This window comes from Phoxinus phoxinus (assembly GCF_949152265.1).
Source record: "Phoxinus phoxinus genome assembly, chromosome: 18".
Classification (NCBI taxonomy): Eukaryota; Metazoa; Chordata; class Actinopteri; order Cypriniformes; family Leuciscidae; genus Phoxinus; species Phoxinus phoxinus.
In genome coordinates, this window is record NC_136893.1 from 21,085,994 (window position 1) to 21,158,082 (window position 72,089).

The window sequence follows — 72,089 nt, forward strand, 5'->3', positions numbered from 1 at the left end:
CTTTGTATCATTCAAAGATTTTGAAGACAGTAACAGTCTTAATAGCTTTTCTATGAGTACTAGATTTAATAGTAGAAAAGTAATTTTCAAATTCTTTAAGGAAAACTGAGAAAAGGGGCTTTTTGTTAGAAAACTTACACTTATGAATGTGAAATTTGACTAATAAAATTAACAAATTTATTACAAAAGCCTAATTTTCCACACTATCATACTTTAAATATAAAAAAAATACCCTTTTCCTTAATAAACAAACACCTCATACCATAACCTTTTCACATGACTAATACCAGAAAATATGGGGTTCTGTTTCCAAGTGCAAAGAACAAAAAGGTCAGCTTACATCAATGTCTTTCTTAAACTTACAAGGGGAAATGTTTTACAGGGTAGAATTTGTGCATTATCTTGAAAAATAAATTTATTTCACTTTGTTTGTAATGAGAAAAAAAAAAAAAAACTTTTCATTACACAAATTTAGTCATTAACAAATTTAGACCAATTGCAGTAGAGCAATATTTGGTGACAACCTCTTTTAAAAGTAGATAAAAAAAAAAAAAGTAAATTGGGTTGATTATGGGCATATCAACCGATGACAACATGAAATTATGAAATTATTCCAAAATTGATTGCAGAAAATACGAGAAATTTCCTTGGGAGTCACAGGACAATTAAAGTGCAAAAGAAACTCATCATACGTCATAAGGTATCCTTTAATATTAAACAAATGACAAACTAAATCAATACCCTTATCAAACATGCTTCTAAAAAAAAAAAACTGTTGTGTTTATACAAAATACAACGGTTATTTCAAATAAAATAACGTTGCGGAGAAAAGTTGTGCTTGTAGATCATTTTCCAAGCCAATAAAGCTTGAGCATGAAAGGCAGAAATTTCACTGGCAATTTGTAAATTTTATAATCACACATTAGTAAAAAAGAAAGGCCCCCAAGTCGGTCAAAAATAAAATGAGTTTGGTACAATGTCTTCATTCAATGCAGAAGAAGTCCATCGCAACTCCCACCATCAACTCTTCCGACTTCCTTCTGTTTTCTCTGCGTGTCCGGCCCAGGGCTGGCAGGCCACAATCCGCACTGGGAACAGAGTCGAACTAACCATGCAAGTTCATCATATCTTCTTCACCCAACGGAGAAGAAAACAATTGCAACTTCAAGAAATGTTTCACTGCAAAGGCCATGCAAGTATACATTTAATGAGGTGCTCTTAAAATAAGCTGATGGTTCTTTTCATAGTTAAATGGATCTTTTCCATAGTTCCATTTCCTGCTTCCGATTTCATTCTGTCACTTTCACCATCCATGTGTAATTGTTTGTATGTTAGTTATGTGTTTGTGACTTAGTTAATAAAACTTGTGCACAATACATATCTGGTTCTGATTCTCTGCTTGCAACAGTTTATTTCACGATTTAGATTTTGACTACAGGCTCTTAGTACTGTACAGCAAGAAATACATTTCTCTCCCCCGGAAATGAACATTTCTTAGAATTAATAAACAATTAAAACTGAGTGTTCACGGGACGAACAGGTGGATTAATTGTAATATTAATTTTAATACATTAAGTTAATTATATTAACCGGTCCAAATATTCATGAATCAATTATAACAAGTTATGATTGATTATTAATATTTCTTTAGAGCTAACTTGCTACAATCTCTAGTGTCTAGAGACACAGCAGTGATCATACAGACTCCAAATGATGCCTTTGAATATGCTTTATTCACGGGAGGACCTCATATCAATCAGAGAATCCCACAGGCAAAAAGAATACAACAATTTATTTGGGATAGGTACATGGCAAAGGCAACATGACTCATTACATCATCTTTCTCTAATATGATTAGTTCTACATATGTGCAATTCAGAAACACCCCCGGGAAAGCAAATTCGTTTTTTTTTAAATTACTTTAGCTTGTTACTTAGGTCATGGGGTTATTACCGGTATGTTATTAGCCGTCTAGCCATATCCATATGCTTCCGTTATTTCAACACTAATTTTGGCTAAAATGTTGGTAAAAAAAATTCTCAAAAGCATACAAATATTAAGCAGGCAAGAGAAGAGAGAAAAAAAATGAAGCACTGTATTGATTCAAGTAAAATAAAGTATGTACTATGCTAAATCATTCTCACAACTCTTTCCGGTGGTTAAATCGGCAGTTTCACTGCATGCATGATCACAGGTGGTTGAGCATCATGGGAACAGTATTCGGCACACTCTGGATTCCCCGTCAGTAGGGCACCAAGCCTGTAAGGATAGAGATTCAGATTTAGTCTGGCCATTTAGTGACATTAAGCGTCAGATGTTCAGCACAAAACACTCAAGGCATGAATAGTTTACAGAGTGAATTACATTCTAAGTATTATTCATCATCTTTATTAATTTTGTAAAGCCAACCTGTGCCTGAAACAGTGCTATAGCCCAAATTCAGGTACTTTTGACAGAGAATATAGCATACAATAATAATTAGTATCACTATTGACTCAATTAGTTAACATGAACTGACAATGAAAAATACTTCTAAAGCATTTATTAAGTAAAGAATAATTGACGACGGGCCATCAAGTTATTAGAAAAATAATGCACACCCGAGGTGGTGATGCGGTCACGGTGCGAATGTGCATTATTTTCTTCTAATTCAACGGACCAGAGCCAATTAGCTATTCCGTTTATCATTATGTTTAGAAAACGTACAAATATATATATTTTTTTATTCTATTGTTTACTATATTTATTTATTTACTTGGTCAGTGTCGTTTGCTGTTGTAGGCTGTAAGGACCTTAGTATATAATAACTGAAATCATTTGAAAATAATTGCACACCTTAGATCGTTTGTCGACCAATCAGATTCAAGCATTCAACAGCCCAGTAAAATGCACCTTTTTATTATTATTATGTCAGGTCTGGCATTCCATACAAAGCATCATGGGGCATAGAAAAAAGGTGGATATAATATAATATAATATAGCAATACCTGTACCTGCAACCATACACTGACATACACCACATCCAGTGTTGCAGCATTTTTCATTGTTGGCACAGTCACTGTCATTGGCACACGGCATGAGACGTATCCAGGCACACACTGCTGCTGCATATTTTATGCTTGGACACACTCCTGGCAGGGGCAGACTGGGCATCTGGTTCACCTGGAGGTTTCCCGGTGGGTCGCTGTACAACTTGGACTGGTCCATTGCTAAGTAAATATATATAAAGAATGAATTACAGTAAATTTACGTGGCCTATCTTTCCGTCAGCCCAGACAAATGGCCAGCGCGGCCCACTCGTGTCAAAAATTATAATCAATTTAACGTGCTCAGTCTGAGTGCAGCGGTCTACAAGCGCTCGTCAATGTCGAAATGTTTGATAGCCAATCAAATCGAAGAAGGCGGGATTTACTGTCCACAGAAACCGAGCAGCGCAGCACTTTTTAATGCTTGAAGAATCCGAGCTGAGGTATTAAGATAAGCAGCTGAACACGCCGAGACAATACAACAATATTTGCAGACTGGTTACAATATTATTATTTTTTTTAAAGTTAAACGACCGACATTAATTTCCAGGGATGTAAACCGGCCTGAATTTCTCTGATCTCATGCTATTTACGTTATTTGTCACACAATGCACAAAAACATTTGTTTTCAGCACATCAGACGGAAGATAAGAGTGAATGTTTGTATCTGTTTCCAGGATTTCTTCATTCATTTTACTATGAGAATAATATTTTGAGTTTAATTATTTTCTAACTTACACTGGAGCATGCTAAATCTGACGACTTTCACTTTTAAGTCTGTGAGTAGTAAAGTGTCAGCCTATTTAAAATATTATTTGGTAATTGGTTCACAATGTTTTATAGCTATCTACACTGGGGGTCAAAAGTTTGAAATAATTACGGTAAGACTTTTTAATGTTTTTGAAAGAAGGTTGATAAAAAAACAGCAACAGTCTGAAGCCTATTTTTGATCAAATAAATTCATCCTTACAGCAAAAATATTGTGCAATATTATTACAATGTAAAATATCTGTTTTCTATGAGAATATTGTCAACTGTAATTTATTCCTGTGATCAAAGCTGAATTTTCAGCATCATTACTCCAGTCTTTAGTGTCATACGATCCTTCAGAAATAATTTTGATATGATGATTTGCTGCTCAATTATTTATAATGGTTATTTTTATTTGGAATGCTGAAAAATGTATTTGCGTACTCATACTTTTGTGGAAACTATGTTTTCAACATTGATAATAATCAGACATGTTTCTTGAGCATTGAATCAGCATATTAAAATTATTTCTGAAAAGTCATGTGACACTGAAGACTGGAGTAATGATGCTGAAAATTCAGCTTTGATCACAGGAATACATTTTGCTAAATGTTTGCAAGCTCCTGAAAGTTCAAATATCATAAATACGCAAGATCGTTGTGAAAATACAGACCAGATCTTATTTCAATTGTGTTGTGGCTTGATTTCATTGTGTTGTGAATCATTTGGCGAAGTGATATGGACCAATCAGATTCAAGCATTCAACAGCCCTGTAGTATAATATATAATATAACATTACCTGTAACTGCAACCATACACTGAAGTCCACATCCATTGCTGCAGCATTTCTCATTGTTGGCACAGTCACTGTCATCGGCACACGGCACAAAACGTATCCGGGCACACACTGCTGCTTCATATTTTACGTTTGGACACACTCCTGGCAGGGGCAGACTGGGCATCTGGTTCACCTGGAGGTTTCCCGGTGGATCGATGTACAACTTGGACTGGTCCATTGCTAAGTAAATATATATAAAGAACGAATTATAGAAAATGTACGTAGCCTATCTTTCCGTCAGCCCAGACGAAAGGCCAGCGCGGCCCACTCGTGTCAAAAATTCAAATCAATTCAGCGTGCTCAGTCTGAGTGCAGCGGTCTAAAAGCGCTCATCAAGATCGAAACGTTTGATAGCCAATCAAATCGAAGAAGGCGGGATTTACTGTGCACAGAAACCGAGCAGTGCAACACTTTTTAATGCTTGAAGAATCAGAGCTGAGGTTAGCACACGTTTCTTGAGCATTGAATCAGAATATTAAAATGATTTCTGAAAAGTCATGTGACACTGAAGACTGGAGTAATGATGCTGAAAATTTAGCTTTGATCACAGGAATACATTTAGCTAAATGTATCAAAATCTCCTGAAAGTTCAAATACTATAGCCACTAGAAAGGCACCGTAAAAGCAGTACACATTCTGCACTACATTCTAAGTCTTGGTGAAAACTCTTCTGCTTGGACACATTCCTGGCTTTACTGTTATACAGACACATGACAGAGAAGCCATATCACTGAATGCTGCATGTCTTTTTGACTGTAAAAAATGATTTGATTTTATAATACCTGTAACTGGAGCCATACACTGAAGTCCACATCCATTGCTACAGCATTTCTCATTGTTGGCACAGTCACTGTCATCGGCACACGGCACGAAACTTATCCGGGCACACACTGCTGCTTCATATTTTGTGCTTGGACACACTCCTGGGTTTGCTGTTATACAGACACATGACAGAGAAGCCAGATCACTGAATGTCTTTTTCACTGGGGGTTTTGGTTCTGTTGCTGTTGTTGCTGAAAAGGACCTTTGAAATAACTGAAATCATTTGGCGAAGTGATATGGACATGTAATGCGGTCAAGACCTGCCTGGAACTACTTTAGCCGTGTGTTTCCCTGAAAATACTTGCACACCTTAGAACTGTGCGATATGGCTGTATATCAGAACGCTGTGATTACCTACGGCACTCCGCCACAGCCATGCTGATATACAGCCATATCGTACTGCAAGAGTGAGATATTGCTTTAATATAATATAATATAATATAATTCATATAATATAATTATACCTGTAACTGGAGCCATACACTGAAGTCCACATCCATTGCTGCAACATTTCTCATTGTTGGCACAGTCACTGTCATCGGCACACGACACGAAACGTATCCGGGCACACACTGCTGCTGCATATTTTCTGATTGGACACACTCCTGGGTTTGCTGTTATACAGACACATGACAGAATATAAAGGTCCGTGGCTTAGCCAAAGGCGAATTTGAACACCTTAGAACCTTCGTCAACCAATCAGATTCAAGCATTCAACAGCCCTGTAGTATAATGTAATATAATACCTGTAACTGGAGCCGTACACTGACGTCCACCGCATGCAGTGCTGCAGCATTTCTCATTGTCGGGACACTCACTGTCACCGGCACACAACTCTTCACCCTTCATAAAACACATCACTTCTACAAAGCTTGTGCTTGGACACACTCCTGGCTTTGCTGTTATAAAGACGACAGAGAAGCCATATCACTGAATGCTGCATATATAAATATAATATAATAATTTTTTAGGTGAGAATGTAGTTATTTAGACCTCAAATATGCAAATATATATAAACATAGCACATATTTGACAATTTGTTTAGATGTTTTCAGAGATTGGGCTCCAGACCGTCAGCGGCCGTTCAGTGCACATGGACCCGCTGTCCCTCAGAGAACAACTTTATCTTGGCCAGTCCAATTTGTCGCTGGCTCTTATGTAGATAGTGTTTAAACATGAGGTATAATTCATTTGGGTATATACGATTTATTAATCAATTACTTGTTCCAGAGCAAATCAATTTGCTTAAAAGTAGTTTCATAACTATATTTTTAATTAACTAAAATCCTGTAGGCTACTATAGCTATATATATATATATATATACACTATAGCTCTGCTTTTGTACTTCTGACTGAACTGTTTGCTTGTGTTTATTTCCTATTGTACAAATTCTTTTATATTGAAAGGTCGAAACAAGGTTGTAAACAATAAGACCCACAAATGCATTGACTAGCGCCGTCATGGGAAATCCTCTTAACTGTTAAAAGGACAAAGACAAAGATTTCACTTCCGGCGGACATTCAAACTGATTTTGTGATTATTATAAGATTGACCAGAAGAATATCAGCTAGATGCAGGTAATGACCTCGTTTTGTCAATCTATCTCTCATAATATTCAACATAAAACAATAAGCTTCAATGAAGAGACTCAGCGTTTCTGCGTTGCTATTTCTAAAGTGACGCTTTACAATTAGTAACGGAGGCTTGGGCTCAACTGTCAAACTGTCAACTTGAGATTTGAATCCGTGGCGGAAGGAAGTAGTTCTGCACAAAAGAGGGGTTTTAAAGACACTCCCTTGTTGTTTCTTATTTATTTACACACTTGTGCCGTCAAACTATTGTACAAACCCAAAATCACACTGGTAGCCGTGCGAGATGGCTGTATATCAGAACGCTGTGATTACCTACGGCACTCCGCCACAGCCATGCTGATATACAGCCATATCGTACTGCAAGAGTTTAATATAATAATATAATATATTACCTGTAACTGGAGCCATACACTGAAGTCCACATCCATTGCTGCAGCATTTCTCATTGTTGGCACAGTCACTGTCATCGGCACACGACGCGAAAGGTATCCAGGCACACACTGCTGCTTCATATTTTCTGATTGGACACACTCCTGGGTTTGCTGTTATACAGACACATGACAGAGAAGCCAGATCACTGAATGTCTTTTTCACTGGGGGTTTTGGCTCTTTTGCTGTTGTTGCTGTAAGGAACTTTGAAATAATTGAAATCATTTGGCGTAGTGATATGGACATGTAATGCAGTCAAGACCTGGAACTACTTTAGCCATGTGTTTCCCTGAAAAATACTGTAATTGTACACCTTAGAATCTTCGTCAACTGATCAGATTCAAGCATTCAACAGGCCTGTAGTATAGTATAATATAATATAATATAATATAATATAATATAATATAATATAATATAATATAATATAATATAATATAATATAATACCTGTAACTGGAGCCGTACACTGACGTCCACCGCATGCAGTACCGCAGCATTTCTCATTGTCGGGACACTCACTGTCATCGGCACACAACTCTTCACCCTTCATGAAACACATCACTTCTACAAAGTTTGTGCTTGGACACACTCCTGGCTTTGCTGTTATAAAGACACATGACAGAGAAGACATATAACAATTTAATATAACAATATCTAGTGTAAATGATAAATCACGTTTGAGATTTGCGCTGGCTACTATATACAGGCCACCAGACAGACACCAGAACCATACAGACCTTATCAAAGATTTTGATGACTTTCTAGTACTGGCTGCAGATCTACTTTCTAGTACTGGCTGCAGATCTACTTTCTAGTACTGGCTGCAGATAAAGCCCTAATTGTTGGTGATTTTAATATACATGTAGATAATGAAAAAGATGCATTGGGATTGGCATTTAAAGACATTCTTAACTCTATTGGAGTTAGACAACACATGTCAGGACCTACTCATTGTCGTAATCATACTCTAGATCTAATATTATCACATGAAATCAATGTTGATGCCGTTGAAATTCTACAGCAGAGCGATAACATCTCAGATCATTATCTAGTCTCGTGTAAACTTCATTTAGCCAAGGCTACAAAGCCGACTCCAAGGTACAAATATGTTAGACCTATCACTTCTGCCACTAAAGATTGCTTTAATAATAATCTTCCTGATCAGTATCATCATCTCAGCATCCCAGATAGCTTAGAAGGACTAAGCTATCTTTTCTAGCACTTTGGACACAGTTGCTCCTTTGCGCTTAAAGAAGATTAAAGAAAATAGTCCAACGCCATGGTACAACGAGCACACTCAGGCCCTTAAGAGAGCAGCCAGGAAAATGGAGCGCAACTGGAAGAAAACAAAACTAGAGATTTTTCTAATTTTATGGAAATGCATGATTGCATACAGAGGCCTTAAAAACAGCTAGATCTGCTTATTTTTCAACCCTATTAGAACAAAATAAACAAAACGAATTCGATTCATTCATTGCTATAGGAGAGGAAGAATTTTCTAAACTCGTTAAATCATCTAAAGGCGGGCGTACACGGTGCGATTTTTTGCTGTTTTACGAGCTCGCAGATTATTTTTTCACTCGGGAGAAATCGAGTGCAAATCGGTGATGCTCGCATGGTCGCGGCTCGCAGCGTGTGAGAGGAATTACGAGCCGAGCACGTTATGAGCACCTCCCCGACCTCCCGATCATTTTTAAACATGTTTAAAAAATTCGGGGAGTCGGCCCGATTTTCACCAGCGTATAGGCTGTCCCCTATTGCCAATCATACACAACCGCCTCACAGGCTAGATCGATGGGGCTATACCTCAGTGTGGCAGCAACCACACAGCATGCGCATACACTGTCACACACACACATGGGCGCCGTATAGGGGGGAAAAGTTAGGACGATTCCAAGGGCCCCTGACTGACAGGGGCCCCAACAAATACGTAAAAAGTAAAAAAAATTTTTTTAATTATATTATACACTATATAAACCATCATCATTGAGTATATTTCAAATAATAATAAAATTAATGATGTCTTTGATTGTACTTATTTTGGCAATAAAAGTTAAATATCCCCATTGACCAAAAAGTAAACATCCACCCCCCTTTATCTGCATGAAATGGTTTGGTCCTGCCTTAGCGCGCACACTCATCAGTAGCCGCGTTTCTATTACAGATTTGCTCTCTTTATTAGAAAATTATTTTCTCTCTTTCGTTGTTTTGAAAACCAGATTTTCTTTTACCATGCAACTTTGTGGTTTCTGGTGTTTCTGGCAACTAAACACCGTCATCCGTGTTTCAATTACCCTTTAAATTGCGCAAATTGAAATGAGGGGGTTTTTCAGGCAATTTTGAAAAATAAATATTTCGCAAAACTGCAATGGAAACGTTTTTTGCGCATTTACACTCACATGATGTAGATGGTGCGGTGTGTTCGGACAGAATACGAGACGAGTTGTTTATTAAATTCATAAGACAAAAGAATTACAGGAATAGTGGTGTATTTCAATTTATTTTTAGAAGCACACACACACTGTTTTGTAGCACTATAATAACCATAATGTGGAAGTTCCGTTTTACACGTCAACTTTATTTTGTTGTTGGCATATATGTGCAGTTAAGTAAAAAATCTGATGTTTTTATTCTTTTGAGATGATGATGTTCATTTATTTTTATTAAAAAGTTAATATATATTTAGGTTTTTAATTATTATTATCTTTTTAATCTGTCATTAATTTTACAATAAAAATACATTGAGACTGTAAAAGATTGCTTTAAGGACATTTTTATGGTGGCTTTTAATCTTGCATCAAATAATTAATTGCATACTGTATGCAGACTTGCATTTACAAATCACCAGCTACTAAACTTTTTACAGTTTTACAAACTTGTATTTGTGGCCTCTGATTGAAAAATGTGTTTGTGCTATATTTATTTAAAATAAATATCAATTGCTTTAGATGTTATGTAAAGCATCTGATGGGACAGGTACGTCCTAGAGATCTGGTGACAACAGCTGTGCAGGGGGGGCCCAATGTTATTTTTTGTCACGGGGCCCAAAATTCCTGGCAGCACCCCTGCACACACACACACACACACACACACACACACACACACACACACACACACACACACACACACACACACACACACACACACACACACACACACACACACACACACACACACACACACACACACACACACACACACACACACACACACACACACACACACACACACACACACACACACACACACACACACACACACACACACACACACACACACACACACACACACACTCTCTCTCTCATGTTTTTATGTTGAACGGAATGGCTACTGTCACAGTATCTGCATTTGCACACACATTTCTGTCATTTTTCTATCTGAAGCTATTGCCTGAAACATTGAAAGCTCTCACAGAGTCTGTGTTTAACCGCCAGCTCGGGATAAAATTCGTGCAGGAGGACAGTCGTGCCGTGTACCAGCTGCTTTGACGCGATTATCAGTTTAACTGACTCGTAACGTGTGCAATATCTCACGACCTCCCGAGTGTCCGAACTCGCACCGTGTACGCCCGCCTTAAATCGACAACATGTATGTTAGACCCTATACCGACTAAGCTACTGAAAGAGATACTTCCAGAGGTCATAGATCCTCTTCTTAATATCATTAATTTATCTTTGTCATTAGGATACATACCAAAAACTTTTAAGCTGGCTTGTTAAAAAACGCAACTTGATCCTTCAGAATTAGTCAATTACAGGCTGATCTCGAATCTACGTTTTCTGTCAAAGACACTAGAAAAGGCAGTATCTTCACAACTATGTTCCTTTTTCGAAAGAAATTATATCTGCAAGGATTTTCAATCAGGATTTAGACTATCATATACTGAGACAGCTCTCATTAGAGTCACAAATGATTTGCTCTTACCATCCGATTGTGGTTGTATCTCTCCATTAATAATACCTTTTTTTTTAAAAAAGGTATTATTATTATTAGTGTTACTAACATTCTTTTAAATAGACTCAAAAATTATGTTGGCATTAGTGGAATTGCACTAGCATGGTTTAAATCATACTTCTGACCGTTATCAGTTTGTAGCAGTAAATGAAGAAATGTCTTATCGATAAAAAGTTCAGTATGGTGTACCACAAGGCTCAGTACTAGGACCGTTGCGGTTCACTCTGTACATGCTACCCTTGGGAGATATCATTAGGAAGCATGGCATTAGTTTTCACTGTTATGCTGATGATAATCAGCTCTATATTTCTTCACGTCCTGACGAAACTTACCAATTCACAAAATTAATGGAATGCATTCTGATATATATATATATAAAAAAACTGGATGACTAGCAATTTCCTACTACTTAATTCTGAAAAAAAACTGAGATTCTAATTATTGGACAAAAACTTCCTCACGTAATAACCTAAAAAACGGTCTAACACTTGATGGCTCCTCCATCAAGTCCTCGTCGTCGGTTAGGAACCTGGGTGTGCTCTTTTGGCGCTTTTCCACTGCATGGTACGGTTCGATTCAGCGCGGAACGGTTCGGCTCGCTTTGCTTTTCCACTGCGTGGTACGACTTGACTCGGTACGGCACGGTTCGGTTCGCTTTAGCTCGGTTGCTTTTCCACTGCAGTTAGTACCGCTTCAAAGTGGGTGGGACTGATCGTTATTGTAGGTCCGGTGGTAGCCGTGTGCGGCTAAGAGCTGTGCTACTTCCGCTCCTCGGCAACCAACGAGAGGAACGTCTGCACCTCGTCCACTGACCACGATTCAGCCATTTCTTGTTTGTTTGTTTTTTACTTTTTTTTTGTCAAGTAAATACTCTAAAAACAGGTGCTACTTTGTTGGCTGTTGTCTGGCTATTTAAATCTAGCGGGTTTAGTGTCTCGTGTCGCAAATACAATGACGCTGAAGTGACGATTCTGTCTGACCAATCAGTGATCTGCAGTGTTTTCACGTCACATTTAGTATCGGTACGGTATGCTTGGAACCTCAACAGAGGTGGTACCATTTAAAGCGAGCCGAAGCGAGCCGTACCGTACCGTACCATGCAGTGGAAATGCGCCATAATTGAGCCGTACCGAACCGAGCCGTACCGTACCGTACCATGCAGTGGAAAAGCGCCAAAGCGTGCCGTGCCGTACCGAACCGTACCGTACCATGCAGTGGAAAAGCGCCATTTGATACCAATCTTCCTAACATTGTCCGGGAAGCAGACACACTCTGTCAGTTCAAATCTAGACTAAAAACACATCTCTTTGGCCAAGCATACACATAACACATTATAGACTTCTATAATCCAACGTTAGGCTGCATAGTTTAGATCAGCCAGAACCGGGAACACTTCCCATAAATCCTGATGTACTTGGTACATAATAACAAGAATGGCGTCTACGCTAATATTAGTCTCTCTGTTTATCCCGAGGTTTACTGCAGTCCGCCGGATCCAGGCCATATTCAGATCTGATGAAGGACCAGAGCCTGGACACGACGACAATGCAGTCCTGAAGTGTCAACTAGTCTCTCCCCTGTGAAGGCCTCCTTTCTCGAGCGTTTCTCAAGACACCAGGCACTGTTTTGTGCAGATGGGTGGCCGGAGCGCGTTAAGGGTTTTTCCGTTAGAACGGTGTCGTGTTAGCGGCCCCTAAGTTAATAACTAATGATCTTCGCAACTGAAGTGAATCAATCAAAACTAACTTTAGCAGGACAATAATTTTATTCTAGAGCTGTGGCAAAGCCTAAACAATCTGTTACAGTAATTTCTATTATCACTGTAAAGCTGCTTTGAAACAACCCATACTGTTAAAAGCGCTTTATAAATGAAGGTGACTTGACTTCTATAACTCTACTAGCTAGCTGCGCTGAAGACATGCTCGCTACTACTGCTGCTGGCGGGGACACTAAACACAGAGCGAGCCAGTCTTGACAGTTGCAGTAGCAGGGTCTCGTGTTGTTTCCACCAGCGCAGCACATTTCGTCCATCACCTTCCACAATGGGATTGAGGCGCATGTAATGCTGTACTTCATCGTTATCCTCCTCCTGTTCCACAATGTTTTCCCACTCTTCCTCAAACTCGGCCAGCGCTCTCTTCTTTGCTGCGTGGCCCGCACACAAACTCTTGAAACCCCACCCTCTGTAGCAGCTCATTTGCATTTAAAGGGCCAGGCACAAAACGGTGCATTTTTGCAAACCCTCAAAAAGTGACAACTTTAACATGCTATATAAAAATATCTGTGGGGTATTTTGTGCTAAAACTTCACACACACACTCTGGGGACATTTATTTTACATCTTGTGAAAATGGCATTTTACCACCCCTTTAATGTGTTTATATTTTGTATGCTGCATGGTTTCTTTTTATGCTTTCTTTTTATATGCTCAATGTTTTATTGTACAGCGCTTTGGTGCGAGTTGCTTTTAAATGTGCTATAGAAATACATTTTGTATTATAATAAAATATAATATAAAATAAAAATACCTGTAACTGGAGCCATACACTGACGTCCACATCCATTGCTGCAGCATTTCTCATTGTTGGCACAGTCACTGTCATCGGCACACGACACGAAAGGTATCCGGGCACACATTGCTGCTTCATATTTTCTGCTTGGACACACTCCTGGGTTTGCTGTTATACAGACACATGACAGAGAAGCCAGATCACTGAATGCTGAATTAATTTTTCACAGTAAAAAAATATTTTTGGAAGTTGTAAATATTGGAATACATTTTAGAACAAAGTTAAGTTTAAGTTTAAGTTTAAGTTAAACTTTATTGTCCAGTCTGTTTTCACAGAGCGGAAATTTATCTTTGACACTGCGACATACATTCACATTAGCTTACTTCTTAAAAACACATCACACATCAACAGCACAAATATAGTAGCAACAGCATAAATACAGAATTAAACACTGAAAGCAAAGAAAAAGAGATAATAATAATAATATTGCCAGCCGTTCCAGGCTATTGTTTAGCTTAAAACACTGTACGATTTAAGATAATCACTGCCATTGGGAGAAAAGATTTTTTATAGACGTTTCTTCTAGCCAAGGGAATTTTTAGTCTACGCCCAGATGGGAGCAATTCAAAAGTAGAGTGAAGAGGGTGTGTACTATCTTTAAATATCACAATTGCCGTTTTTTCCATAAGATGATCAAACAAGCCCTGGAGTGGCTGTTGTTTGTGTCCGATAATCTTATTTGCTTGATTAATTATTTGTGAGAGTTTGTTCTTTTGTTTTAATGTTAAATTGCCGTACCATGAAACAATATTATATGTGAGAATACTCTCAATCATTGATCGATATAACATGGTTAGAGTCTGCGAGCTGACATTAAAACTTCTCAGTTTCCTGAGGAGACCCAAACGTTGTCGTGCTTTTTTATGAATGTACTCTACATTACTTTCAAAATTGAGTTTCTCATCAATAATTGTACCCAAGTATTTAAAATTCGAGACCTGCTCTACAGTTTTTTCCTTTATGATAACTGGTTTATATTCAGAGGTGGTATCTACTCTTCTCAAATGACTTCTCAGACATAGCTCTTTTGTCTTTTCAATATTAAGATGCAAGAAACTACTCTCAAACCAACAAATAATACTGTCAATGTACTCAAAGTATGAGGAGCAGTTAATTTCTTTCTGACAGGAGACCAATGCCATATCATCGGCATATTTTATAAGGGTAAGGTTATCATCATTGCACTTCAATTCATTGGTGTATACGGAAAAAAGTATTGGGGACAGTACACATCCCTGCGGTACCCCAGTATCTAAAACCAAACAGTCTGACATGACATTATTATTAATACAGACTCGCTGAGGTCTGCCTTTTAAAAACTCCTTAATCCATAAAATCATCCAACTACTAACACCTAAATCATAGAGGCGCTTTAAAAGAAGATAAGGTCGGACAGTGTTAAAAGCGGATGAGAAATCCATGAAGAGTATTCGAACATAGGAATTTGAATTATCTAGATGAGTTTGAACCTTGTTTAAAAGAGTGAGAGAGGCATCCACAGTGCTCCTATTGGCCCGATAGGCAAATTGCAGGGGGTCTAGGGATGTCTCGATTTGGGATAACAGTTCCTTACTCACTATGCGCTCCATACATTTACAGAGAATAGATGTGAGTGTGATTGGGCGAAAGTCTTTGAGAGATTTTGCATTAGGTATTTTCGGCACCGGGATGACAATGGAATTTTTCCAGGCTAATGGTACAAAACCATTGTCCAGGAAGATTTGAAACAACCTTGTACACACATGTCCAAGTTGAGCTGCACATTCTTTTAAGACTTTCCCCTTCAGGCCATCTGGGCCAGATGCCTTATGCGGTTTAACTTTACGAAGCACTGTGACGACGTCCCTCTCCTGTATGGTCATAGGCTGTGATTGAGTCATGGTCCTCATTAATTCATTACTAACAGTCAAATCATTAAAATCATTATCAAATCTTGAATAAAATATATTAAGATTATTTGCAAAACAATGAGGGTCTTCATATTGTTGAACTCTTTTCTTTTGTCTACCCATCATTGTATTCAAACCCTTCCATGCATCTCTTACATTCCCTGTTTTTAGTTTCTCTTCAACATTCTCTTTATATTCATTCTGTGCATATTTTATCTTACGTTTTACTGCTTTGTTTAGCTCTTTTACTTTCTGCTGATCATTCTGCAAAAAAGCAATTTTCTTCATATTTAAGTAATGTTTCAAATCTTTGTTAATCCATGGCTTATTATTTGGGTAGACTCTGATATTATTAGTTTGAACCACTGAATTTACACAGAAATTAACATAGCAGGTTATTGTGTCATTCAACAATTCATAATTACTACAACAGTCATCATCGTTAAAAAATAAGTCCCATTCAGTGCACTCAAAACAGCCTCTTAGCTTTTCTGTTGCGTCTCTTGACCACGTTTGAACCTGCTGAACGGCAGGCTTAATCCTCTTTAATAGCTGCCTATATTTTGGTAACAGATGAATAACATTGTGATCCGAGCGTCCCAGAGGAGGATGTAACCTTGGCACATATGCACCAAGGTTAACAAACAATTATTTCAGTCTTTCTACTTTAACATGTTTTATTCAATGTGTAACTTACTGTTTCTTTGAAATTATTTGTGAACTGCAACTTCTGATCTAAAACTGTTTCTAATCTTAGTGCATTATTTTCTAATAATTCAACGGATCGGAGTCAATTATTCTGCTCATAATTACAGTATTTCCAAAAAAACATGGAAATGATTTGTTGTTTTTATCCTATTGTTTACTATATTTATTTGTTTGGTCAGTTTCGTTGTGGCTTTTGGTTCTTTTGCTGTTGTTGCTGTAAGGAACTGAAATAATTTGGCGAAGTGATATGGACCAATCAGATTCAAGCATTCTACAGCCCCATAGTGTTATGTAAGGTAATGATGTAATGTTGTAATGTAGTATAGTATAGCTAATATAATATAAAGATACCTGTAACTACAACTGCAACCATACACTGAAGTCCACATCCATTGCTGCAGCATTTCTCATTGTTGGCACAGTCACGGTCATCGGCACACGACACGAAATGTATCCGGTCACACTTTCCTGGTTTATATCTTCTGCTTGGACACACTCCTGGCAGGGGCAGACTGGGCATCTGGAGTTTTCCCGGTGGATCGATGTACAACTTGGGCTGGTCCATTGCTACATAAATATATATAAAGAAGAACAAATTATAGTAAATTTACGGTAGGCTATCTTTCCTTCAGCCCAGACGAATGGCCACTTGTGTCAAAAATTCAAATCAATTCAGTGTGCTCAGTCTGAGTGCAGCGGTCTAAAAGCGCTCATCAATGTCGAAATTTTGAGATCAAATCAAAGAAGACAACCAAATCGAAGAAGGCGGGATTTACTGTCCACAGAAACTGAGCAGCGCGGCAATTTTTAATGCATGAAGAATCTGAGCCGAGGTATTAAAGGTGGGGTAAGCTATATTTTAAAAACACTGCTTGGAAAACAACAACAAACGTGTGTAGCCAATCAGCATTAGGGGGCGTATGATGGTGAGGAGAGAGAACGATCCAGAGGTAGATTTGAAGAAAGACTGCAGAAATAGAGATGCGACACATAAGAAATCACTGGAAAATGAAGGGTTATGATCAGGAAAGAGTTTTAGGACCCACGTTAATATTAGAAAAACTTTCCAGCGCTGGAGAGAGCTCGGCGGGACGGCCTGAAAACAGACATGGACGTTGCTTTGATTCTGCTCCACACGTGAGTAACACTGGGTTTGAGTGTCATTGTTTGTCTGGAGCTGCTGTGCTGTTGAAAATAACAGCAAAGTCTTGTTTGTAATTACTATTGAGTACTGTACATTATTATTTTTTTGTGCTTAGCGTCATTGTTAGTGCACTCGCCTCGCATGCCGGCGAACGGGCAGGGTGGTTAAAGGGCCCCTATTATGGATTTTTGAATTTAGATTTTTTTAATATAGTGTGTAACATAGCTCTAAGTGAATGAAAATATGAATGAAAAGTTTTAAATCTGAAAGTGCACCATATATAAAGTTATTGTCTTTCAAAAGTAAGAGTCGACTCTGAGTCAATGAAATGAAGTGTTTTTCAAACGAGTCACAAGGTGTTCCGTTGTGACGTCAAGGCGAAACATTAGCATATTGCCCGCCCACTTATTACGCGCGCAGACACCAGGGGCCTGTACCATGAAGGTATCTGAACAAACTCAGGGTTACAGGATTAGTTTTGAGTTGACAAAACCAAACCGATGCAATCAGGCTTTATTGGTACCATGACGCAGCTCATCAATTTTCTCTGTCAACTCAGGCTTTGATCTTAAGTTATGATTAATCCACGAGCGCGTGCACATACCAAAGTGACGTTGGCACCGAACAACCAATCGCGTTCGATATGGATAGAGCGAGAGCGATATATTTTTTCCGCGGGGGAGCAAGAGATAATCATTCAGAATTTACGATGAATTTAAATATGTATTACAAGCTCGAAACAATACGGTCTCTGCTGCCAAAGCAAGAGAAGACTGTTGGAGAAAGATTGCTGATTGCGTTAATGTGTAAGCTAAACAAATACGTTCTATATTCATGTAAAATTATGTATAGGCTATGAATGTGTGTGTGTGTGTGTGTGTGTGTGAAATATAGCCTGTATTTTTATAATATATAAAAATGTGCATGTATATAGCTACTAATAAAGATTAATATTCATTGATTTTTAGATGCAACTCCAAACGTTCTTGGCAGCAGATAAAGACACAATATAAAAATATAATTCAAAGTAGTAAGTTACACATAACCTTTTATTATTTTTGTAAACATTTGATCACAAACACTTCTAGTTCTAGAAAAAAGAGTGAAATTCAGAAAACCAGTGAGGGCCACTCCTCCAGAATACACTGAGTTGGCTCTGATAGGAATCTGCAGTCGAGGGAAATGCAGTGTCCCTGTTGAAGCCAGCACACACACACACTGTCTCCCACACAGAGGTCAGTATGCAGCAGACAGAACACCAGAAACATAACCTGCTTTATAACAGTTATGGTTTATATTGGCCTACTTTTATTTATTAGGGTGGAGGAAATGATGAAGACACTCTGTCTGTGTCCTGAGACAGTTGCTGAGGTGAATGCTCTGGGCTTTTTATTAAGGCAAACATTTGAATGTGGCATAAAACAGGGACTGGCCCTTACACATCTCTTTTATTGTAGGATTTTTTACAATCCCAGAAACTGAAGCCTCTACCTCAACAGGCTTCAGAAGAAATGTGAACAAGGTAAGGATTTAAAACCATTGACATAAATTACAGGTGTTTGTCAAGGAACTTTTTGTGAGTTGATTAGCCTCCAGAAAACTTGTAATGATCGTGGTGGAAACTTGTAAACTTGTTTGTGGTGGAATTATGTTTCAGGTGGAAACAGACTCAGTGAGAACAGTTTGAATTATTCATGATCATCATAACTTCTAGAGCTGCACAATTTGGGGAAATTAATATGACTAATAGTAATAATTATGATTATTTAGTATTGCTAAATAAAATAAGAAATATTACTATTGCAATAACACTTTCAATATTACGGTCATTACTTGCTGTTATACAGACATGACAGAAAAAAAGAGCCCTGATATATTGGAGAACAGGTAAATGTGACATTTATTATAATGAGTCTGTGAAGATTGTTTTAAAGTTCACTTAAATTATAAGTTGTTATATTTTTATATAACAAATAAATGTTAAAATTGATAGCTTTCAATAATACTGCAATGCTGAATGCCTATAATTAATTACTGCAATTAGGGAAAAAATCTATTTCATAGAGACATCAGGAGCAGTATTGGTATCAGTGATGCCCTGTTTCATAAAAAGATGCCATTAAATAAAAATTTAAAATATCAGCTACTGTCTATGTTATTTCAACATTAATTTTGAGATTAAATGTGAAATTACTACAATTTTAAAAATATATAAAATAACTTGAATGCTAGGTGTAATTGAGCTTAATTACAAGTTGTACCTAGGCTAAATATTATTGGAATATATTTTACTAGGAAGAACTATTTCGGTCATGTTCATAATCCGTCCCTGTGTATTACCCCCAGTGTAATGTGTGTGTCCTACCGTTTCTCACTCCGCATGACTCCTCACACTCTTTCTGGCTGTTGAACTTGTTGCCATTTCCCTTGCAGCCTCCATATATGAAGGACACACACTTTCCCGCAGCAGAATCGAAGGCCCACATGGGCATGTATGCTTGACAAGGTCCAGCGTCCATTGGCAGTCTACAGGAAGCTAGAGGGACAAAAATACACTGTATATTGGGACTACACCAAGATGAATTGTGTGCTGGGTCACTATGGGCCTCTCAGCTGGGCCGTAATCCATCTTTGGATCACACACACAAAAACACGGTCTCAAACACACACATATGTTGGTGCACCTATCATTATTAGGACTTTCCACAGGCGTAATAGTTTTTATACTGTACAAACTGTAAGGATTTAAAACAAACCATTGACATAAATTACAGGTGTTTGTCAAGGAACTTTTTGTGAGTTGATTAGCCTCCAGAAAACTTGTAATGATCGTGTGTGTGGTGGAATTATGTTTCAGGTGGAAACAGACTCAGTCAGGAGTGGGACCCTTTACAAAAGGAGCCTAGGAGACTGCACACTAAATGAGCCTATAGAGCTAGACTGCACACTAAGGAGCCTATAGAGCTAGACTGCACACTAAGGAGCCTATAGAGACTGCACACTTAAGGAGCCTATAGAGCTAGACTGCACACTAAGGAGCCTATAGAGCTAGACTGCACACTAAGGAGCCTATAGAGACTGCACACTTAAGGAGCCTATAGAGCTAGACTGCACACTAAGGAGCCTATAGAGCTAGACTGCACACTAAAGGAGCCTATAGGAGCCTAGGAGACTGCACACTAAATGAGCCTATAGAGCTACACTGCACACTAAGGAGCCTATAGAGCTAGACTGCACACTAAGGAGCCTATAGAGACTGCACACGTAAGGAGCCTATAGAGCTAGACTGCACACTAAGGAGCCTATAGAGCTAGACTGCACACTAAAGGAGCCTATATAGAGCTAGACTGCACACTAAGGAGCCTATAGAGACTGCACACATAAGGAGCCTATAGAGCTAGACTGCACACTAAGGAGCCTATAGAGACTGCACACTTAAGGAGCCTATAGAGCTAGACTGCACACTAAGGAGCCTATAGAGACTGCACACTTAAGGAGCCTATAGAGCTAGACTGCACACTAAGGAGCCTATAGAGCTAGACTGCACACTAAGGAGCCTATAGAGACTGCACACTTAAGGAGCCTATAGAGCTAGACTGCACACTAAGGAGCCTATAGAGCTAGACTGCACACTAAAGGAGCCTATAGGAGCCTAGGAGACTGCACACTAAATGAGCCTATAGAGCTACACTGCACACTAAGGAGCCTATAGAGCTAGACTGCACACTAAGGAGCCTATAGAGACTGCACACGTAAGGAGCCTATAGAGCTAGACTGCACACTAAGGAGCCTATAGAGCTAGACTGCACACTAAAGGAGCCTATATAGAGCTAGACTGCACACTAAGGAGCCTATAGAGACTGCACACATAAGGAGCCTATAGAGCTAGACTGCACACTTAAGGAGCCTATAGAGCTAGACTGCACACTAAGGAGCCTATAGAGACTGCACACATAAGGAGCCTATAGAGCTAGACTGCACACTTAAGGAGCCTGACTGTGAGCTGAGGAGGCTGCACATTTAAAAAATAAATAAATTGGAGATCAAACAGCTGGATTAAACTGATCTCAGTATGTGAACTTATTTAACCAAGTAACACTTTAGCATGAATATTTATTAATGCACTATTTAACTATTTCGGTCATGTTCATAATCCGTCCCTGTGTATTACCCCCAGTGTAATGTGTGTGTCCTACCGTTTCTCACTCCGCATGACTCCTCACACTCTTTCTGGCTGTTGAACTTGTTGCCATTTCCCTTGCAGCCTCCATATATGAAGGACACACACTTTCCCGCAGCAGAATCGAAGGCCCACATGGGCATGTATGCGTGACAAGGTCCAGCGTCCATAGGCAGTCTACAGGAAGCTAGAGGGACAAAAATACACTGTATATTGGGACTACACCAAGATGAATTGTGTGCTGGGTCACTATGGGCCTCTCAGCTGGGCCGTAATCCATCTTTGGATCACACACACAAAAACACGGTCTCAAACACACACATATGTTGGTGCACCTATCATTATTAGGACTTTCCACAGGCGTAATAGTTCTTATACTGTACAAACTGTAAGGATTTAAAACAAACCATTGACATAAATTACAGGTGTTTGTCAAGGAACTTTTTGTGAGTTGATTAGCCTCCAGAAAACTTGTAATGATCATGTGTGTGGTGGAATTATGTTTCAGGTGGAAACAGACTCAGTCAGGAGTGGGACCCTTTACAAAAGGAGCCTAGGAGACTGCACACTAAATGAGCCTATAGAGACTGCACACTTAAGGAGCCTATAGAAACTGCACACTAAGGAGCCTATAGAGCTAGACTGCACACTAAAGGAGCCTATAGAGACTGCACACTTAAGGAGCCTATAGAGCTAGACTGCACACTAAGGAGCCTATAGAGACTGCACACTTAAGGAGCCTATAGAGACTGCACACTAAGGAGCCTATAGAGACTGCACACTTAAGGAGCCTATAGAGCTAGACTGCACACTTAAGGAGCCTATAGAGCTAGACTGCACACTAAGGAGCCTATAGAGACTGCACACGTAAGGAGCCTATAGAGCTAGACTGCACACTAAGGAGCCTATAGAGACTGCACACTTAAGGAGCCTATAGAGCTAGACTGCACACTAAGGAGCCTATAGAGACTGCACACGTAAGGAGCCTATAGAGCTAGACTGCACACTTAAGGAGCCTATAGAGCTAGACTGCACACTAAGGAGCCTATAGAGACTGCACACGTAAGGAGCCTATAGAGCTAGACTGCACACTAAGGAGCCTATAGAGACTGCACACTTAAGGAGCCTATAGAGCTAGACTGCACACTAAGGAGCCTATAGAGACTGCACACGTAAGGAGCCTATAGAGCTAGACTGCACACTAAAGGAGCCTATAAAGACTGCACACTAAGGAGCCTATAGAGCTAGACTGCACACTAAGGAGCCTATAGAGCTAGACTGCACACTAAGGAGCCTATAGAGCTAGACTGCACACTAAGGAGCCTATAGAGACTGCACACGTAAGGAGCCTATAGAGCTAGACTGCACACTAAGGAGCCTATAGAGACTGCACACGTAAGGAGCCTATAGAGCTAGACTGCACACTAAGGAGCCTATAGAGACTGCACACGTAAGGAGCCTATAGAGCTAGACTGCACACTAAAGGAGCCTATAGAGCTAGACTGCACACTAAAGGAGCCTATAGAGACTGCACACGTAAGGAGCCTATAGAGCTAGACTGCACACTAAAGGAGCCTGACTGTGAGCTGAGGAGGCTGCACATTTAAAAAATAAATAAATTGGAGATCAAACAGCTGGATTAAACTGATCTCAGTATGTGAACTTATTTAACCAAGTAACACTTTAGCATGAATATTTATTAATGCAACTTTCTCTTGCTCTCTTTCATACATATTCGAACATATTCACGGAAAGTAGATCATTGTTATATCTGTTAATTTTACTATTAATTTAAAGATTCATCTCACAGAAAATAATAATTTCACATGTTCACATAATCTCTTCTCTGAACATTAAGGCTGTGAAAGGACTTTCTATTAACATAATCTGCCTCATGTTCTCCTAGAGCAGTGGAGATTGCAACATGTGTGCAGTCTATTGCTCCAATGACTCTATAGGGAATCCTAAGATTAACCGAATAATAAAAAAAAGATTTAAAATAATTCTTAACATGTACTGTATTGTATAGTACATTTGTGAAATTTGCTTTTTGAAGAAAAAAAAAAACAAAAAAACAACCTGATGGTCACCCTATCAATATATCATACCAATTTTATAAAAGCCCTCTTTTATGGACATGGTCGATAAATGTCTGGGGAACACTATTAATTAAACTTTTAATGCACTCCTGCAGAGCGAGGACCACCTTGCGAATGGTTCGACAAACCGTGTTTTCCCCAAGATTCTGTGCATCACCGATCGTGCAAGTATGTAGGCTACCACTTGCAAAAAAACGCATCGCAATACCATTTAAGGTACAGTAAGTGCATGAATTCGACGTGTTAAATTATTTATGTGCGACTCAAGAAGTTCGCAAAGATAATATATTCCTTCCGCAGAAAATACAAGTAACTATCAGGAAAGGCAAGAGGATTTTGTCTGGCTTAAAACTCTTTCTCTACGATGTGCTCGTCTAACAATTTGCGCTGAGATGTCCACAAGATTTGGAAGAAAATGTAAAGCAACAGACACTGGGAATTAGTTACGTCACCTATATGTTTCTTTGCTCACAACTGATTGGTCAAACTTCAGTCTAAGATCTCGAATCCAGAACTTAACCTGCCCCGGAGCAGGTTAGCCGTGCAGCGTAAGGTACCATGAACACCGATTAAAGCCGAGCTGCTTTCATAGTACCTAAAACCCAGGGTTGGCGGAAACTAAGCTGAAACATAGCTGGGTAGCCACCTAAACCGGCTTCATGGTACAGGCCCCAGGGAAAACTTGAACCTCAAACACTGCAGCTGATTCCTGTGGACACTGGACAGCATCATGTCAAGAAGACGGCGCTGTGCTCTAATGTGAAGCCTGGGTAAAGCACTTTTTTTTTACACTGCCCAAAGACGAGCATGTGAAGAATCAGTGGTTAAAATTCATCTTTGTCACAGCATTATAATCCTAAACTACAGTGTTCCCTTTATTTTACTGACGACTGCTTCTCAAATCTCGGAGTTCAATGCAGGATTCGCAAACCGCTTGCTCTTGAAAGATGGTGTTCAAAAAACTTAGTTTTATATTGTGTATTCCTGCTAACTGGCTAACTCACATTATTACTGTCTAACTGATATACTTCTGCTAATCAGTCGTGGGGCACTATTACCTAAAACTGTGTCTATGCAGATTGTCTGCATGTCGTTCTCACTACTTTGTGGAAAGATTAACCATAGAGCAAGATTTGTTTTACCAATTCACGCTAGAGCTCGACTAATGTATACATTGCATACATGCACTGTTATTGATACAGTTTCCACGTGTTCACCGCAATATATTAGAAACATAACGTTACTCAGTAAATATATTAGTACAAGTAAAATAATCGGTTGATGGACTATGCACTTGTTAATGCTGATGCTGAGGAATTACAGTTGCATAATGTTCCTCAAACTGAGTAGCGTATCACTGAGAAACACAGTCCTGCTCGAGTCGTCCTTGTGATGGAGGTTCGGGTTGAATAACTAGTTCTTCTAGTGTTTCATCATCGAACTCGCGCTCGCATTGATATGGTAAAATCTACGTCATTTTTCGTTACTGTGTTTAGTTTACGCCGGTGTAGGAAGCCTCAGGACACGCAGAGCTGACGTTGTTATGGCAATGGGAGTTTTTGTTTTCTACGCGTGCTGTACGCGGTAAACCAATTACAACAGACTGAGCCATCTGGCCAATCAGAGTAGAGTAGCTCGTGGAAAGGAGGGATTTAGAGAGATTGATTCATTTGACGAGTCGTTTGAGAATCATTGAAAATGTGGTGATGTGCAAATGTATATTACGAGAAAATTAAACAGTTTTTTGACCTTTGATGCATGTAAACCTGTTGTAGGAGACTCCAAAACAACATAAGGACACTTTAAAATAGCATAATAGGGGCCCTTTAAATATTGTGATTCATATGTTTAAAAGTATCATTATTCTTTCCACCGTTTCTTATTTGTATATTCAAAAATATTTAAAACAATCTCATAACATTATTTAATGCAGTTGTAATGTTTCAGTATAAATTATTTTATTTGATCAGTCCTACCTAGGGTACTATAGTGTCTTATTACTCTAATTGAATTTATTGATCAAATTTAGGAATTTAACATTAAAGATGAAGCATGTATTGAATAAGATTAGGGGGGGAAATGCCCTTTAAAGGTGCATATATGAAAATATGCAGATTGAAATTTATCAAAGCTGATTGAACACTTCTGAGAATATTGCTTCAGAATAGATTAATTCGTTTTTCCAGACAAGAATGACAGATTTAATTGTCAGAAGGACAAGCACATGAAAAGGCTTAATGTCGAGCCCTGATAATTTTTTAGCTGAGGATGTAATTATTTAGACCACAAATATGTGACACATATATAAACATAGCGCATATTTGACCATTTGTTTAAATGTTTTTTAGAGATTGGGCTCCAGACCGCCAGCGGCCGTTCAGCGCTCATGGACCCGCTGTCCCGCAGAGAACAACTTTATCTCGGCCAGTCCTTCTGGAATTTGTCGCTGGCTCTTATGTAGATAGTGTTTAAACATGAGGTATATAATTAATTTGGGTACATAAGATTTATTCATCTATTAGGACGTATTATTAGGGTAGTTTCATAACTATATTTTTATTTAACTAAAATCCTGTAGGCTACTATAGCTATATATATATATATACACTATAGCTCTGCTTTTGTACTTCTGACTGAACTGTTTGCTTGTTTTTATTTCCTATTGTACAAAGACTTTTATATTGAAAGGTCGAAACAAGGTTGTAAACAATAAGACCCACAAATGCATTGACTAGCGCTGTCATGGGAAATCCTCTTAACTGTTAAAAGGACAAAGACAAAGATTTCACTTCCGGTGGACATTCAAACTGATTTTGTGATTATTATTATAAGATTGACCAGAAGAATATCAGCTAGATGCAGGTAATGACCTCGTTTTGTCGATCTATCTCTCATAATAGATCTTTTATTTAATTCCATATGAAGATTTGTTTTAAGGTATCCATTTATGACACATCACTGCATGCTCTATGAAAAATTGGACTGGCTCCAACCTAAAGAAAGAAGAAGGTATCACTGGTATATGTTTATTTGTAATTGCATTAATTATGCCAATAAATGTCCCCCTTATCTTCAACAACTTTGTCAGACACATCTCAGCCTTTCCTATACGACACTTGCTACATTCATTTTTTGCTACACCAAGAATCCATCGGGAAATTGGGAGAAGAGCATTTTGTCATAAAGCTCCTAAGGACTGGAATAACCTCCCATTATCATTGAAATCTATCACATCTTTACATTTATTTAAATTGGCACTATTTTCATATTCAAAGACACCATGTACATGTTTTAATTGAGGATTATTTTTCTCAGCTTATATTGTAGTAAATATTGGGCTCATTAAAATGCTGTAATGTCATGTGAACAGCCTATTAATCTTTATTTTTGTCAATGTAAACTATGTCATTTATTGTATAATTTGGGGAGGTGGTAGGTCTTAGGGGGGAACATGCTGTGAATGATGTCCTGTTGAGTTTGGTCTTTATTTTTGTGCTGTTTGTGCTATTGTCATGTTTTGAGCATGTGTGTCTCTTGTTGTTATTCAGTGATTGAAAGGACCCTCTTGAAAATAAGATGGTACAACTCAAGGGGCTATTCAAAATAAAAGAATAAAGAATAATATTCAACATAAAACAATAAGCTTCAATGAAGAGACTAAGTGCGCAGGACGCGTTGCTATTTCTAAAGTGACGCTTTACAATTAGTAACGGAGGCTTGGGCTCAACTGTCAAACTGTCAACTTGATATTGGAATCCGTGGCGGAAGGAAGTAGTTCTACACAAAAGAGGGGTTTTAAAGACACTCCCTTGTTGTTTCTTATTTATTTACACACTGTAAATTACCGTCAAACTATTGTACAAACCCGAAATCACACTGGTAGCCGTGCGATATGGCTGTATATCAGAACGCTGTGATTACCTACGGCACTCCGCCACAGCCATGCTGATATACAGCCATATCGCACTGCAAGAGTTTAATATAATAATATAATATATTACCTGTAACTGGAGCCATACACTGAAGTCCACATCCATTGCTACAGCATTTCTCATTGTTGGCACAGTCACTGTCATCGGCACACGACACGAAACGTATCCGGGCACACACTGCTGCTTCATATTTTGTGCTTGGACACACTCCTGGATTTGCTGTTATACAGACACATGACAGAGAAGCCAGATCACTGAATGTCGTTTTCACTGGGGCGTTTGGTTCTTTTGCTGTTGTTGCTAAAAAGGACCTTTGAAATAACTGAAATCATTTGGCGAAGTGATATGGACATGTAATGCGGTCAAGACCTGGAACTACTTTAGCCGTGCGTTTTCCTCAAAAATACTGTAATTGCACACCTTAGAATCTTCGTCAACCAATCAGATTCAAGCATTCAACTGCCCTGTAGTTTAATATAATATAATATAATATAATATAATATATAATACCTGTAACTGGAGCCATACACTGACGTCCACCGCATGCAGTGCTGCAGCATTTCTCATTGTTGGGACACTCACTGTCATCGGCACACGATACTAACCCCTTCATGAAACACTTTGCTGCTTCATAATTTCTGCTTGGACACACTCCTGGGTTTGCTGTTATACAGACACATGACAGAGAAGCCATATCACCGAATGTCTTTTTCACTGGAGTTTTTGGTTCTTTTTCTGTTGTAGGCTTGAAGGACCTTTGAAATAACTGAAATCATTTGGCGAAGTGATATGGACATGTAATGTGGTCAAGACCTGGAACTACTTTAGCCGCGCGTTTCCCTCAAAATAATTGCACACCTTAGAATCTTCGTCAACCAATCAGATTCAAGCATTCATCAGCTCATTAGATGAGATCTCTAAGACTGTCCGATAGAGAGACATATAAAAAGTGCAGAGCGGTGGGTCCCTGGGAGGACCAGGATTGAAAACCACTATTTTTGACCATACCAGAGCATTGTGTTATATAGACTGATGTATTGCACTTTAGCGATATTAAACTGCTCCTCTATGTAAGCTACTGTATAAGAGCTGTGTAAAAATTCTTCAAAATTCTTTACTATTTGCCATTTGCAAGGAAAGACAAATCATAACGTAAAATCATTCATAAAGTCACGTATGGCAGTCATTCATTAATGTTAATAAGCATTTCAATAAAAACATTTAATAGTATTTATATTTCTGTATTGTGTTATATTTTTATGTTAGTAAGTGCTGTTAAAAATAGTTGTGTGTATAATGAGCTGGTGGTTTATGGTGTGATTTTTTTGTGGACCGGTTGTGGTGGGCTAGCCTGACTACGTCAGACTTCCTACTTCCGCTAATTTCATTTCGCTCCTGTATTCAGTCTGAGACAGCAGCCTATCTTTCAGTTTTCCACCGGCCTTCGGACGGCCGGGCCAATCAACGAACAGAGGGCGGGCTGAAAGCCGTGACGTAGACGCTAAGCGCCGAGTTTACATTGTAGGTTAGAGAAATCGAAAACCGAAACGAGACACGGGATGCAATTCGCTCTGTTATGGAGAACCAGTGCCGCCGCTCCCACCACGCGCTGTGCGTAGGGAACTGAGGAGGCACCAAAAAAATTGCGTTCCGGGAGTCTCCCGCATATTGATAGCGGCTCACTGACGCCCGCAAATTAGTTAAAATCTCCGGAATCTAGAGCGAGCGCGCCCGCGAGACAGAGACTGTGCTCCAAACCGCGTAGCGCGTGCACGGCAGAGAGAGCAAGAGACCGCACGCGTGCCTCATGAAGCTTCTCGGGGTAGAGGGCATCATAAAGGAATTATGCTTAGGGCACCGAAATGGCTAGCAGCGGCACTGGCTGTGTTTAAAATATCTAATCCTAAATTTGAGAGTTGGCTACAAATATTTTCTTGTTTCACTCAGTCAAAAATAAGTTTAGAGGCCGTGATTGTACCGTGGATGCGTAGATTAACGACGCATAATCTGCAAAAGTCGTTTACAGCCATGTTCACTCCGGTATTTCGCTCGCATCATCATGTGTTTACAGTGTAAGTTCGATCATAGATTTGAGTTCGATGCATGATGTCTGTGGTTCGATGCGGCTGTACAGGCGCATAACATACGTCCTAACTAAACTTATCTGATTGGCTTACGGGTAACCAATGATTTTAAACTTCAGACAATCGCCCCCTAGCGAGAGAGAAGACACTTCTCTATTATGCCATTCCAGACTCTGTCTACGAAGCAAAGTGAAGTAGCAGAGTCTGGTATTACCAGGCTAGTGGTGGGCCGCTCTGTGCCAGAAAGTCCAGGGCCACTTTATAGCCCCAGTCCACCCTGTAATATAATATAATATAAAAATACCTGTAACTGGAGCCATACACTGAAGTCCACATCCATTGCTGCAACATTTCTCATTGTTGGCACAGTCACTGTCATCGGCACACGGCACGAAACGTATCCGGGCACACATTGCTGCTGCATATTTTCTGATTGGACACACTCCTGGGTTTGCTGTTATACACAGACACATGAAAAAGTGCATAAAAGAGATTCAGATTATCAATGTAGATTAAAAGTAACACGGATAACATTAAATACATATTTTTCTCCCAGCTATCACTCCCAGATAACCAAAAAATGGGCAAAGAAGCGTGATTAGCTGAGGTGACGTGACGGCTAACAGACAGCAGACAAACGACTAGTAGTGACAGCAGAGCAATCCACCTGTCACTCAAGAGGCCACGCCCTTAATTATGCAGAACTTGTGCCATGTGTCCACCAAAGTGTTTTTAGCCAGCTGAAAACGCTAGGCACTCTGCTGAAAACGGCTAGCTGTGGGCGCTTGAGAGCGTTTTGGCAGCGCAGTTTTTTTTCCAGTTGAGACGCTTCGTTGCTATGATACAGAATATCCGTTGGTCGGTGTGGTATTAGTCCCACCCCTCCTCCACTGTGATTGGACGGTTGGGTAAAAAAGTGAGTGATGAGCGATGCATTTTACCCAAAGTTGAACAGTCTTCAACTCTTGGCGACCTGTAAAATATGGCGAGCGCTCAGAGCTTCAGCGTGAAAAAGACGCTCAGCGCCTCGTAACGCTCATGGAGTTTTAAAAACGCGGCGGTCCCTTTGAAAACAACTGAAAAAACACACCTGCCGCGTGAAAGAAACACTTTGGTGGACACACGACCTAAGGCTTAATATAATTTAAACGGATGAGTTAAAAAAATATATATTACCCCCCTCATAGTTGTCATGAAGGGCAAAATTAGCTATAAACCAAAACCACTTTTTTGCACCAGGCTGTAAACAAATCTTACAGGGGGGGGGGGGGGGGGGGGGGGGACTATGGGATGGACTTTCTTTTGCATCCAGTCTCTAGCGGCCACTAGATGAATTGCAGTTTAAGTCACCTCAGGCCCTGTTTACACGAGAACGCTCGCGGGTGAAAACGTAAAAATATTTTATCGGATGTGCCTTTCGTTTACATGGCGACGGCGTTTTTGGGGCCTAAAAACACAAAAAAGTGAAACCACCCTCCAGAGTGGAAATCTTAAAAATGCTCCACCATCGCGTTCCCATCTAAAGGGTAAAAACGGTAAAACTGCAAAAGTCTGCTAGACAGTGAAGGCGTCGCGTACGCGTTTACGTCACAGGCATGCGCCAGTACAGGAAAATAACAAAACATTATCAAACTAAAATATAGCATTAATTTTATTGACAAAAAAAAATTTATTAAAAAAATCTGTAATTCCGCTTGGTTAAAATGTATCATTTGTATTAGGCTAATTAAAATGACTTTTAACATTTAAAAAGAGACATGTTCAAAATCCAAAGCTTTATTGTATTGGTATTGGTAAGACGGACTTAATATAGGTGAGGTGACTTTTTTCCAATACCTCCCTTCATGTATTTACAGTAAACAATTATTTTTAGGGAAAAAAATACTGTAATATAACAAAAGGGTCTTTTCTTTTTTCATGGTTCAAAGGTTGTAGTACGTTCATAGTGACCAGACTGACTTACTACTGGTGAAATTGTGTCAACAGCTCCCTGTATGCACAGTACACAATTCGTTTTTTTATAAAAACTACTGTAATTCACTTAAAGTTTTTTTCATGTTCCACAGCTTGTATTATGTTCCTATTGATAAGAATAACTTATTACAGGTGAAATTGTGCCAATACCTCCCTGTATGTAGAGTAAATAATTCTTTTTATAAAAATATTATTGTAATTCACCAAAATATTTTTTATTTATTTATCAAATTATATTATATTAAATTATACGTTTTAACCACTTGGTGGAATTGGCAGACGTTCCCTTAGGCATCATAGCGGGTCAAAACCTATGGTCAAAGCATTCTTGAGTATTAATACGCAGCTATAATGCATGTAGGTGATTTTGAAGTAATATTTCATGTCGATATACAATGGTTACAAACTGTTAAAACGAATCTTGATGTTGATATCTTTGTAAGACTGCCGACTCTATAGACCTTATGCGCCAGAGAAACGAGGGCGCAGCCATCTTTAGAATATTGTCTTTTAACTTCCGTTTTTGCGGTCGCTCTATATATTTCTATGGCATTGCTATCCAGGAGTAATTCACTTTTGAAGTGGATTTACTTAATGTAAAGTTAACGAAAGTTATCATGAGGCTTGTAATGTTTGAAGCAGATGTCTTAAAGGGTCATGAAACCCTAAACCAAATTTTCTGAGATTATAACAGAGGTAGGTGTGTTGAACACCATTATAGACAATGTTAGTATCTGTTAGATTTAATAGTAGGGGGAAAATGGTTACATTTGAGTTTTTATCCGCTATTTTCGTCTTCCGGGTTTAAAATCTTCATCGTGTGACGTGGCAGTGCTTTGACTCATCGGTCTCTCATAATTATTAATGAGACTGAGCTTTCATATCCTTGAGAAGACACTGTCTCTTAATTATTCATGACACCACGTGGATCTTTCCAATGACAGACATGTCAAACTGTGATTTTGCGTAGTCGATGAGCGAGGCAATCATTGGACGCAAGCGTTTGTATTCGTGGTGCAATAGTTCAAGTGCGTTGCATATGTTTCCTTGCGATGCTGCCAGGGCTAGACTCTGGCTCCGAGCGGTTGGTTGGCCATCAACCACAGACACATCTGTTGCAAAATTAGACGTTTATGATTAAAAACATTATGCTAATTTCTATGCCAGACTTTTGCCTGCAGAAGGGTTTTTGTTCTTCTCTGCTTAGTTACCTACCATTCTGACACTTCTCCCATCCGCACGGCCTCCGGTACATGTTTTCCTCCACAGTCACGGCAGTGGCTAATGGTTCACATAGATAGGGCAGAGGACCTGCACACCGCCAACTATTATGTCTCTATTTAGCCCTGGGGATTCAGGAGGAGAGAAGTCCTCCACCTCCACAGAGCCCTGCGTACGGCTGCCACTGTACATTTCTATGTCACTGTCCATCTTTATTATTGGGGTTCAGGGGGCGCGTAGATCGAGGCTATGCACGGAAGTTTTTTTTTTAAAGCGGAACATGTATTATTTTCAAATATATGCATTTATAGTGTGTATATAACAACTATACATTTTATAATGACATTATAATTATACATATACATTTAATATGTTTTATTCGATAGAATTCGATTACAGGGCGTTCAGTTACTTTTGAAAGGACATAAATAAGGTGTCAGTGTATTTCATTAGACTTTAACTTTGCCAGCTATAAAAAAAAAAACAAGCATTTTTTACCACAGATTTTTAATGACAGTCGATACGCATGGGCCACTGACCAATGACAGTTATCCCTGCCGTGCCACACCACACCCACTCACTCCCTTCTCACAGCCAGCCACGCCCATTTAAGTTGCATTTTTCAAAAATATTGTGAGCTAGACTTGAGCTGAAAGAGGGGGGTTTCATGACCCTTTAACAAATGTCAGTAGACCGGGAAGATTTTAAAACAAGCCGTTCATTCATAAATACGCAAGATCGTTGTGAAAATACAGACCAGATCTTATTTCAATTGTGTTCTGGCTTGATTTCATTGTGTTGTGAATCATTTGGCGAAGTGATATGGACCAATCAGATTCAAGCATTCAACAGCCCTGTAGTATAATATAATATTACCTGTAACTGGAGCCATACACTGAAGTCCACATCCATTGCTGCAGCATTTCTCATTGTTGGCACAGTCACTGTCATCGGCACACGGCACGAAACGTATCCGGGCACACACTGCTGCTTCATGTTTTACGTTTGGACACACTCCTGGCAGGGGCAGACTGGGCATCTGGTTCACCTGGAGGTTTCCCGGTGGATCGATGTACAACTTGGACTGGTCCATTGCTAAGTAAATATATATAAAGAACGAATTATAGAAAATGTACGTAGCAGCCTATCTTTCCGTCAGCCCAGGCGAATGGCCAGCGCGGCCCACTCGTGTCAAAAATTCAAATCAATTCAGCGTGCTCAGTCTGAGTGCAGCGGTCTAAAAGTGCTCGTCAATGTCGAAATGTTTGATAGCCAATCAAATCGAAGAAGGCGGGATTTACTGTGCACAGAAACCGAGCAGCGCAACACTTTTTAATGCTTGAAGAATCAGAGCTGAGGTTAGCACACGTTTCTTGAGCATTGAATCAGCATATTAAAATGATTTCTGAAAAGTCATGTGACACTGAAGACTGGAGTAATGATGCTGAAAATTTAGCTTTGATCACAGGAATACATTTTGCTAAATGTATCAAAATCTCCTGAAAGTTCAAATACTATAGCCACTAGAAAGGCCCCGTAAAAGCAGTACACATTCTGCACTACATTCTTAGTCTTGGTGAAAACTCTTCTGCTTGGACACATTCCTGGCTTTACTGTTATACAGACACATGACAGAGAAGCCAGATCACTGAATGCTGCATGTCTTTTTGACTGTAAAAAATGATTTGATTTTATAATACCTGTAACTGGAGCCATACACTGAAGTCCACATCCATTGCTGCAGCATTTCTCATTGTTGGCACAGTCACTGTCATCGGCACACGGCACGAAACTTATCCGGGCACACACTGCTGCTTCATATTTTGTGCTTGGACACACTCCTGGATTTGCTGTTATACAGACACATGACAAAGAAGTATCACTGAATGTCTTTTTCACTGGGGTTTTTGGTTCTTTTGCTGTTGTTGCTGAAAAGGACCTTTGAAATAACTGAAATAATTTGGCGAAGTGATATGGACATGTAATGCGGTCAAGATCTGCCTGGAACTACTTTAGCCGTGCGTTTTCCTGAAAATAATTGCACACCTTAGAATCTTCATCAACTTATTAGATTCAAGCATTCAACAGGTCTGTAGTATAATAAAATATAATACCTGTAACTGGAGCCGTACACTGACGTCCACCGCATGCAGTGCTGCAGCATTTCTCATTGTCGGGACACTCACTGTCATCGGCACACAACTCTTCACCCTTCATGAAACACATTACTTCTACAAAGCTTGTGATTGGACACACTCCTGGCTTTGCTGTTATAAAGAAACATGACAGAGAAGACATATCACTGAATGCTGAATACATTTTTCACTGTAAAAAAAAGATTTTTGGAAGTTGGAAATATTATTGGAATACGTTTCACAAGAAATAACCATTTCAGTCTTTATACGTAAAAAAATTTTTTATTCAATGTGTTACTTGCTGTTCTTCTGTTTCTAATTATTTTTTAACTTTTACTAGCAAGTTCTGATCTACAAATGTTTCTGATCTAAAATGCAAATACCTCGGGTCCATTATTCCGTTTATCATTATTTCCCAAAAACATGGACAAAATTAGTTGTTTTTATCCTATTGTTTACTACATTTATTTGCTTGGTAAGTGTTGTCGTGGGTTTTGGTTCTTTTGCTCAGTGGCAAGAGCATGGCGGCGGGCAGAGGAGGCTTGAGCCCCTGCCCCTGTAATCGTGAAAGTGTCCTATTCGGTATCACGGTGCCCTGTGGAACACTTTTTCTTCAATCACCCAATATCACACTCGTAGCTGTGCGATATGGCTGTATATCAGAACGCTGTGATACCTGTGATTAGTTGCATCCTATTTGAGCGTACGCTGGTGTGTCTGACTGCCGCTGCTCTGCGGCTTGATCCTTTTGAACTTCGACCAGCAGTCGACCCCAGGCCGCTGCAAGCCTATCCAAGCACAAGCCAGCGAGTTTATATTATATAATATTATATTTTGGCGCAACCCTATTTGGATTCAAGGAAACACACGCCTGAACTACCTGATGGCCTTTCATCCACTAAAACTCCAGCTAACCTCGGATGAGGATCGGCACTCGCTGGCTTGTGTTACAGTAGGAGAAAGGCCTGGTTGTGGTGGTATTACAGAGGATGAAGTCCCTTCTGCTCACTGCTCTTGTATGTTACAGCTGTTTTACTTAGCCGTTTCTACCTTGCTGCCTCGGCTCTTCGATATTATATCTGTCCAATTATGGCTATCTTTTACTCATCTCTGGATCTGCATAATCTGAACTCTTCATATTGTCTTCCTGTGGACATATATAATATATATATATATATATATATATATATATATATATATATATATATATATATATATATATATATATATAATCAGTGTGCTTACTTGGAAATTATACGCCATCCTTGATATGTCCACCGGGGATCTCACCGGTGATTTTATTAAACAATTCTCTGAGTTCCTCTCTAATATTGTATCTCATTGTGAAAGATTGAAAAGTTTCATTAAGGCATAAAAACTTTAGAAGGACAGCAAAGGTGAATATTAAAGTCTCCAAGAATCAACAGTCTGTCACAATCAGTTTTTAGTCCTACTCACAGTCAGGGGCACACAATGGATTTGGTGTTGCCACATGGTTTCCCCATAACAAATCTGAGAGTGATTGATGCTGCTATCGCTGACTATTTGCCAATTTTGTTGCGGAACAATTAGTTAATGCGTTCATGACCTCAAGGCGAGATTATTGTAATGCTCTACTGGGTGGTTGCCCTGCACGCTTAAACAAACTACAGCTAGTTCAAAACGCAGCAGCTCGGGTTCTTTCCAGAACCAGGAAGTATGACCATATTAGCCCCGTTCTGTCAACACTGCATTGGCTGCCTATTAAACATCGTATACATTTTAAAATATTGCTAATTACTTACAAAGCACTAAATGGTTTAGCTCTGCAGTGCTTGAGCGAGCTCTTAACGCATTATAGTCCTTCACGTCTATTGCGATCTCAAAATTCCGGCCAGTTAAAAATACCTAGAATATCAAAATCGACTGCTGGCGGTAGATCCTTTTCCTATTTAGCACCAAAACTTTGGAACAGTCTTTCTACCATTGTCCGGAAGAGCAGACACACTCTGTCAGTTCAAAGCTAGATTAAAGACACATCTCTTTGACCTAGCATTCACATAATGCATAATAGACTCTTCCTGATGTACTATCCTGATGTACTCGTTACATCATAAGAAGAATGGCGTCTACGCTAATTTTAGTGTCTTTGTTTATCCCGAGGTTTACTGCAGTCCACCGGATCCAGGCCGTATTCAGATCTGACGAAGGACCTTCGCCTGGACCCGATGTCAATGCAGTCCTGAAGTGTCAACTAGTCTCTCCCCAGTGAAGGCCTCCTTCCCTTTAACTCTATACAAATAAAATGTTGTCGGGATAATTCCGGTTTGCGTGGCTACGCAGACGCAACAAAAATTTCTGTATTATACATTTTTAAGGCCAGACAAGTAGTTTGTTGAGAGTTGATGTGTGAAGGACTACACGCCTGTGCACATATATATTCAAACGTGCATCCTTATGGACTGAACACGTGATGCACATGTGCGTGCCGTCTGCGTTTTCGCGGGTTTGCGTTTTTTGAGGTTTGCGCAAAGATAACGAATAATCGTTTGCACCTTCGAACCTATTTCAGGGAGTGCGTTTCTCGAGACACCAGGCACTGTTTTGTGCGGATGGGTGGGCGGAGCTCGTTAAGGGTTTTTCTGTTAGAACGGTGTCGTGTTAGCGGCCCCTAAGTTAATAACTAATGATCTTCGCAACTGAAGTGAATCAATCAAAACTAACTTTAGCAGGACAATAATTTTATTCTAGAGCTCTTTTATTCTGTGGCAAAGCCTAAACAATCTGTTACGGTTATTTCTATTATCACTGTAAAGCTGCTTTGAAACAATCCATACTGTTAAAAGCGCTTTATAAATGAAGGTGACTTGACTTGACTTTCTATAACTCTTCCAGCTGCGCTGAAGACATGCTCGCTACTACTGCTGCTGGCGGGGACACTAAACAGAGCAAGCCAGTCTTGACAGTTGCAGTAACAGGGTCTCGTGTTGTTTCCACCAGCACAGCACATCTAGTCCATCACCTTCCATGATGGGATTGAGGCGCATGTAATGCTGTACTTCATCGTTATCCTCCTCCTGCTCCACAATGTTTTCCCACTCTTCCTCAAACTCGGCCAGCACTCTCTTCTTTGCTGCGTAGCCTGCAGCAACATGATTTTTCTCTTAATGTTCTCCATTGCACATGAGGTGAATCATGGGTCGTGCCGCCGGGAAAACTTCTGTGTGCGTGAGCAGACTGTCATGTGTCAGTCATATGTCAGTGTGATAGGTTATAAAATGTCTTTCTATGTTTGTTTTTCCATCGTCAACTTCTCATATTTTCTTTTAATTACTGTCTAAAATATAAAAAGAAGGATAAGCCTAAAACAGGCCCAAGGCCCGGCCCACGTGTGAACTATGACGTGAAAATTGGCCCGAAGCCCGGCCCTAGGGGCGTAAACAAGTCGGGGCCAAATGCAGGGCTTTAATCCACTCTCTTATAACATCACGTCTGGACTACTGTAATTCCCTGTACTGTGGCCTGCCTCAAACTGCGGCCTCTCGCCTGCAAATTGTTCAAAATGCTGCAGCGAGACTTCTTACTGGCACAAAAAAGTACGAAAATTACATTTCTCCCAATTTAGACTTTACATTGGCTTCCTGTAAAGTTTAGAATTGATTTTAAAATTGTTGTTTTGTGTAATAATAATAATAATTTGTTACATTTTATATAGCGCTTTTTCTGAGACCTCAAAGCGCTTTACATAGAAGGGGGGGGGATCTCCTCAACCACCACCAATGTGCAGCATCCACTTGGATGATGTGACGGCAGCCATATTGCGCCAGAACGCCCACCACACACCAGTTTACTGGTGGAGAGGAGACAGTGATGAAGCCAATCAGTACATGGGGATGATTAGGAGGCCATGATGGACAGAGGCCACTGGGCATATTTTGGCCAGGGTGCCGGGGTTACACCCCTACTCTTTCGAAAGGACATTCTGGGATTTTTAATGACCACAGTGAGTCAAGACCTCGGTTTAACGTCTCATCCGAAGGACGGTGCTCTTCGGAAGTATAGTGTCCCCGTCACTACACTGGGGCGTTAGGACCCGCACAGACCACAGGGTGAGCGCCCCCTGCTGGCCTCACTAACACCACTACCAGCAGCAACCTTAATTTCCCAGGAGTCTCCCATCCAGGTACTAACCAGGCTGAGCCCTGCTTAGCTTCAGTGGGCAACCGGTCTTGGGCTACAGGGTGATATGGCTGCTGGCCATATCGTGTACAAGGCTTAATCTGGTGTTGCACCAAAATACGTTTGTGACCTTCTGATTCCTTACTCTTGCCAAAGAACACTTAGCTAGGTCTGGTAATCAGCATCTCTTATTTGTTCTCTCTGGCTTTTGATTAGATTAAATTAGTTAAAGTTTTTTTTTTATTATATCTTGTTTAATGGGTTTATATTTTGTATGCTGCATGGTTTCTTTTTATGCTTTCTTTTTATATGCTCAATGTTTTATTGTACAGCGCTTTGGTGCAAGTTGCTTTTAAATGTGCTATAGAAATACATTTTGTATTATAATATAATATAATATAAAATAAAAATACCTGTAACTGGAGCCATACACTGACGTCCACATCCATTGCTGCAGCATTTCTCATTGTTGGCACAGTCACTGTCATCGGCACACGACACGAAACGTATCCGGGCACACATTGCTGCTTCATATTTTATGATTGGACACACTCCTGGCTTTGCTGTTATACAGACACATGACAGAAAAGCCAGATCACTGAATGTCTTTTTCACTGGGGCGTTTGGTTCTTTTGCTGTTGTTGCTAAAAAGGACCTTTGAAATAACTGAAATCATTTGGCAAAGTGATATGGACATGTGATGCGGTCAAGACCTGCCTGGAACTACTTTAGTCGTGCGTTTCCCTCAAAATACTGTAATTACACACCTTAGAATCTTCGTCAACCAATCAGATTCAAGCATTCAACAGGCCTGTAGTATATTATAATATAATATAATATAATATAATATAATATAATATAATATAATATAATATAATATAATATAATATAATACCTGTAACTGGAGCCGTACACTGACGTCCACCGCATGCAGTGCTGCAGCATTTCTCATTGTTGGGACACTCACTGTCATCGGCACACGATACTAACCCCTTCATGAAACACTTTGCTGCTTCATAATTTCTGCTTGGACACACTCCTGGGTTTGCTGTTATACAGACACATGACAGAGAAGCCAGATCACTGAATGCTGAATGTCTTTTTCACTGCAGTTTTTGGTTCTTTTTCTGTTGTAGGCTTGAAGGACCTTTGAAATAACTAAAATCATTTGGCGAAGTGATATGGACATGTAATGCGGTCAAGACCTGGAACTACTTTAGCCGTGCATTTCCCTCAAAATAATTGCACACCTTAGAATCTTTGTCAACCAATCAGATTCAATCATTCATCAGCTCATTAGATGAGATCTCTAAGACTGTCAGATAGAGAGACATATAAAAAGTGCAGAGCGGTGGGTCCCTAGGAGGACCAGGATTGAAAACCACTATTTTTGACCATACCAGAGCATTGTGTTATATAGACTGATGTATTGAACTTTAGAGATATTAAACTGTGCCTCAATGTAAGCTACTGTATAAGAGCTGTGTAAAAATTCTTCAAAATCCTTTACTATTTGCCATTTGCAAGGAAAGACAAATCATAACGTAAAGTCATTCATAAAGTCACGTATGGCAGTCATTCATTAATGTTAATAAGCATTTCAATAAAAAATTTGAATAGTATTTATATTTCTGTATTGTGTTATATTTTTATTTTAATAAGTGCTGTTAAAAATAGTTCTGTGAATAATGAGCTGGTGGTTTATTTTTTGTGGACCGGTTGTGGTGGGCCGCTCTGTGCCAGAAAGTCCAGGGCCACTATATAGCCCCAGTCTGCCCTATAATATAATATAATAAAATGTAATATTACCTGTAACTGGAGCCATACACTGAAGTCCACATCCATTGCTGCAGCATTTCTCATTGTTGGCACAGTCACTGTCATCGGCACACGGCACGAAACGTATCCGGGCGCACACTGCTGCTGCATATTTTCTGATTGGACACACTCCTGGGTTTGCTGTTATACAGACACATGACAAAGTGCATAAAAGAGATTCAGATTATCAATGTAGATTAAAAGTAACACGGATAACATTAAATACATATTTTTCTCTCAGTTTAAACTTTGATTAGTCACTCAAACCTTTATCTAAACCTCTCACCGTCGGTCGCGCATACACGGCATGTTTTGTAGTTTTTTAACAATTTTTACTCGTGATCGTAGTTCCTCTAAGCAATATTAGCCTTTAGTTTAGAGTGTGCACGGATCCACACTTCGAGAATCCACCAGAAATAGTAGACCACCCGCGGACTTCTGACATACTCTTTTCAACATATATGCTTTGGGACACACTTATTTTAATCTCACACTGTTTAGGATGGATAGTACCTGTATGGACATTGAGACGCAGGGCTACTTTCTGTACGATCTGAATTTCTGTGTTTTGAATTCTAGAAAACTGAATTTGAAGTTCTGAATTTCTTCTTCATCTTGAAAACGTGAATCTGTATTTTTTTAAACTGGATATATGCAGTCTAAAAATTCAGAACAACAACAACATCAACAACAAAAAACAGCTGTTTGAAAATACATGTCTATAAAATTCAGCCATAAAAATATTTCAATTCATTAAATTTCAAATGTTCAATATTTGCTTAAAGAAATCAAATTCAGAACTACAGTATTTAAAATTCCACATAATATTCAATTTTGTTAGATTACACTTGTCAATAATTCAAATGTACACAATTCAAATTCAAACAATTTTGTCATATTATAAGCTCCATATTGGTCAGTGTTGTCGTGGGTTTTGGTTCTTTTTTCTGTTGTAGGCTGTAAGGTATGATGGCCCAGTAGTGCACAACACAACGAAATTTAAAAAGCAAACATAAGTTCACAACATAATGGAAATTAGCCACAACACAACGAAATAAAGCCACAACATAACGGAAATGCTCCCGACCACTAGAGGGCTCTCAGAGCGCAGTAAAGTTAGTTTTCCTTTCCACTGTTCTATAGAGTCGGACTCGGCAGTCTAAAAAAATATATATCAACACCACGATTAGTTTTAACAGTATGTAACCATTGTATTTCAACATGAAATATTCATTCAAAATCACCTACATGCATTATAGCTGCATATTATAAATGCTTTGACACGATACCACAGCGCATGATGCCTAACGGAACGTCTGCCAATTCCACCAAGTGGTTAAACCCATAGACCGTAAAATGATATGGACGTAGTGTCTGTGACGTCACCCGTAGGTTTCTGAAGAGCATTTTTAAAGCCCAAAGTGGGCGGAGCCGGCCGTCGCCATCTTGGCAGTGCGTCACTCCCAGATAACCGAAAATGGGCAAAGAAGCGTGATTAGCTGAGGTGACGTGACGGCTAACAGACAGCAGACAAACGACTAGTAGTGACAGCAGAGCAATCTGTCACTCAAGAGGCCACACCCTTAATTATGCAGAACTTTAAGGCTTAATATAATTTAAACAGATGAGTTATAAAAATATTCACCCCCCTCACAGTTGTCATGAAGGGCAAAATTAGCTATATAGACCAAAACCACTTTTTGCACTGGGCTGTAAACTAATCTTTTTCAGCCATACAGTTGGGCATATTATCATGGGGGGACTATGGGATGGACTCTTTTGCATCCAGTCTCTAGCGGCCAGTTGATGAATTGCAGTTTAAGTCACTTTAGTGTTAGTTTCAAGAGAGACGGGAAGGTTTGGTAAATGTAAAGATTGAATCCTATACTGGAGGCAAGCTGGTTGAGAGCCCAAATGTAACTTTAATTCCAAAATCAAACATAAAAGAGAGGCATGGAACTCAGAACTCAAAACAAGAACCTGGACAAACATTCAGTTACACAAAACAATACTACTAGACAAGGGACACCTGTGAACAATTAAACAATGAACACATGACAACAGACAAGGGAACGCACGGCAGGATCACATGACTAGAACAGGGGATCACATGACAGACAAGAACCAGGAACAAGAAACAAAACCCAAATCGTGACATAGCCCCCCCTCTATGGGCGGCTCCCAACGCCCATCAAAACCCAAAAAACAATCGTTCAGGAGGGTGGTGCAGTGAAGGTGGTCTTGGGGGAGGGATGGAGGGCCAGGCCCGTGCAGGGGAACGTGACCAGGACATGGCAATGGCGGACCTGGGCCGTGGAGCGTGGGCCGTGGAATCAATAAAACGAGGATCAATATCAGCGTGGCGTTTTCGAGACATTATAACATTATAACTTTCAACACACTCAAATATAGTTTAGTGTCTCATGAACTGTCTAATAATAAAAATAAAAGTCTAATAAACTGGCCTGCGTGAATATTAATTCAGCACTTGCGGGTAGTTCGGTAGAATTAAAAGTCCTCATTCCTTTATATCCGCAGGGCTCACGTGTGGCGCTGATATCGGTCTCACATTAGCAATCGCGCACTGCTTCATACCACAGTCATGTTAAAAATATCAATGTATTCAATTATCTATAAACATTGTTAGATTATTCGGCTTGACGACAAGTTCCATAATTCCGCTTATGCGTCATCAACCTACGCCTTTGTTATTGTAAGAGGTTAGCGACCCCTAGCGGCGAAAAAATGACATATTGTATCTTTAAAGCAGATGTCTTAACAAATGTAAGTAGACCGGGAATATTTTAAAACGAGCCGTTCATTCATAAATACGCAAGATCGTTGTGAAAATACAGACCAGATCTTATTTCAATTGTGTTGTGGCTTGATTTCATTGTGTTGTGAATCATTTGGCGAAGTGATATGGACCAATCAGATTCAAGCATTCAACAGCCCTGTAGTTTAATATAATAATATAATATATTACCTGTAACTGGAGCCATACACTGAAGTCCACATCCATTGCTGCAGCATTTCTCGTTGTTGGCACAGTCACTGTCATCGGCACACGGCACGAAACGTATCCGGGCACACACTGCTGCTGCATATTTTCTGCTCGGACACACTCCTGGCGGGGGCAGACTGGGCATCTGGTTCACCTGGAGGTTTCCCGGTGGATCGATGTACAACTTGGACTGGTCCATTGCTAAGTAAATATATATAAAGAGCGAATTATAGAAAATGTAAATAGCATATCTTTCCGTCAGCCCAGACAAAAGGCCAGCGCGGCCCACTCGTGTCAAAAATGCGTGCTCAGTCTGAGTGCAGCGGTCTAAAAGCGCTCATCAATGTCGAAATGTTTGAGATCAAATCAAAGAAGACAACCAAATCGAAGAAGGCGGGATTTACTGTCCACAGAAACCGAGCAGCGCGGCAATTTTTAAAGGGGTGGTTGATTATGATTTCACTTTTTTAACTTTATTTATTGTGTAATGTTGCTGTTTGAGCATAAACAACATCTTCAAAGTTACAATGCTCAAAGTTCAAAGCAAAGGGAGATATTTGCTTTTAAAGAAATTGCTTTTTAAGGACTACAACAAACGGCTGGTAGGGACTTCATGACATTGCTCCAGGGTTAGTGACATCACCAACCCTAGAATTGAACCGAAACAAGGTTGTAAACAATAAGACCCACAAATGCATTGACTAGCGCCGTCATGGGAAATCCTCTTAACTGTTAAAAGGACAAAGACAAAGATTTCACTTGCAGCGGACATTCAAACTGATTTTGTGAATATTATTATAAGATTGACCAGAAGAATATCCAACGCATTCTCATCCTTGGGCGTCATATACTGACGCTTTTGACAAATCGTCTACATCCAACGCACATGGCAACCTTTAGATATGACGCAAGCCGTCGATATGACGCAGAAGCATAAAAAGGCCTTTAGCGTCAATATGACACGCACAGAGCTTTGTTCGGTTATGGTTGGGTTTAGGTCTGGGGTAGGGTTAGGGTTAGACCGCTAGGAGGCGCCTTCTGGCCCATATCTATCTGCGTCTCATATTGACGCTAAAGGGTGCCATGTGCGTTGGATGTAGACGATTTGTCAAAAGCGTCAGTATATGACGCCTTGGGATGAGATCAGCTAGATGCAGGTAATGACCTCGTTTTGTCGATCTATCTCTCATAATATTTGACATAAAACAATAAGCTTCAATGAAGAGACTCAGCGTTCCTGCGTTGCTATTTCTAAAGTGACGCTTTACAATTCGTAACGGAGGCTTGGGCTCAACTGTCAAACCGTCAACTTGAGATTTGAATCCGTGGCGGAAGGAAGTAGTTCTGCACAAAAGAGGGGTTTTAAAGACACTCTATTGTTGTTTCTTATTTATTTACACACTTGTGCCGTCAAACTATTGTACAAACCCAAAATCACACTGGTAGCCGTGCGATATGGATGTATATCAGAACGCTGTGATTACCTACGGCACTCCGCCACAGCCATGCTGATATACAGCCATATCGTACTGCAAGAGTTTAATATAATAATATAATATATTACCTGTAACTGGAGCCATACACTGACGTCCACATCCATTGCTACAGCATTTCTCATTGTTGGCACAGTCACTGTCATTGGCACACGACACGAAACGTATCCAGGCACACACTGCTGCTTCATATCTCGTGCTTGGACACACTCCTGGGTTTGCTGTTATACAGACACATGACAGAGAAGCCAGATCACTGAATGTCTTTTTCACTGGGGCTTTTGGTTCTTTTACTGTTGTTGCTGTAAGGACCTTTGAAATAACTGAAATCATTTGGCGAAGTGATATGGACATGTGATGCGGTCAAGACCTGGAACTACTTTAGCCGTGTGTTTCCCTCAAAAATACTGTAATTGCACACCTTAGAATCTTCGTCAACCAATCAGATTCAAGCATTCAACCGCCCTGGCTGTAGTATAATGTAATGAAATATAATATAATATAATATAATATAATATAATATAATATAATATAATATAATATAATATAATATAATATAATATAATATAATATAATATAATATAATACCTGTAACTGGAGCCGTACACTGACGTCCACCGCATGCAGTGCTGCAGCATTTCTCATTGTTGGGACACTCACTGTCATCGGCACACGATACTAACCCCTTCATGAAACACTTTGCTGCTTCATAATTTCTGCTTGGACACACTCCTGGGTTTGCTGTTATACAGACACATGACAGAGAAGCCAGATCACCGAATGTCTTTTTCACTGCAGTTTTTGGTTCTTTTTCTGTTGTAGGCTTGAAGGACCTTTGAAATAACTGAAATCATTTGACGAAGTGATATGGACATGTAATGTGGTCAAGACCTGGAACTACTTTAGCCGTGCGTTTCCCTCAAAATAATTGCACACCTTAGAATCTTCGTCAACCAATCAGATTCAAGCATTCATCAGCTCATTAGATGAGATCTCTAAGACTGTCAGATAGAGAGACATATAAAAAGTGCAGAGCGGTGGGTCCCTGTAATTTTTAATATAGGCTACCAGGAGGACCAGGATTGAAAAACACTATTTTTGACCATACCAGAGCATTGTGTTATATAGACTGATGTATTGAACTTTAGAGATATTAAACTGTGCCTCTATGTAAAAGAGCTGTGTAAAAATTCTTCAAAATTCTTTACTATTTTACATGTGCAAGGAAAGACAAATCATAATGTAAAGACGTATGCCATTCATTCATTAATGTTAATAAGCATTTCAATTAAAAATGTATATTTCTCTATTGTGTTATATTTTTATGTTAGTAAGTGCTGTTAAAAATAGTTATGTGCATAATGAGCTGGTGGGTTTGTGGTGTGATTTGTTGTGGACCAGTTGTGGTGGGCCGCTCTGTGCTAGAAAGTCCAGGGCCACTTTATAGCCCCAGTCCGCCCTATAATATAATATAATAAAATGTAACATTACCTGTAACTGGAGCCATACACTGAAGTCCACATCCATTGCTGCAGCATTTCTCATTGTTGGCACAGTCACTGTCATCGGCACACGGCACGAAACGTATCCGGGCACACACTGCTGCTTCATATTTTCTGATTGGACACACTCCTGGGTTTGCTGTTATACAGACACATGAAAAAGTGCATAAAAGAGATTCAGATTATCAATGCAGATTAAAAGTAACACGGATAACATTAAATAAATATTTTTCTATCAGTTTAAACTTTGATTAGTCACTCAAACCTTTATCTAAACCTCTCACCGTCGGCCGCGCATATACGCCATGTTTTGTAGGTTTTTTTTAACACTTTTTACTTGTGTTTGTAGTTCCTCCTCCAAAGCGCAATATGTTGTGGCCAATATTAGCCTTTAGTTTAGAGTGTGCACGGATCCAAACTTCGAAAATCCACCAGAATTAGTAGACCACCCGGGGACTTCTGACATACTTTTAACATACTATGCTTTGGGACACACTTATTTTAATCTCACACTGTTTAGGATGGATAGTACCTGTATGGACATTGAGACGCAGGGCTACTTTCTGTACGATCTGAATTTCTGTGTTTTGAATTTTAGAAAACTGAATTTGAAGATCCGAATTTCTTCATCATCTTGAAAACTTGAATGTGTGTTTTTTTTTTAAACTGGATATTTGCAGTCTAAAAATTCAGAAAAAAAACAGCTGTTTGAAAATACATTTCTATAAAATTCAGCCATAAAAACATTTAAATTCATTAAATTTCAAATGTTCAATATTTGTTTAAAGAAATCAAATTCAGAACTACAGTATTTAAAATTCCACATATTCAATTTTGTTAGATTACACTTGTCAATAATTCAAATGTACACAATTCAAATTCAAACAATTTTGTCATATTATAAGCTCCATATTGGTCAGTGTTGTCGTGGGTTTTGGTTCTTTTTTCTGTTGTAGGCTGTAAGGTATGATGGCCCAGTAGTGCACAACACAACGAAATTTAAAAAGCAAACATAAGTTCACAACATAATGGAAATTAGCCACAACACAACGAAATAAAGCCACGACAAAACGGAAATGCTCCCGACCACTAGAGGGCTCTCAGAGCGCAGTAAAGTTAGTTTTCCTTTCCACTGTTCTATAGAGTCGGACTCGGCAGTCTAAAAAAATATATATCAACACCACGATTAGTTTTAACAGTATGTAACCATTGTATTTCAACATGAAATATTCATTCAAAATCACCTACATGCATTATAGCTGCATATTATAAATGCTTTGACACGATACCACAGCGCATGATGCCTAAGGGAACGTCTGCCAATTCCACCAAGTGGTTAAACCCATAGACCGTAAAATGATATGGACGTAGTGTCTATGATGTCACCCGTAGGTTTCTGAAGAGCATTTTTAAAGCCCAAAGTTGGCGGAGCCGGCCGTCGCCATCTTGGCAGTGCGTCACTCCCAGATAACCGAAAATGGGCAAAGAAGCGTGATTAGCTGAGGTGACGTGACAGCTAACAGACAGCAGACAAACGACTAGTAGTGACAGCAGAGCAATCTGTCACTCAAGAGGCCACACCCTTAATTATGCAGAACTTTAAGGCTTAATATAATTTAAACGGATGAGTTATAAAAATATTCACCCCCCTCACAGTTGTCATGAAGGGCAAAATTAGCTATATAGACCAAAACCACTTTTGGCACTGGGCTGTAAACAAATTTTTTTCTGCTGTACAGTTGGGCATATTAAAGGAGAACTCCAGCGCAAAATGAACCTTTGGTCTAATTACACATTGTTACCTAGTCAACCGTTATCTGAGATTTGTTTTCATGATTATCGAATGTAAATAGTTTTATCTCTAAAAACAGTTTAGCCTATAACGCTAGTATAACGCTAGTATATGGGGCATGGAGTAATGACAAATAAAAATCGCTTGTTAATACCACTAACGGCTCAAAATAGCCCCACACTAACACGGTAGCATAATGAGGGTCCCTACCTTCAAACCGAAGCATTGAGAACTTTGACAGTGTCCAGACAGTTTAATAAGAAGATATTTTATACATACAGTCAACTTCACGTATACAAGCAGAAGCCATCTTTGAAAAACAGACTCGATCAGTCAATCAACGAAACGCCGATCTAAATGCGCTGGACCATATGAGATTCTACACAGTTCAGCGCATTTGGATCGGCGTTTCGTTGATTGACTGATCGAGTCTGTTTTTCAAAGATGGCTTCTGCTTGTATACGTGAAGTTGACTGTATGTATAAAATATCTTCTTATTAAACTGTCTGGACACTGTCAAAGTTCTCAATGCTTCGGTTTGAAGGTAGGGACCCTCATTATGCTGCTGTGTTAGTGTGGGGCTATTTTGAGCCTTGTTAGTGGTATTAACAAGCGATTTGTATTTGTCATTACTCTATGCCCAATATACTAGCATTATAGCGTTATAGGCTAAACTGTTTTTAGAGATAAAACTATTTACATCCGATAATCATGAAAACAAATCTCAGATAACGGTTGACTAGGTAACAATGTGTAATTAGACCAAAGGTTCATTTTGCGCTGGAATTCTCCTTTAACCCGGGGGGACTATGGGATGGACTCTTTTGCATCCAGTCTCTAGCGGCCAGTAGATGAATTGCAGTTTAAGTCACTTTAGTGTTAGTTTCAAGAGAGACGGGAAGGTTTGGTTAATGTAAAGATTGAATCCTATACTGGAGGCAAGCTGGTTGAGAGCCCAAATGTAACTTTAATTCCAAAATCAAACATAAAAGAGAGGCATGGAACTCAGAACTCAAAACAAGAACCTGGACAAACATTCAGTTACACAAAACAATACTACTAGACAAGGGACACCTGTGAACAATGAACCAATGACAACATGACAACAGACATGGGAACGCACGGCAGGATCACATGACTAGAACAGGGTATCACATGACAGACAAGAACCAGGAACAAGAAACAAAACCCAAATCGTGACATAGCCCCCCCTCTATGGGCGGCTCCCAACGCCCATCAAAACCCAAAAAACAATCGTTCAGGAGGGTGGTGCAGTGAAGGTGGTCTTGGGGGAGGGATGGAGGGCCAGGCCCGTACAGGGGAACGTGACCAGGACATGGCAATGGCGGACCTGGGCCGTGGAGCGTGGGCCGTGGAATCAATAAAACGAGGATCAATATCAGCGTGGCGTTTTCGAGACATTATAACATTATAACTTTCAACACACTCAAATATAGTTTAGTGTCTAATAAACTGTCTAATAATAAAAATAAAAGTCTAATAAACTGACCTGTGTGAGTATTAATTCAGCACTTGCGGGTAGTTCGGTAGAATTAAAAGTCCTCATTCCTTTATATCCGCAGGACTCACGTGTGGCGCTGATATCGGTCTCACATTAGCAATCGCGCACTGCTTCATACCACAGTCATGTTAAAAATATCAATGTATTCAATTATCTATAAACATTGTTAGATTATTCGGCTTGACGACAAGTTCCATAATTCCGCTTATGCATCATCAACCTACGCCTTTGTTATTGTAAGAGGTTAGCGACCCCTAGCGGCGAAAAAAATTACATATTGTATCTTTAAAGCAGATGTCTTAACAAATGTAAGTAGACCGGGAATATTTTAAAATGAGCCGTTCATTCATAAATACGCAAGATCGTTGTGAAAATACAGACCAGATCTTATTTCAATTGTGTTGTGACTTGATTTCATTGTGTTGTGAATCATTTGGCGAAGTGATATGGACCAATCAGATTCAAGCATTCAACAGCCCTGTAGTATAATATATAATATAATATTACCTGTAACTGCAACCATACACTGAAGTCCACATCCATTGCTGCAGCATTTCTCGTTGTTGGCACAGTCACTGTCATCGGCACACGGCACGAAACGTATCCGGGCACACACTGCTGCTGCATATTTTAATCTTGGACACACTCCTGACGGGGGAAGACTGGGCATCTGGTTCACCTGGAGTTTTCCCGGTGGATCGCTGTACAACTTGGACTGGTCCATTGCTAAGTAAATATATATAAAGAACGAATTATAGAAAATGTAAATAGCATATCTTTCCGTCAGCCCAGACAAAAGGCCAGCGCGGCCCACTCGTGTCAAAAATGCGTGCTCAGTCTGAGTGCAGCGGTCTAAAAGCGCTCATCAATGTCGAAATGTTTGAGATCAAATCAAAGAAGACAACCAAATCGAAGAAGGCGGGATTTACTGTCCACAGAAACCGAGCAGCGCGGCAATTTTTAAAGGGGTGGTTGATTATGATTTCACTTTTTTAACTTTATTTATTGTGTAATGTTGCTGTTTGAGCATAAACAACATCTTCAAAGTTACAATGCTCAAAGTTCAAAGCAAAGGGAGATATTTGCTTTTAAAGAAATTGCTTTTTAAGGACTACAACAAACGGCTGGTAGGGACTTCATGACATTGCTCTAGGGTTAGTGACATCACCAACCCTAGAATTGAACCGAAACAAGGTTGTAAACAATAAGACCCACAAATGCATTGACTAGCGCCGTCATGGGAAATCCTCTTAACTGTTAAAAGGACAAAGACAAAGATTTCACTTCCGGCGGACATTCAAACTGATTTTGTGATTATTATTATATGATTTACCAGAAGAATATCAGCTAGATGCAGGTAATGCACTCGTTTTGACGATCTATCTCTCATAATACTCTACATAAAACAATAAGCTTCAATGAAGAGACTCAGTGTTCCTGCGTTGCTATTTCTAAAGTGACGCTTTACAATTAGTAACGGAGGCTTGGGCTCAACTGTCAAACTGTCAACTTGAGATTTGAATCCGTGGCGGAAGGAAGTAGTTCTGCACAAAAGAGGGGTTTTAAAGACACTCGATTGTTGTTTCTTATTTATTTACACACTTGTACCGTTAAACTATTGTACAAACCCAAAATCGCACTGGTAGCCGTGCGATATGGATGTATATCAGAACGCTGTGATTACCTACGGCACTCCGCCACAGCCATGCTGATATACAGCCATATCGTACTGCAAGAGTTTAATATAATAATATAATAAATTACCTGTAACTGGAGCCATACACTGAAGCCCACATCCATTGCTACAGCATTTCTCATTGTTGGCACAGTCACTGTCATTGGCACACGACACGAAACGTATCCAGGCACACACTGCTGCTTCATATCTCGTGCTTGGACACACTCCTGGGTTTGCTGTTATACAGACACATGACAGAGAAGCCAGATCACTGAATGTCTTTTTCACTGGGGCTTTTGGTTCTTTTACTGTTGTTGCTGTAAGGACCTTTGAAATAACTGAAATCATTTGGCGAAGTGATATGGACATGTGATGCGGTCAAGACCTGGAACTACTTTAGCCGTGTGTTTCCCTGAAAATACTGTAATTGCACACCTTAGAATCTTCGTCAACCAATCAGATTCAAGCATTCAACCGCCCTGGCTGTAGTATAATGTAATGAAATATAATATAATATAATATAATACAATATAATATAATATAATATAATATAATATAATATAATATAATATAATATAATATAATACCTGTAACTGGAGCCGTACACTGACGTCCACCGCATGCAGTGCTGCAGCATTTCCCATTGTTGGGACACTCACTGTCATCGGCACACGATACTAACCCCTTCATGAAACACTTTGCTGCTTCATAATTTCTGCTTGGACACACTCCTGGGTTTGCTGTTATACAGACACATGACAGAGAAGCCAGATCACTGAATGTCTTTTTCACTGGGGCTTTTGGTTCTTTTTCTGTTGTAGGCTTGAAGGACCTTTGAAATAACTGAAATCATTTGACGAAGTGATATGGACATGTAATGTGGTCAAGACCTGGAACTACTTTAGCCGTGCGTTTCCCTCAAAATAATTGCACACCTTAGAATCTTCGTCAACCAATCAGATTCAAGCATTCATCAGCTCATTAGATGAGATCTCTAAGACCGTCAGATAGAGAGACATATAAAAAGTGCAGAGCGGTGGGTCCCTGTAATTTTTAATATAGGCTACCAGGAGGACCAGGATTGAAAAACACTATTTTTGATCATACCAGAGCATTTTGTTATATAGACTGATGTATTGAACTTTAGAGATATTAAACTGTGCCTCTATGTAAAAGAGAGGTGTAAAAATTCTTCAAAATTCTTTACTATTTGCCATGTGCAAGGAAAGACAAATCATAATGTAAAGACGTATGCCATTCATTCATTAATGTTAATAAGCATTTCAATTAAAAATTTATATTTCTCTATTGTGTTATATTTTTATGTTAGTAAGTGCTGTTAAAAATAGTTATGTGCATAATGAGCTGGTGGTGTGATAATGAGCTGGAGGTGTAATGAGCTCCAGCATAATGAGCTGGAGGTGTAATAAACCTATGGTGTGATTTGTTGTGGACCAGTTGTGGTGGGCTGCTCTGTGCTAGAAAGTCCAGGGCCACTTTATAGCCCCAGTCTGCCCTATAATATAATATAATAAAATGTAATATTACCTGTAACTGGAGCCATACACTGAAGTCCACATCCATTGCTGCAACATTTCTCATTGTTGGCACAGTCACTGTCATCGGCACACGGCACGAAGTGTATCCGGGCACACACTGCTGCTTCATATTTTCTGATTGGACACACTCCTGGGTTTGCTGTTATACAGACATATGAAAAAGTGGATAAAAGAGATTCAGATTATCAATGCAGATTAAAAGTAACACGGATAACATTAAATAAATATGTTTCTATCAGTTTAAACTTTGATTAGTCACTCAAACCTTTATCTAAACCTCTCACCGTCCTGGTAGCGCATATACGCCATGTTTTGTAGTTTTTTAACACTTTTTACTTGTGTTTGTAGTTCCTCCTCCAAAGTGCAATATGTTGTGGCCAATATTAGCCTTTAGTTTAAAGTGTGCACGGATCCACACTTCGAGAATCCACCAGAATTAGTAGACCACCCGGGGACTTCTGACATACTTTTAACATACTATGCTTTGGGACACACTTATTTTAATCTCACACTGTTTAGGATGGATAGTACCTGTATGGACATTGAGACGCAGGGCTACTTTCTGTACGATCTGAATTTCTGTGTTTTGAATTTTAGAAAACTGAATTTGAAGTTCCGAATTTCTTCTTCATCTTGAAAACTTGAATGTGTATTTTTTTTTTACTGGATATTTGCAGTCTAAAAATTCAGAAAAAAAACAGCTGTTTGAAAATACATGTCTATAAAATTCAGCCATAAAAACATTTAAATTCATTAAATTTCAAATGTTCAATATTTGTTTAAAGAAATCAAATTCAGAACTACAGTATTTCAAATTCCACATAATATTCAATTTTGTTAGATTACACTTGTCAATAATTCAAATGTACACAATTTAATTTCAAACAATTTTGTCATATTATAAGCTCCATATTGGTCAGTGTTGTCGTGGGTTTTGGTTCTTTTTTCTGTTGTAGGCTGTAAGGTATGATGGCCCAGTAGTGCACAACACAACGAAATTTAAAAAGCAAACATAAGTTCACAACATAATGGAAATTAGCCACAACACAACGAAATAAAGCCACAACATAACGGAAATGCTCCCGACCACTAGAGGGCTCTCAGAGCGCAGTAAAGTTAGTTTTCCTTTCCACTGTTCTATAGAGTTGGACTCGGCAGTCTAAAAATATATATATATATCAACACCACGATTAGTTTTAACAGTATGTAACCATTGTATTTCAACATGAAATATTCATTCAAAATCACCTACATGCATTATAGCTGCATATTATAAATGCTTTGACACGATACCACAGCGCATGATGCCTAAGGGAATGTCTGCCAATTCCACCAAGTGGTTAAACCCATAGACCGTAAAATGATATGGACGTAGTGTCTGTGACGTCACCCGTAGGTTTCTGAAGAGCATTTTTAAAGCCCAAAGTGGGCGGAGCCGGCCGTCGCCATCTTGGCAGTGCGTCACTCCCAGATAACCGAAAATGGGCAAAGAAGCGTGATTAGCTGAGGTGACGTGACGGCTAACAGACAGCAGACAAACGACTAGTAGTGACAGCAGAGCAATCTGTCACTCAAGAGGCCACACCCTTAATTATGCAGAACTTTAAGGCTTAATATAATTTAAACAGATGAGTTATACAAATATTCACCCCCCTCACAATTGTCATAAAGGGCAAAATTAACTATATAGACCAAAACCACTTTTGGCACTGGGCTGTAAACAAATCTTTTTCTGCTGTACAGTTGGGCATATTAAAGGAGAACTCCAGCGCAAAATGAACCTTTGGTCTAATTACACATTGTTACCTAGTCAACCGTTATCTGAGATTTGTTTTCATGATTATCGAATGTAAATAGTTTTATCTCTAAAAACAGTTTAGCCTATAGCGCTAGTATAACGCTATATAGTATAGTAATGACAAATAAAAATCGCTTGTTAATACCACTAACAAGGCTCAAAATAGCCCCACACTAACACGGTAGCATAATGAGGGTCCCTACCTTCAAACCGAAGCATTGAGAACTTTGACAGTGTCCAGACAGTTTAATAAGAAGATATTTTATACATACAGTCAACTTCACGTATACAGAAGCCATCTTTGAAAAACAGACTCGATCAGTCAATCAACGAAACGCCGATCCAAATGCGCTGAACTGTGTAGAACAGGGGTTCCCAATCCTGCTCCTGGCGATCGACTGTCCTGCACAGTTCATCTCCAACCCTAATCAAACACACCTGAAGCAATCAATTAAGGTCTTCAGAGCACGTCATGATCACTTGAAAATTAAAGGCAGGTGTGTTTGATTAGGGTTGGAGATGAACTGTGCAGGACAGTCGATCACCAGGAGCAGGATTGGGAACCCCTGTTCTACACAGTTCAGCGCATTTGGATCGGCGTTTCGTTGATCGACTGATCGAGTCTGTTTTTCAAAGATGGCTTCTGCTTGTATACGTGAAGTTGACTGTATGTATAAAATATCTTCTTATTAAACTGTCTGGACACTGTCAAAGTTCTCAATGCTTCGGTTTGAAGGTAGGGACCCTCATTATGCTACCGTGTTAGTGTGGGGCTATTTTGAGCCTTGTTAGTGGTATTAACAAGCGATTTTTATTTGTCATTACTCTATGCCCAATATACTAGCGTTATACTAGCGTTATAGGCTAAACTGTTTTTAGAGATAAAACTATTTACAGTCGATAATCATGAAAACAAATCTCAGATAACGGTTGACTAGGTAACAATGTGTAATTAGACCAAAGGTTCATTTTGCGCTGGAGTTCTCCTTTAACCCGGGGGGACTATGGGATGGACTCTTTTGCATCCAGTCTCTAGCGGCCAGTTGATGAATTGCAGTTTAAGTCACTTTAGTGTTAGTTTCAAGCAGGGTGGGAAATTAACTTTTTTGTCCACCAGCCACAGTGGCTGGTGGATGCCCAATTTTACCAGCCACTTATATTTTTTACCAGCCACTTTTTCCGGAATTCTAATTGCAAGAAAGAAATTGCTTCAATACGTTTTTTATTTATTTCAGGGTACCCCCAGGATCCTCCAGCTTAAATTCAAGGCTTTTAAAGACCTTTTTAATACCATTTCAAATGAAATTCAATGCCAACTTCGTACCCATTCCAACATAAGTATGAGGGGAAAATATCAAATCTGTATAAATTTTAAACCCTGGAAAATAATTATGTAGGCTACTATGTAGGCTAGTTGAATTAAATAAAACATTTTATTTAAATGATCAGTCATATTTAATACATACGCAACAGCGTTGTAGTGCGCTTGGTGTGTGTAGGCCAGTGTTCATTTTGGCAACCATTTTTGATTCAGTCTTAGTCTTCAACTTCAGACGAAAATGCTTATGAATGCACACTTTTAGTCATTACTTTTAGTAAACTGCAGTTACTTTATAGCCTGGCTAACGCCAGACCCAATTCTCGTTGAGAGTTAGGGTTAGGGTCCCTAACCCTAACTCTAACCCTTTCAGCGTGAATAAAATCGTGCTGCGCAAAGGCAGTATGGGGAAACCCAGGCTAGTTACTTTAGGTAGCTATTTTATTTGTAGTCTTTAGACAGAAAATGTCATAATTATTATCTCTAGGCCATTCAATTAAGCTTATGATAAATTATTTACCATGCACTCTTTAGCACTTGTGCAATTCTACATATCCCTTTTCCTAAGTTCCGTGGTTCTCCAATGTTTTTGAGTGCCGTACCCCCTCTCTTCCACTTAGACTGCAGTCACACCTTTTCCATTAAGGGACAATATTCGCCCCCTTTAATGCATTTTTCCATTTAATTTTTAACCTTTATAATACCTTTTAAAAATAAATAATGCTTTAAATAAAAACAATGTTCAATAAATATGCAATGTTAAAAAACGTTTAATATTAATAAAAATATTATATTAAAATAGCCAGTAGGTGGCGGTCATCGAGTCATTCATTCATTGAATCTCACGGTTCGTTCAAAGCCACAGATTTCGTTCCAAAATAGAGCAATAAGCCGGACTATACTGTTTTAAATGCAGTACATCACTTAAATGTTACCCTTTTTTTTTTTACTGTTGTATAAAATCAATGTCACATTTGAAATCGTGTGGATATTCGGGAAACATTGCATTCTTGCTCATATATGATCAACATTAAAAACACTGCTGGATATCAGCCTGCATTTTGATCGCAGATTTAGTCGCACAAACAGCGCAAGCGGCTCGTGACAGAACACAGACCGACTGAATGACACTTTAATTTAAGTAGAAAATCTCAAATAAAGATCGCTGAACTCCAGCTTGTCTGTGTTTTCAGATCATCCGCGCTTCAGCAGTGTAGAGAGCGCGCGCGCTATATATATATACACACTTTTTTTTTTATTCTCAGTTTAGCTAACGGTCTCTTTAGCGCCGTGACACACAGCGCTGAAAACCAATCAAAAGAGTTACTCGACAAAAGTTTATTATTGTTACTTAGCAACCGCATTCTTTGACAAAGGCTGTCCAATCCGTACAATGAAATCACTCGCAGCATGTGTTTATTGGTTACTACTTAAATAACGTTACATTCAATGTTAAGTCACTGTAAAGACGCGTTTACGCGCGTATGGTGGTCCTGTCCTGGTCCCTCGGTGGATGCGAATTTTTGCGAACTGTATTCGCTTTTGGTGCGAACGCAACATTATTATAATCCACCCGCCACTGTGGCTGGTATACACAGCAAAGTGACCCGCCACTTTGAAAAAGTACCCGCCCTCGGCGGGTGGCGGGTGCTAATTTCCCACCCTGGTTTCAAGAGAGACGGGAAGGTTTGGTTAATGTAAAGATTGAATCCTATACTGGAGGCAAGCTGGTTGAGAGCCCAAATGTAACTTTAATTCCAAAATCAAACATAAAAGAGAGGCATGGAACTCAGAACTCAAAACAAGAACCTGGACAAACATTCAGTTACACAAAACAATACTACTAGACAAGGGACACCTGTGAACAATTAAACAATGAACACATGACAACAGACAAGGGAACGCACGGCAGGATCACATGACTAGAACAGGGGATCACATGACAGACAAGAACCAGGAACAAGAAACAAAACCCAAATCGTGACATAGCCCCCCCTCTATGGGCGGCTCCCAACGCCCATCAAAACCCAAAAAACAATCGTTCAGGAGGGTGGTGCAGTGAAGGTGGTCTTGGGGGAGGGATGGAGGGCCAGGCCCGTGCAGGGGAACGTGACCAGGACATGGCAATGGCGGACCTGGGCCGTGGAGCGTGGGCCGTGGAATCAATAAAACGAGGATCAATATCAGCGTGGCGTTTTCGAGACATTATAACATTATAACTTTCAACACACTCAAATATAGTTTAGTGTCTAATAAAAGTCTAATAAACTGACCTGTGTGAGTATTAATTCAGCACTTGCGGGTAGTTCGGTAGAATTAAAAGTCCTCATTCCTTTATATCCGCGGGACTCACGTGTGGCGCTGATATCGGTCTCACATTAGCAATCGCGCACTGCTTCATACCACAGTCATGTTCAAAATATCAATGTATTCAATTATCTATAAACATTGTTAGATTATTCGACTTGACGACAAGTTCCATAATTCCGCTTATGCGTCATCAACTTACGCCTTTGTTATTGTAAGAGGTTAGCGACCCCTAGCGGCGAAAAAAATGACATATTGTATCTTTAAAGCAGATGTCTTAACAAATGTAAGTAGACCGGGAATATTTTAAAACGAGTCGTTCATTCATAAATACGCAAGATCGTTGTGAAAATACAGACCAGATCTTATTTCAATTGTGTTGTGGCTTGATTTCATTGTGTTGTGAATCATTTGGCGAAGTGATATGGACCAATCAGATTCAAGCATTCAACAGCCCTGTAGTATAATATATAATATAATATTACCTGTAACTGCAACCATACACTGAAGTCCACATCCATTGCTGCAGCATTTCTCGTTGTTGGCACAGTCACTGTCATCGGCACACGGCACGAAACGTATCCGGGCACACACTGCTGCTTCATATTTTAATCTTGGACACACTCCTGGCGGGGGCAGACTGGGCATCTGGTTCACCTGGAGGTTTCCCGGTGGATCGATGTACAACTTGGACTGGTCCATTGCTAAGTAAATATATATAAAGAGCGAATTATAGAAAATGTAAATAGCATATCTTTCCGTCAGCCCAGACAAAAGGCCAGCGCGGCCCACTCGTGTCAAAAATGCGTGCTCAGTCTGAGTGCAGCGGTCTAAAAGCGCTCATCAATGTCGAAATGTTTGAGATCAAATCAAAGAAGACAACCAAATCGAAGAAGGCGGGATTTACTGTCCACAGAAACCGAGCAGCGCGGCAATTTTTAAAGGGGTGGTTGATTATGATTTCACTTTTTTAACTTTATTTATTGTGTAATGTTGCTGTTTGAGCATGAACAACATCTTCAAAGTTACAATGCTCAAAGTTCAAAGCAAAGGGAGATATTTGCTTTTAAAGAAATTGCTTTTTAAGGACTACAACAAACGGCTGGTAGGGACTTCATGACATTGCTCTAGGGTTAGTGACATCACCAACCCTAGAATTGAACCGAAACAAGGTTGTAAACAATAAGACCCACAAATGCATTGACTAGCGCCGTCATGGGAAATCCTCTTAACTGTTAAAAGGACAAAGACAAAGATTTCACTTCCGGCGGACATTCAAACTGATTTTGTGATTATTATTATATTATTTACCAGAGGAATATCAGCTAGATGCAGGTAATGCACTCGTTTTGACGATCTATCTCTCATAATACTCTACTCTACATAAAACAATAAGCTTCAATGAAGAGACTAAGCGGTCCTGCGTTGCTATTTCTAAAGTGACGCTTTACAATTAGTAACGGAGGCTTGGGCTCAACTGTCAAACTGTCAACTTGAGATTTGAATCCGTGGCGGAAGGAAGTAGTTCTGCACAAAAGAGGGGTTTTAAAGACACTCGATTGTTGTTTCTTATTTATTTACACACTTGTACCGTTAAACTATTGTACAAACCCAAAATCGCACTGGTAACCGTGCGATATGGCTGTATATCAGAACGCTGTGATTACCTACGGCACTCCGCCACAGCCATGCTGATATACAGCCATATCGCACTGCAAGAGTTTAATATAATAATATAATATATTACCTGTAACTGAAGCCATACACTGAAGACCACATCCATTGCTACAGCATTTCTCATTGTTGGCACAGTCACTGTCATCGGCACACGACACGAAACGTATCCAGGCACACACTGCTGCTTCATATCTCGTGCTTGGACACACTCCTGGGTTTGCTGTTATACAGACACATGACAGAGAAGCCAGATCACTGAATGTCTTTTTCACTGGGGCTTTTGGTTCTTTTACTGTTGTTGCTGTAAGGACCTTTGGAATAACTGAAATCATTTGGCGAAGTGATATGGACATGTGATGCGGTCAAGACCTGGAACTACTTTAGCCGTGTGTTTCCCTGAAAATACTGTAATTGCACACCTTAGAATCTTCGTCAACCAATCAGATTCAAGCATTCAACCGCCCTGGCTGTAGTATAATGTAATGAAATATAATATAATATAATATAATATAATATAATATAATATAATATAATATAATACCTGTAACTGGAGCCGTACACTGACGTCCACCGCATGCAGTGCTGCAGCATTTCTCATTGTTGGGACACTCACTGTCATCGGCACACGATACTAACCCCTTCATGAAACACTTTGCTGCTTCATAATTTCTGCTTGGACACACTCCTGGGTTTGCTGTTATACAGACACATGACAGAGAAGCCAGATCACTGAATGTCTTTTTCACTGGAGCTTTTGGTTCTTTTTCTGTTGTAGGCTTGAAGGACCTTTGAAATAACTGAAATCATTTGGCGAAGTGATATGGACATGTAATGCGGTCAAGACCTGGAACTACTTTAGCCGTGCGTTTCCCTCAAAATAATTGCACACCTTAGAATCTTCGTCAACCAATCAGATTCAAGCATTCATCAGCTCATTAGATGAGATCTCTAAGACCGTCAGATAGAGAGACATATAAAAAGTGCAGAGCGGTGGGTCCCTGTAATTTTTAATATAGGCTACCAGGAGGACCAGGATTGAAAAACACTATTTTTGACCATACCAGAGCATTGTGTTATATAGACTGATGTATTGAACTTTAGAGATATTAAACTGTGCCTCTATGTAAAAGAGCTGTGTAAAAATTCTTCAAAATTCTTTACTATTTGCCATGTGCAAGGAAAGACAAATCATAATGTAAAGACGTATGCCATTCATTCATTAATGTTAATAAGCATTTCAATTAAAAATGTATATTTCTCTATTGTGTTATATTTTTATGTTAGTAAGTGCTGTTAAAAATAGCTCTGTGTATAATGAGCTGGTGGGTTTATGGTGTGATTTGTTGTGGACCAGTTGTGGTGGGCCGCTCTGTGCTAGAAAGTCCAGGGCCACTTTATAGCCCCAGTCCGCCCTATAATATAATATAATAAAATGTTATATTACCTGTAACTGGAGCCATACACTGACGTCCACATCCATTGCTGCAGCATTTCTCATTGTTGGCACAGTCACTGTCATCGGCACACGGCACGAAGCGTATCCGGGCACACACTGCTGCTGCATATTTTCTGATTGGACACACTCCTGGGTTTGCTGTTATACAGACACATGAAAAAGTGGATAAAAGAGATTCAGATTATCAATGTAGATTAAAAGTAACACGGATAAAATTAAATAAATATGTTTCTATCAGTTTAAACTTTGATTAGTCACTCAAACCTTTATCTAAACCTCTCACCGTCGGCCGCGATATATACGCCATGTTTTGTAGTTTTTTAACACTTTTTACTTGTGTTTGTAGTTCCTCCTCCAAAGTGCAATATGTTGTGGCCAATATTAGCCTTTAGTTTAAAGTGTGCACGGATCCACACTTCGAGAATCCACCAGAATTAGTAGACCACCCGGGGACTTCTGACATACTTTTAACATACTATGCTTTGGGACACACTTATTTTAATCTCACACTGTTTAGGATGGATAGTACCTGTATGGACATTGAGACGCAGGGCTACTTTCTGTACGATCTGAATTTCTGTGTTTTGAATTTTAGAAAACTGAATTTGAAGTTCCGAATTTCTTCTTCATCTTGAAAACTTGAATGTGTATTTTTTTTTTTTACTGGATATTTGCAGTCTAAAAATTCAGAACAACAACAACAACAACAACAACAAAAAACAGCTGTTTGAAAATACATGTCTATAAAATTCAGCCATAAAAACATTTAAAATCATTAAATTTCAAATGTTCAATATTTGTTTAAAGAAATCAAATTCAGAACTACAGTATTTAAAATTCCACATAATATTCAATTTTGTTAGATTACACTTGTCAATAATTCAAATGTACACAATTCAAATTCAAACAATTTTGTCATATTATAAGCTCCATATTGGTCAGTGTTGTCGTGGGTTTTGGTTCTTTTTTCTGTTGTAGGCTGTAAGGTTTGATGGCCCAGTAGTGCACAACACAACGAAATTTAAAAAGCAAACATAAGTTCACAACATAATGGAAATTAGCCACAACACAACGAAATAAAGCCACAACAAAACGGAAATGCTCCCGACCACTAGAGGGCTCTCAGAGCGCAGTAAAGTTAGTTTTCCTTTCCACTGTTCTATAGAGTCGGACTCGGCAGTCTAAAAATATATATATATATATATATATCAACACCACGATTAGTTTTAACAGTATGTAACCATTGTATTTCAACATGAAATATTCATTCAAAATCACCTACATGCATTATAGCTGCATATTATAAATGCTTTGACACATATTATAAATGCTTTGACACGATACCACAGCGCATGATGCCTAAGGGAACGTCTGCCAATTCCACCAAGTGGTTAAACCCATAGATAGACCGTAAAATGATATGGACGTAGTGCTTTCTGAAGAGCATTTTTAAAGCCCAAAGTGGGCGGAGCCGGCCGTCGCCATCTTGGCAGTGCGTCACTCCCAGATAACCGAAAATGGGCAAAGAAGCGTGATTAGCTGAGGTGACGTGACAGCTAACAGACAGCAGACAAACGACTAGTAGTGACAGCAGAGCAATCTGTCACTCAAGAGGCCACACCCTTAATTATGCAGAACTTTAAGGCTTAAAGGTATAGCGGAGGATTTTCTTTTTCCGGGTGGGTAGCCTATACTATTGGTCCACCTAAGTGTCAATCATTCTGGTGATATGTTTACGTAAGGCCGTTCACACGCTGGCGTGCGCTAAAAGCACAGGTTGGGCTTCCCACTGATGCCGCAGTCACGAAGATTCTACTAGACAGGTAAAGTTTGTCATGCTATTTGGAGAAATCCATTTAAAATCACTGCTAGTAGGCGTTCCCTCTCGGGAGCAAATAGAGTGTTGCGCATGTGCATTTTTTTAAAAATTGGAGAGGGCGGGTCTTTTCTAAAATTAGGAAAGATCCTCCGCTATACCTTTAATATAATTTAAACGGATGAGTTATAAAAATATTCACCCCCCTCACAGTTGTCACGAAGGGCAAAATTAGCTATATAGACCAAAACCACTTTTTGCACTGGGCTAACACAGTCTCACCCCAAAACGTCACATACTGACGGGTCTTGACCATACGGCAACATACGACGAAAAGGGTACCCTTTAACGTCCATGTGTGACGATTCGGGTATGGTTGGGTTTAGGTATGCGTTAGGGTACCGCTAGGAGGCGCTGCTTGTGCGCTTATGTCTGCGTCTCATATTGACGTTATAGGGGTACCCTTTTCGTCGTATGTTGACGTATGGTCAAGACCCGTCAGTATATGACGTTTTGGGGTGAGACCGGGCTGACTGGGCTGTAAACAAATCTTTTTCTGCTGTACAGTTGAGCATATTAACATGGGGGGACTATGGGATGGACTCTCTTTTGCATCCAGTCTCTAGCGGCCAGTTGATGAATTGCAGTTTAAGTCACTTTAGTGTTAGTTTCAAGAGAGACGGGAAGGTTTGGTTAATGTAAAGATTGAATCCTATACTGGAGGCAAGCTGGTTGAGAGCCCAAATGTAACTTTAATTCCAAAATCAAACATAAAAGAGAGGCATGGAACTCAGAACTCAAAACAAGAACCTGGACAAACATTCAGTTACACAAAACAATACTACTAGACAAGGGACACCTGTGAACAATTAAACAATGAACACATGACAACAGACAAGGGAACGCACGGCAGGATCACATGACTAGAACAGGGGATCACATGACAGACAAGAACCAGGAACAAGAAACAAAACCCAAATCGTGACATAGCCCCCCCCCCCTCTATGGGCGGCTCCCAACGCCCATCAAAACCCAAAAAACAATCGTTCAGGAGGGTGGTGCAGTGAAGGTGGTCTTGGGGGAGGGATGGAGGGCCAGGCCCGTGCAGGGGAACGTGACCAGGACATGGCAATGGCGGACCTGGGCCGTGGAGCGTGGGCCGTGGAATCAATAAAACGAGGATCAATATCAGCGTGGCGTTTTCGAGACATTATAACATTATAACTTTCAACACACTCAAATATAGTTTAGTGTCTAATAAACTGTCTAATAATAAAAATAAAAGTCTAATAAACTGAACTGCGTGAGTATTAATTCAGCACTTGCGGGTAGTTCGGTAGAATTAAAAGTCCTCATTCCTTTATATCCGCAGGACTCACGTGTGGCGCTGATATCGGTCTCACATTAGCAATCGCGCACTGCTTCATACCACAGTCATGTTAAAAATATCAATGTATTCACTTATCTATAAACATTGTTAGATTATTCGGCTTGACGACAAGTTCCATAATTCCGCTTATGCGTCATCAACCTACGCCTTTGTTATTGTAAGAGGTTAGCGACCCCTAGCGGCGAAAAAAATGACATATTGTATCTTTAAAGCAGATGTCTTAACAAATGTAAGTAGACCGGGAATATTTTAAAACGAGCCGTTCATTCATAAATACGCAAGATCGTTGTGAAAATACAGACCAGATCTTATTTCAATTGTGTTGTGACTTGATTTCATTGTGTTGTGAATCATTTGGCGAAGTGATATGGACCAATCAGATTCAAGCATTCAACAGCCCTGTAGTATAATATATAATATAATATTACCTGTAACTGGAGCCATACACTGAAGTCCACATCCATTGCTGCAGCATTTCTCATTGTTGGCACAGTCACTGTCATCGGCACACGACACAAAACGTATCCGGGCACACATTGCTGCTGCATATTTTCTGCTCGGACACACTCCTGACGGGGGCAGACTGGGCATCTGGTTCACCTGGAGTCTTCCCGGTGGATCGATGTACAACTTGGACTGGTCCATTGCTAAGTAAATATATATAAAGAACGAATTATAGAAAATGTACGTAGCATATCTTTCCAGCGCTGAAGAGAGCTCAGTGGGATGGCCTGAAAACAGACACGGACGTTGCTTTGATTCTGCTCCACACGTGAGTAACACCGTTATAGCCTATTAAGACCCTTCCTACGAGACCCGTTCACTCTTTTGAACCGATTCTTTTATATGGACTGGTTCTCAATAACATCGACTTGTGAATTCGACTGATCTAGAAGATTAAACTTGCAGTAGACAACAACTCAGTGATTCAATGATACGGACATAGCGAGTAAATAATTTGGCAGTCTAGCCTTTTTGTAAGGCTAATGGTTTGACCTAGAGATTAGCTTTGAACACAAGCTAATAAAACTGATCTTTCCATTTAAAGGAAAATTATATAAAATGAAGTACTATTACTATTTGTTCATTAATACACCAAAAACAATACATTTATCTCTTATTTGGCATAATATCAATGTAGTTACCAAAGAAATGGCTGAAAATTGCAGAAATCTGTTGATTTCTGAAGGGTCCCGAAACACCAAAGTTTTGGGGTGACGATGTGTGAGGTCCCCTGAGACAGCATGCACATGGGTGGGGCTAACTCAACATTGGCATAATAAAAAATGCCAGGGAAGTAACAAATCACTCTGGATTGGTTCAAATAATGAGCAGCATAAAATATTATTTTCTCTTTTTTTTATTTGACTTCAGAGTTGAAAGTGGGCTTAAAGGGTACACAGGCTTAATGGGTAATAATAATAATATGTTTATTATATATTGCGCCTTTCTGAAGACTCAAGTTCGCTTTACAATATATTACAAAAACACATGACAGAAACATGACATAAAAACATGACATAGAAACTGTGAAGGTATAGAAGCAGAACATAGAGTCAGGGGTCGGGGAAACAAGTGACAAAAAGATACGTTTTAATGTGGGTTTTGAAGTCATAGTGATGAGAGATTACGAATGTGTTGTGGAATGGAATTCGAGATAGTTGGGTCAACGGTGCAAAATGCCCTTCCACCAAACGATGCTAGTTTGTGCCGTGGGATCGTCAACAGATACAGTCAGAAGATCTAAGTGTGCGAACAGGGGAGTATGTATGGATGAGATCTGAAATATAGTTGGGGGCAAGACCATGGAGTGCTTTGAATGTAATAAGGAGTATCTTGTACTGTATGCGATAGCGAATGGGTAACCAATGTAGACTGCGTAAAATCGGAGTAATGTGGGAAGATTTCTTTAAGTGAGTGAGGACTCTGGTGGCAGAGTTCTGAATATATTGAATTTTATTTAATGATGAATTGGGTAAGCCATAGAAAAGTGAATTGCAGTAGTCAAGCCGTGAACTGATGAAAGCGTGAACTAGGGTCTCAGCATCACTGATGTTAAGAAAAGGACGTAAGCGTGCAATATTGTGAAGGTGGAAGGAGGCAGACTTAGTGAGCGAGGAGATGTGAGGAAGGAAGGAAAGAGAGGAATCAAAGATTATACCCAGGTTTTTGACAGTGGTGGAAGGTTGAACCAGAACTCCAGCAATATTGGCATTGTCAACACAGACACGGGATGTAGTTTGAGGTGAACCAATAAGAAGTAAATCTGTTTTATTTGTGTTAAGTTTGAGAAAATGACTGGTCATCCAAGCATTTATTTCATCAATACAAGCTGATATGGAAAGCGTTGAGAAAGGTGCATTGTGTTGAGAATGGATGTATAATTGGGTATCATCTGCATAGCAGTGGAATTTGAAGCCATGATGACGGATGATATTACCTAATGGGAGCATGTAGATGATGAAGAGAAGAGGCCCAAGAACAGAACCCTGAGGAACACCGTGCGGGACAGAGGCAGAAGTGGACTTACACTTACCCTACAGCCCTATCGCATGGCTTTGAGTGTGATATTGCTAATATAATATAATACAATAGCCTATAGTATAATATACGGCACAAAATGTATCAGGGCACACTTTTCTGGTTCATATTTTCAGCTTGGACACATCACTGTCTGTCTTTGTCAATGTCTTTTTCACAGAGGTTTTTATTTTGCTGTTGTTGCTGTAAGAATCTTTGAAATAACTGAAATCATTTGGCGAAGTAAGTGATATGGACATGTACTGTATATAATGCGGCCATGGAATGAAACATGTGGTCAAGACATGCCTGGAACTACTTTAGCCGTGCGTTTCCCTAAAAATTATTGCACACCTTAGAATCTTCATCAAACAATCAGATTCAAGCATTCAACCGCCCTGTATATATAATATAATATAATATAATATAATATAATATAATATAATATTACCTGTAACTGGAGCCATACACTGACGTCCACATCCATTGCTGCAGCATTTCTCATTGTTGGCACAGTCACTGTCATCGCCACACGACATGAAACGTACCATGGCACACACTTCTGCTGCATATTTTGTGCTTGGACACACTCCTGGCTTTGCTGTTGTACAGACACATGACAGAGAAGCCATATCACTGAAACATGATCAAGTTTTCACTGTAAAAAAATATTTTTGTACAAAAGAAAGTTGTATCTATATATTATTGGAAGACGTTTTAAAAGAAAGAACTAGGCTATATCAGTATTTAAAATGTCATGTTTAATTCAATTACTTGCCGTTTCTTTATAATTATTTTTAAACTTTATAGCAATTTCTAAACTAAAACTAAAAAATTTGTTCAGTGTTCCTTTTGATATTAGTATCCATAATTTAAACTCACTGAAAGCAGGTGGCACACACACGGCCACACAGCATTTGTATCCTCCAGAGCAGTCTCTATGAGAAACACATCCTCCACTGGACCCCACGACCGTCACCTTCCCCGGAGAGTAACCGACCACTACAGAAGAGCATCATTAGGGGAGACCAGGTTATTAAAAAAAAAATCAGAATCTTTCAGCAAGTGTGTGGTTGTGCAATATGTGTCTCAAGCTTATTCACATAGTTATCTGCTTCAAATCAAAGTAGTTTGGAAATCTCCTTTATCCCTAAAATGTGTCAGTTAGTGTCAGATAAAAGTGTGTAACAATTGCATGTCAAAATTATTTTTAAGCATTTTAATCCACAAAAAATGTGTGTGTGTGTGTGTGTGTGTGTGTGTGTGTGTGTGTGTTCCTTGTACGGTGGAAAAATATATTAAAAAAGTAATAGATAAAGCATACAAAGTTAATTTTTCACTGGACGTCTGTACTATATGTTTGTAAATTATAATGTGCTGAGATGTCATTTTGTAAGGCACTTGTTTATGGATTTCTTCAGATTGCATAATCAAGTTAAAAGAACATGGATCTTCTCACCTGTGTTTAGTCCTAGAGCAGCTTCTGTTGAGCTCCAGCATCCAGACAGACACAATAACACAGCGCAGTACACTCGAGCTGTCATCCTCTCCACCTGCGATCACAGTGAACTCTGCTGGAACATAGTACTTTTCTTAAAACGAGAAAGCATTTGAGTTAGCACTCAACCAATGGCATGAGTTTGGGGCGGGATTATCCGTTTTGGTAAACAATAACAGAACACGTGGGGACCTTTAAAAAAATTAAAGATCCAAGGAGCTCTGTGTAATACAATCAAAGAAGTCTATGTTGCTTGCAAAAGGTTTTTTTTTTTTGTTAGAATAAACAAAGTACTTTTGAATGTCCTCAATGGGGTAAAATACTGTTCCCCACATAATAGTTTGATTTAGATCATATTCAATACAATCCCACCAGACTGAAACAATCCCAAATCTGAAACTAATTAAGCAATGATAATTTCCCCCAAAGTAAACTAAATGTAAACCCCTCATTTGCACAAGGAATTTTGAAAGAAAGAAATATTTTTTACGTTTCCTCAGTGGATTGGGTAAACAGAAATATAAACAGCAGCAGTCATGCTTGTTAGCAGCATCATGCGATTTCAATTGAACCCTTTGTAATATAAAATACACTCTACACATTGCTTTAAAAAAACGATCATGCATTAACACAGTAATGTGCATCTAGTTGAACGCTGCATAACTTTGTATGACCACCAGATGGCTAGTGTATAAAAAAATTAGCTGTAGGTATTTGTTATCAATGCTGTGTAAGAAAATCACATCGAATGGGCCTATTATTCTTAGGGACCTTCTATTGACGAATACAAGAGACACAAATAATATTTTCCATTACAAACATGCATTTAATACATCTGAGAGAAGTGCAAAAAAGTTTATTGAAATACTGTGAATTAATTTTCATTCAACAATTCCAGTACATGCAACGTCTTAGGTTGCGCATGCCATGTAACCATGGAAGGGGATGGAAGGGGAGCGTGTTGCTGCGTCCCCTAGTGGGTGCTATGGGGAATGCCTCCGTTATGACTGCTGTCTGAAGCATGAGTCTAAACATGGGCACAATAATGGGCAGAGCTCAAAGTATGCCTAGCAACTTGACACTAATATAACAGATGGAGCTCAGGGGAGCGATTAAACAATGGTTGAAAGTACTCCCAAACTAGATGCACCAGAGGAGACCCAGAAAAATAACCTAAAACTCTACTGTGCTACTGCCCAATTCTAGTTCAAAGAACGGAGGCCTCAAAATGCTGACACTCTATGGGGCTGTTTACACCTGGCCACTTCATACACTTTCTGTGATCGGATAGCTAACCGATTGTGAAAAGACCAGATGCAAATGTCCTTCGAAAAGCATTTGAGACGGATTTAAATCCGATCGCTCAAACCACATCAGGACTCAGGAGGTGGTCTGGGCCGCATTACAGACGAAACTGGACAAGTGTAAATGCATCTGGTTGTTGAAACCAAATTTTACTTCTCCCAACAATGCTAAAAAAATAAGCGTGTGAGAGTGTGTTGGCTGTGTCATGTTATAGCCAGATATGACGGCACTACTGTAGCACGCATCACCGCAGATGAGCATCTGAGCGACCTATTCATCAGGTGAAAGTAAAGGTGAGTATTTGCAGCTAAATTACCCTGAGGATGGAGAAGTCCAATTGAGGTACATAGGTGGTAGGGCTAGGGAAAGATACGCCCAGCTAAAAAAAAGGGCTCGGAATAAGGGTCGGTGCCCGGTTGCATAAAGCACCTTAAGTGAAATTTTCCCTTAAGTTCGCCCTTATGTTTCCCTTAAACCTAAGGGTGTTGCAGAAAAATACCCTTAAGTGTTACTTAACTGTTTTTTTAAGTGAAACGTCATAAACACTTAGAATTTCCCTTAAATGCTTTTTTTTCACTTAAATAATCCCTTAAAAAGCGTTAAGTGTTGCATAAAACCCCTTAACGGTCATTTCCCTAAGTATAACTTAAGGTTTGGAAATCGTAACCTTAAGAGTAACGCGGACAAAAAATAAGACGACATGGCTGAATTTATGGAACCAGCTGAAGATCATTATGTGCCAAGAAGAATTTTTAGGGATAGGGAGAACCCTATTGTTGCATGAATACCGTTTTGATCGACGCGCAATATTTGACATCACTAACAAACTAGACGGCGACCTTGACCGTGTCACAGATCGCAACCACTCTACCTGCGGTGTTACAACTGCTTATAGCACTGCATTTTTTTGCAACTGGGAGTTTTCAGACGATAGTGGGAGATGTTTTCCACGTTCATAAATCGTCTGTCAGCAGAGTGGTTCACCGGGTTGCGGGGGCTATTTCCCGCTTGTGTTAGTGTTTTGCGTATCTATGGCAACAACAGACTTTTATAACGTGAATCCAGGATCGCTGTCGTGAAACACTTAAATGTTTCCCTTACCTAAGAGAATCGTTTAAGAGATTATATGCAA

At 39.5% G+C, this 72,089-nt stretch overlaps 1 protein-coding gene across 1 annotated transcript; it reads right to left on the reverse strand.

Moving 5' to 3' along the window:
• Nucleotides 1-1,715: 1,715 nt before the first annotated feature.
• On the reverse strand, nucleotides 1,716-51,359 carry LOC306986026 (uncharacterized protein; the record flags this gene model as incomplete). Its single annotated transcript, XM_079588858.1, has 26 exons — nucleotides 1,716-2,259; nucleotides 2,994-3,209; nucleotides 4,576-4,794; nucleotides 5,397-5,546; nucleotides 5,901-6,050; nucleotides 6,183-6,335; nucleotides 7,422-7,571; nucleotides 7,905-8,057; nucleotides 13,939-14,088; nucleotides 16,929-17,144; nucleotides 20,087-20,257; nucleotides 21,918-22,088; nucleotides 28,002-28,151; nucleotides 28,443-28,595; nucleotides 30,321-30,470; nucleotides 34,088-34,306; nucleotides 34,912-35,061; nucleotides 35,326-35,478; nucleotides 39,918-40,067; nucleotides 40,400-40,552; nucleotides 41,314-41,463; nucleotides 44,309-44,527; nucleotides 45,891-46,040; nucleotides 46,408-46,560; nucleotides 47,311-47,460; nucleotides 51,143-51,359. The coding sequence occupies 26 exons, from the start codon at nucleotides 51,357-51,359 to the stop codon at nucleotides 2,243-2,245; spliced, it is 4,233 nt and encodes a 1,410-aa protein (XP_079444984.1). The 3' UTR covers nucleotides 1,716-2,242.
• Nucleotides 51,360-72,089: the final 20,730 nt, after the last annotated feature.